Source organism: Narcine bancroftii, chromosome 3 (genome assembly GCF_036971445.1).
Source record: "Narcine bancroftii isolate sNarBan1 chromosome 3, sNarBan1.hap1, whole genome shotgun sequence".
NCBI classification, from domain to species: domain Eukaryota; kingdom Metazoa; phylum Chordata; class Chondrichthyes; order Torpediniformes; family Narcinidae; genus Narcine; species Narcine bancroftii.
The window spans coordinates 135,690,278-135,762,366 of NC_091471.1; the positions used below are offsets into that span (position 1 = coordinate 135,690,278).

At 39.8% G+C, this 72,089-nt stretch overlaps 1 long non-coding RNA gene across 4 annotated transcripts; it reads right to left on the reverse strand.

Annotated features, from left to right (window-relative positions):
* Nucleotides 1-2,277: 2,277 nt before the first annotated feature.
* LOC138757600 (uncharacterized) lies at nucleotides 2,278-30,849 on the reverse strand. 4 transcript variants are annotated; one of them, XR_011353723.1, is made up of 6 exons: nucleotides 28,434-30,849; nucleotides 21,007-21,096; nucleotides 13,550-13,705; nucleotides 7,999-8,143; nucleotides 6,090-6,219; nucleotides 2,278-2,995 (listed from the first exon to the last, which is right to left on the reverse strand). It is a non-coding gene; the product is annotated as an uncharacterized lncRNA (long non-coding RNA). The 4 variants fall into 4 exon arrangements; XR_011353724.1 differs by lacking the exon at nucleotides 21,007-21,096 and having other exon boundaries at nucleotides 13,550-13,679; XR_011353722.1 differs by lacking the exon at nucleotides 21,007-21,096.
* Nucleotides 30,850-72,089: the final 41,240 nt, after the last annotated feature.

Below are 72,089 nucleotides of genomic sequence, written 5' to 3' on the forward strand. Positions count from 1 at the left end.
TCCTTCTTATCATCAATATAATGCAAAATGCAAGTTCTGCTACACCTGTTTTGTGATGGCTTTGTTCCAATGCTCATGAGCATTGGAACAATCAAGACCATTCCAGGTCTTAGCTGCCTTAGTGGTGCACAGAGATGGTTCAGGGACTTGATCAGATATTGGCAAACCTCAAGAGGTGCTGCACTCTTTAGCCTTGGCATTGCCTTCTACTGAATTATCTTTTGCTGGGGTTAGGCTTCGAATCAGCTTGGTTCTCAAGTGATCCTTTATTCTGAACCTCAAACTACTGTTCATTTACTTATCTCTGCACTCTGCCTCTGCCATTGTGTTTGGTTCTCAAAAGACCGACATACTCTATTCTGGTCATTGAGACTTTCAAATAAAGGAAGCTCTATGTTTTCTATCCATGCTGTATTCATTCTATATGACTTTCTTATCCAGTTTATTAAAGAGGAGTTCTCTCCTCTTCAAACTTGACATGTCATATCCCATTCTATCATTTAGATAAGAACATAAGAAGACAGAAGAATTTAGAAGAGTAGGCTATCTGGCCCATCAATTTAATAAGATCATAACTAAGCTCCACTTTACTTTCATTTTTTTTCCATATCTCTAATTCTATCTAACTGTGCCTTCAATAGATTTAATGAGCAGCGTTTACTGCTTTCTTGGGCATAGAATTCCACAGATTCATTACTCTTGGAGAAAAGCAGTTCTCCTCATCTCTATCCTAAATCAAGTGCCCTAGTCTAGTCTCACCTACAGGGGAAATAACTTTCCTGACTCTACCTTAACTCATTTTATTTGTTTCTATAAGATCTTTTTCAATTCTTCTGAATTTTAATATGCTCATCTTTATCTAACAATATCTATTCAATATCTAATGTTTACTCATCATTCTTTCCATGTTTAAGACAAAAAATCTATTACTTCCCGACTCTACAGTTCCCCGCACCTCACCCCATGTCCACATTCTATTCATCAATACTTAACGGAAATGAACCTTTAGACGGTAGTCTCCTGATACTTGGTGTTCCAAACCCAAACCCTGATTCCAACCATACACCTTTCCCACAGTCCGGAGATGGATGTCGAACAGAGAGTCTGAGGAGTGCTGGTTCATAGTTTCCAGAGTGTGTCAACTCTGTTGGACAGAGTGGTAAAGAAGGTATTTACAATGCTTGCCTTCATTGGGTGGGGTATTGAGGACAAAAGTTGAACCTCATGATTCAGCTGCACAGAGTTGATGAGACCACACTTGGGATACTGTGCTATAGGAAAGATGTCAATAAATTGAAGGGGAATCCTCAGGATGCTACTGGGACCAGAGGGTTTGAGTTTTAGGAAGACATTGGATATGTTGGATATTTATTCCCTCAAATGTAGGAGACTGAGAGGTGACCTTATTAGAGGTTTATAAAATCATGAGGGGCAGAGATAAAGAATGAGCACTGTCTTTTTCACAGGGTAGTTGATTTGAGAACTAGAGGGCATTAGTTAATGGTAAAATGGGAGCAATTTAAGAGGGATCTGATGGACAACTTATTCAGGAGCATTGAAATAAAGGCAGAGAGAGGCATACCTGCTTGTTTGATTGGGGGATGGAAGGGGAGATGTGGGGTATTGGAGGGGATATATGGGGTATCTAGGGCCAAGACCCCATCAAAAAATTGGAGCCAGTCCATTCAAGATTGAAGATTAGAAATGCTTTATCATACCAAGTGGATATTTGCTATTCATTTGACAGGTGACATCTGAAGTAAATCAAGCAAATTTCAGTTCGATAAACTTTTGTTAATCTGAAGGGAAAATAGGAAAAAAAGTTTGAAAAAAAACAATCACAGTCTTGAAAAATAGCAGATTTGAGCAGCTGAATAGTTTGCTAATTTCCCCATGTTCCATAGTTTTTTCTGCTCCACATGTCCTTTAAATGAATGATAGCCCTGATTTCATCAATTATTTCTCAGCTTTGTTCCATGGAATGAGAAGAATGGAACACTCCTTTTACCATCCCCTACCCCTTGCTCCGGTTTTGATTTTGGATTTTCTCACGGAACAGTTGTTATGCAGCTGTATGCTGGTTGTTCCAGGTCATTTCCCTGAGTTCTCAAACACAAGGCAGCTAAGGTACAGAGTAATGTCAAGCATACCATGTCAGAACAAATTCCAAGCTTTGAGAAACAAGATGAGTGACAAACATTCCAAAGCAAGTTCATTATGAAAAGCAACCTGCTAGATATATTGGCAGAACTGTTATCAAGACAGAACATTGTTCTTTGAAAATTCAGTTCCATATCCATGCACATTTTTTGTGGTGATTGCAAGACAACTCGGAAGTATGGGTGTTTGTCTTCAGCGACAAGCTTTCAATAGTTGGAGAGGACCATGGTTCCAGTATTTTAGAGGAAGAGCTGGCATTGTTTCACTGTGAGAGGATACTGATGTTCTGCTCACCAACAAGTGTAACATCAGCTACAATTATTAAGAATTCTGAAAGAGGGCAAGAAACTCTTGGCATTAATTTAGTTACTGCCTTAGTATAATACTTAGCAATATCTTAAGTTGAATAAAAAGATTGCTATTTCTGGCTCCAGACAGGTGCAAACAGCATAAGACTATCTGAAATTCAGACTTCTGTCAGGTCTTCAACTTCTTTTTATGTTAATAAATTTCACCAGAAATGGAGTGTTTTCTCTTATGTCCCCTTCTTCCTCTTCTGTGCAGATGCCTTTAAAAGAAAAGAGACAGACTGGGCCATATCAATTGGAAATATGCCAAGTTCAGCCACATCTTCTATGCACTTCCATCATTTTCTAATTTAATTCCAGGTTTCCAGCATCAGTAATTTTTGGTTTGTTCTCAGAACATATCGCTTGATCTTCGTCATTACTGGATCTAAATCTTCGATTTTCCTGTTCAACAACACTGCAGGAAACCCTCACCAGAAGGACTCCAAGGGTGCAGGAAGGCAACTCACCAGGAGGGATGGGCAGGCCTGAGTCAGGAATATCAAGGCCCCAGAAAGTTAATAAAAATCAGTGAAAACTTCAAATGATTTCTGTCATGGCTTCATCATAGCATCTCAGTGATAGACACTGTGCATTGAAAAGGATTTTTTTTATGGAGTAGAATAAACAGCATGCTAGTTGGAACAGATCCAAAACAAATGATCTTTGGGCATCTGTCACCAAGTGCAGAATCACATTGTGTGGATGATACACGCAGGAAAATTACCCAGTGTTGAGGAGAGCCAGATATTTCATGTGATATTATAGTGGAATGGAGAACCTTGGAAGGTACCAACCTAAAAAGACATTTATTGAATCATTTCATAGAATAATGTAGCTCTATATTTTAGTGGGGGTCTTTTGTGCTGATCTGTTATTGCCTTGGACCAGAGTAGTGAGAATATAATCTCAACATGCCCATCCCTGTAAATTCTGAGTTGATAAAGGTTTTCCATTATTTATTGTAATAAAGAAACTTGGTGCGTCCCATTTTGAAAAAAAATTCAAGGCTGGAAAAAGCAAAAAAATCAATGGCTCATTGCCTTATATCCAGATTTGTGTTAAATTGAGCTGCGTTAAATCAGGGTTTCACTATATAACCAAAATTTTTTCTAAATTGAGCCCATATTCTCATCCTATTTCTCATTATTAGATTATGTGTCAATTTAGAAAGGAAAAGGGTAAAAAGGAACCTAAAATTTGCAACAGTGATGAGTTTTTAGAAAACTTTAATTCTATTTCTACCCGAGAAGGGCAATTCACTAATTGTTTATTACAATTTAAGGAGTGCAAAGAATACATATGTCCAAACTTGAATTTAACCAGATGTTGATCCATTATGTGAGAAGTGTAAAATTTTTGAAACTTCATTGATTCATATGTTTTGAGAGTGCCCCAGTTTAGGAAGATTTTGGAAAAAATTTTTCCAAATTTTATCAACAAATTTTAAGATCAAAATAGAGTCAGGCCCTTTAATTGCCTTGTTTGGTTTTTCTCATGAATCGGATACACTTTTGGCTGCATCCCAGGAGAAAGTTTTCGCTTTTACCATGTTGATAGCGAGGCAAGCAATTTTATTGAAATGGAGAGGTGACTCTTTATCTACTCATACACAGTTACATGATGTAATGCTCTATTTAAGTTTGGAAAAAAATAGGTACAATATTAAAGGTAAAAAGTTTCAATTTGAAAAGATGTGGGGCCCATACATAGATTATTATCAGGATTGGAAGATTTAAGAAGTTTGGATGCTCCAGAGATTCTCTGTCTAGTATCCAAAGTCGCTATTTGATCCATATCTTTACATCTTTTTTCTTCAAGGTAACTTTGATTAGCAGGAGGGGAGATTAGATTTAGTTTTAGGATTTTCTGCTTATTTTTTTTAGATAGGTTTATTGGTTTAATCATATAATTAAATTAGATAGAATTTACCCTTTGTTTAGAACAAGGGATTGTCTAAATCTATCCAGAATTATTTTTAAGAAATATTGTTAAATAAACAAATGTGGATAGGTTTTTGATTTATATTAATTTGTGATATGTATATGACATGACCAATTATTTGTTTTATTAGAGGACTTTGATTGGAGGTTTAAATGTTAAACTCAATAAAAATATTTTATAAAGAAATAAAATAGAAATAGGAATAAATCAATCAAGCCTTTGATCTCAACTCCTCCACTCATTATGATCATGGCTGAACATCTAAATTCAATTTTGTTTCTGAATCCTTTAACTTTGAACTCTAGAACTAGAGACTGTCTTGAATGTATTTAATGATTTGGTTTCAACTGTTTTCTGTGACAGAAGCTTCCACAGGTTCATCATTCTTTGAGTGAACCAATCTCTTCACATCTCATATCCTTACGCTGGGACCCTCGGACTAATAAAATTTATCTGGTTATCATCCAGATCTGAATTTTTCCACATCTCCTCCATATACCATATGCATGGAGGACATAGAAGAAAAATTACAGAATTTGGATAAGTTATAAACATCCAAGAGCATTCTGCAATTGGCATTCTTAAGAAATGTGGTTATACAGCATGCAAAAAACATGGTCTAAAAATACAATAAAATTCTCGGACTGACAGGTTTGCTGATTTTTGCCTAATGTAAGTTTTGTCCAATCAGGAATGTTCTTGGCCTATTAGTTCAAAGATAGGATTTGGATTGTGAGGTGGGAATGCACTGTATTCCACCAGTTAACTTCATTGGTCTTTCCAACTCTACAATTTAAACCCTCAATCTTACTTCACCATTCTTTTTAATGTCTTATAAACACTTGGGTGTTTTTCACTAGGCCCATGGGAAATATAACTGCAGCAAAAAGAAAAAAAAAATTATGGTGAACCTGAAGAAGCCAAATGTAAAATATTTTAATGTCCTTTATTTAATTGTGGACATATGGTCTGTTAGTGCATGAATAGAACATTTGTGAGGCTGGTATCAGTGGCTGGAATGTGATAGCTGAGATAACTTTAGCATTGCTATTTCATTTGCAGCTCCTCAGTGGTATTGGTCGTGGGATCTTCCCTTTGAACTTGACTTTAATAGTTTACAATTTATAAAATGTGAATCAACATTGTAGTCATTAACATACAACAAAACAATTAGAAATAAATGCACAGCCAATTTGCCAAAGAATGTCTTACTTACATGAAGAAATATACAAGTAGAACATGGATCATTCCATTCACTTCATTCTGCATGCTTAATCATTCATGGGGAATTTAGTTCAAGCACAAACTAAGGACTTACACAATGCGAGTGTTGGAAGCGAGTGTGTGAATGTGCAAGCCAGAGCGATGTTATGTGTATATGTGTATATATACTGTTGCTGCTCTGTGTATAAATGGCTGGCCCGCCCACTGATGACTCGATCCTCTGTAACCCCCCTCCCCCTGTGACCTGGTCATAAAGATCAACCTCCCTGCCCCCTTCCATGCATTCAAGCACAGCAGAAATCTAATGTGTATTAAAGCCTATCATTCCTCATTCAGTCTTTAGAGTCATTGATAGAGCGTATCAGCCAGTCAACAGGAAAAGAAACAGAAACAGTAAAAGGAAAAGGATGATACCAAATCTGGACTTTACTGAAGTCTTTTTCTTATCCTTTAGGCTTCAGGATGTTGAGAATTTAAATTGACAGATATGAAGTCTTTCCCATTTGGGTTTTTCTCCTTTCCTGTTTCTGTCTAGTCTTGCAAGCTGGAAAGTAATACAAGGAATGAAACTAGAAATCCCAATGTATGCACAATTACTCAGAATGTGATCATTATGGCACAGATAGGTAACAATATCAGAATGCTTTGTGGTCTTACATATCTGTACACTTTTATTGAGCATTACAGATTGCAGCCTCAGTCAAGCATTCCAGTCAGAGCATGGATGCAACTTTTGAGGAAGCTGCTTTTGAGGTTACACTGTGCAGATTCAGCCAGTGATTAACTTTGTGTGCATTCTTTGTGGACATAATGAAACAAGTTAACTGACCTTGCATTATGAACCATTTGAGCCTTTTTTAAATGATCTGCTCTTGTCCTCTGGCTGCTTGTTACTGCAATTTCTTGCCAAGATGACAATTCTTCTCTCGCTAGCAGATTGCCTTGAGGTTTCTTTAGTTGTGACTCTTTCAGAGGGCACCTCCAAAACAACAACTAATAATAAATGTAACCCTGTGGTTTAGCTAGTCTCAGCTTTCAGCATTCAACCTAGAACTAATGAATCATTCCCTATGAAGCAGCAACAGTCACTCTATTCCTTATTATACTAAGCTTCCATCAGCAATTGTAATGTGGATCAAGAACTTGCTGTATGTATGTAATGAAGTTTATTACAGAAAATCCCATGATATTGGCTTCTAAGATGTTGACAAAGGCGAATAATACTTTTAATAAATACTAATAATCATCATACCGCCTAGGTAGCAAATGCAATGTTTGTTACCCTTTTGAAATTAACAAGGACCATGGAAAAGTACAGGCCCTTTGGACCACGATGTTATTCCGACTAATGTAAACCTACTCCACAATCAATCTAACTTTTCCCACCCTTACAGCCTAACCCTCCATTTTCTAACTTTCATGTGGCAAACTGAGAGTCTTTTAAATGTCTATATTGTAGCAACACCTATCTCCACTCGTGGGAGTGTGTTCCCACCGCCCACCATCCTCAGTGTTAAAAAAAACTTACCTCTGACATCTCCCCCAAACATTCCTCCACTCACTTTAAATGGATGCCCTCTGACAGTGGCTTTTGCTACACTTCTATTAAGTCACCTCCTACTCCCTCACTTCAAAGACAAAAACCTTACCTTACTTAAGCTTTTCTCATCAAACATGTTCTCTAATCTATGCAGCATCTTGGTAAATCTTCTCTGCACCCTCTAAGAAGCTTCCACATCCTTCCAGGACTGAAAACAACACTCTAATGTGGTCCATTCAGAGTTTTATAGAGCTGCAGCATTACCTCACAGCTCTTCAACTCAATCTTAATGAAGGCTAGCACACCATATGCCTTTTTAACTACCCTGTCAACTTGCAGAGCAACTTTGAGGGATCTATAAATTAACAGTGAAGATCATCTGTTTCTCCACACTGCCAAGAATAGTACCATTAACCTTATATTCATGTTCAAATTAAATCTTCCAAAATGTATCACTTTACATTTTTCTGTATTGAATTCCACCTGCCACTTCTCCACCAACTCCGCATCTTGGTGTGGAGGTGAGGGTGGTATGATTTCCTACAGCTATCAAAACAGCTGTGGATGAGTACATCCCCACCAAATTGTTCAGAGATTTTCCCAACCAGAAGCCCTAGACAAACAAAAAATGCGGAACCTGCTGAAAGCCAAATCACAGGAATTTAAGTCCGGATATCTAGATCACTACAGAAGGAACAGGTATGACTTGCAGAAAGATATCTCCCAGGCAAGTGGAATTTCCAGATAAATATGGAAATCACAAGGGATACCTGATTGGCTTACCTGATCATCTGGCGCCACCCTATCACCAAGGCATATGTGAAGATCATTGTCAATGCATTCTCTTCTCTTGCTTTGTGTAGTAACCTGGGGAATTGCAGATCTTCAGAAACTGCAGCACTGGCAGGGCCTAACATGACATGGCCTGCTACAAAACAAAATCCAGTGCAGTAGGAGATGGCAAACTTTCACTCCCTGATGAACCAAATACCTTCTATACTTGATTCGACTGATGCTTAGTAAATAACTCAAGAGGCTGAGACTGAGTCACTTATTCACAATGGACAGGGAGCTCGTCCTGTGCTGTGACCCGCTCCATCCTGGGAAAAGTCAAAGTGTTAGAGGCTTTATATAAGGTCAAAGAGGGAGGGGCCACAGGTACAGTCACAGAATGGGGTGGAGCCAGGTAATCAGGAATACAGCAGTACAGCAGTTCACCACATTCACCCTTTTTTTTTGTTGTCTGGCGGGGTGATGCGGGGACAAAGTCTTACAGGTTAATCTGGTCTAGTGGCTTGATCTTCTGTACTGACAGGTGGAGCACTGATTGTTGGGTTGTAGCTGGGGCCACTGTCTCATCCCGGACATCCAGCGCTATGTTGAGAGAGTGACGGCTCTCTTAGGTGGGGAGAGGGTGTTAAGGTACATATTGCATGTGTGTGGAAAGAGGGGGGTGCTGTTTGGTGGGTGTGCTCCTCGGGGAGGTCCTGGATAGAGATCTTTTCCTCATGCCTATCCAGATAGGCCACGTACGCGTATTGTAGGTTTGCCTGGAAAAGCTGAACCCTTTTGACAAGGGGGTCAGTTTTGTGGCCCCTCACATAGCAGGACTGGTCCTGGAGTCCTGGGTAGGGTGGTCCCCAACATGGACTTCTTGGGGAAGGAGAAAATTCTTTCTTGAGGGGTAGTGTAACAATATTAGTACTTGGGGAGGATTTATAAGATTTAGAGTAGGTCAAATACATACACACATTTTAAAAGATAACTTATTTGAAAGACTGAAGAATTCACATTGCAAGATCTCTGGAGAATGTAAACACCTTTCACAAGTAGGTGTTAATGGAACTAACGTCATAAGGTGCTTAACCATTGTCTTGCTGGAGTCCTGCTGTCTATCAGTACCCTTTCTGCAAAGTGATCATAGAAAGGTCACTCCTGGATTTTGTTTATCTAACAACAGATGGGAGGAGAAGAAGAAGAAAGAACTCCTGTTGTTTGCTGGAGAAAGTGGGGGTTTTGCAAGACATGACTCACTTGCTCTCTTTGAAATTTCAGTTGGAAGAGAGAGAGAGTTGAGTTTGCAGCTCAGTCAGTCAGTGGGACACTGACAAGTAAATGAACAGTGCAATCCAGGACGAACTGATGAAAAGTTCCAAAAGCAGTAGATGGCTGGAAGTGCTATCTGTCTGATGTTTCTCTTGAAATAGAGGAAGGAATGGAACTCTGTGGTAGGTTTAAGAAAGAGGTTACCATCTAGAAGACTCTAATGGGGCAAGTTTAATCAGCGAGACCCTGAGGTGACTAGTGGTGGTACCTCAGTTGTGGAAATCCTGGAGCAACAAATATCTCTCTCTGCACACCCTACAAGAACCTTTCTGAGCAGTAAACATTTACCTTTCAAGCACCAATCCTGGTGAACTTTATATATGTTAAATTCTATGCACAGTATGGTGATTGCCTGCAACCAGAGAACTTGGAAGAAGGAGAAGTGAGATTGAACTGTGAACCAAATAACTTTTCTTGAATATACACACACATTACATACACGTGCGCTTAGAATTACAAGGGGGTAATTTGGGTTAGTATGAAGTATAGTATAAGAATAGAGCTAAGTTAAAGTTTGATTCTATTTTCATGTTTGAAGTTGATTAAAAATAACTTTTGTTTTGAAAGCCACTTGTCTTGGTGAATGGCTATTGCTGTTGGGTTTTGGGGTCCTTTGGGCTCATAACAGTAGCGTTAGTACATAGTGTGGTGGGGAGGTGTGGAGTACCTCTGGAAGGACCTCCTGTCAATGAGAGACAGGCAGTCCCCTGGACTTTAGGGCAAGGAGGATGGCCTTCCACACAGTGCCGTTTTCTCTCTCTCTACCTGACCATTCCTCCATGGGGTTATAACTCATGGTCCTGCTGGTGGTGATACCTCTGGTCAGCAGGGATTTGGCAGCTCATTCTCATAAATGAAGACCTCGGGTCACTGTGGATGTATGACAGAGTGAACCAGTTGCATAGGGCCTCATTGTCTGTGATGGTGGTCATCTCAGGGCAGGGAATGGTAAAGGGGAACCGTGAATACTCATCGATAACCGTTAGGAAGTATATATTGTGGTTGGTGGAGGGAAGGGGGTCCTTGAAGTTCATGGTCAGGCATTCGAAAGACCGCATGGCTTTTATCAGGTGTGTCCTATCTGGATGGAAGAAGTGCGGCTTGCACTCTACACAGGCCCTGCAGTCCCTGGTCATGTCTAAAGCCTGTAGATCGGTGACTCAGTCTCAGCCTCTTGAATTATTTACTGCATGTCAATTTTATTCACAATGAACAGGGACCTCATCCTGTACCGTGACCTGAGCTTTCTGGGGAAAGGTCAAGGTGTTAGTGGCTTTATACAAGGTCAAAAAGGGAGAGGTCACAGAACCACGTCATAATTCGTAAAGTGTTAAAAAATAATAGTTCCACATGTTTACTCTCAATATTTTAGCAGAATGAAGCACACAGGTAAAGAGTGAGTCAGGGTTATAAAAAATGTAGCACTCTCAAACCAGTGAGCAGTGAATAAAACTTTGTTTAATTTGAGTCTCTGGAGAGTGGACAAATGGAATGGTTTTGCTTTTGCCAGGTAATCAGGAATACAGCCGTTCAGCAGTTCACCACATCGACCTCAAAAACAAGAAAGAACCACCATGTTCCCTAATAATGCTCTTCTGTCCGTATCCAAGGATGACGTGTGGACTGCCTTCAAGAGAGTGAATCCAAGAAAAGTATCCAGCCTGGGCAGAGTACTCAGTCAAGTATTAAAACTCTGTGCTGACTGATTTACCAACATATTCATATCTTCAACATCTCACTCTGGCAGGATGTGGTACCCACTTGTTTCAAGCAGGCATCAATTGGACTGGTGCCCAAGAGGAGTGTGGTATTCTGCCTAATGACTATCAACCAAAAAGACATATTAACAGTGATGAAGTGTTTTGAAAGGCTGGTGTTAAAGCATATTAGTCTGAATGGTGACATGGATGCATTCCAATTCACCTATCATAGCAACAGGTCTACAGTGGATGCAATCTCACTGGCTCTAAACAAAGCCCTGGGACACTTGGGCAGCAAAGATGCAAACATCAGAATGCTCTTTATCGAGTACTGTTCTGCATTTAATACCATCATCACCTCAAAACTGATCAGCAAATTCCAAGACCTAGGACTCAAAACCCCCCTTTAGTTCCTCACCTACAAACCACAATCAGTACTGGAGTACCACAGGGCTGCATTCTTAGCCCCCTGCTCAACTCACTTTACACCTATGACTGTGTGGCTCATACAACAACACAGTAACACCATTGACAAATTCACTGACAATACCACAGTAGTGGGTGGTATAAAAAGAGGCAGTGAGTCAGCATACAGGAGGGAGATTGAAGCAATCATCAAGGATCCACACCACCCAGCACATGCTTTGGTCTCACAGCTACCATCAGGAAAGAGATATAGGTGCCACAAGACTCACACCACCTGGTTCAGGAACAGCTGCTACTCCTCCACCATCAGACTCCTCAACAACAAACTCAATCAGGGGCTCATTTAAGAACTCTTATTTTTGCATTTTATTTTTTTTCCTCCTCTCTGTATTGCACTTGTTTATTTGTTTCTATGTGTACATTGTGTACAGTTTTTTTTTTGCACTACCAATAAGTAGTAATTCTGCCTGGGCCAGAGGGAAAATGAATCTCAGGGTTTTATGTGATGTTATGTATGTGCTCTGACAATAAACCTGAAATCTGAAACCTGACCTTCATAAATCCATGCCATCTATCCCTAAAAAGATTATGTATCTCCAAATGCTCATAAATCCATTTCCTAATGATCCATTCCAATAGTTTGCATGTCACTGATATAAGATTCCTTTCTTGAACAAAGGAATAACATTTGCCATCTTCTAATCATCTGGTACCACCCTGTGACCAAGGCAGGCGTGAAGATCATTGTCAATGCCCCTGCATTCTCTTCTCTTCCTTGAGTAGTAACCGGGGGAATTACAGATTTTCAGAAGCTCCACCACTGCCTAGGTAAACAAGAAGTCTGCAGATGCTGTATGCCTGAAGAAACACTCAAAAATGTCTTGGAGGAACTCAATGTATCAGGCAGCATTTGTAGAAAGCAATAGACAGTTGATATTTCAGGTTGAAAACCCTTCATCGGAATAACAATAGCCAGACAAACTCCCAAATAAGAAGGTGAGGGTGGTGGAAGAGCACAGGCTGACAGGTGATAGGTGAACCCAGGTGGGTGGTGGAAGGAGCAGAGGGCTGAAAAAGGTTCGCTCTGAGAGGAGTTAGATTCTCCTCTCCCATGTGCATATACTGTGCACATACTGTATGAACATATCCCGTGTCAGGAATCCTTAAACACACCTAACAAATTCTGCCCCATCCAAGTCTTTTGCTCCAAGGAGGTGCCCATTAATATTAGGGGAGTTGAAGTCCTCCATGATAGCAACTCTGTTTTTTTGCAACTTTCTAAAACATACCCACCACCTGCTCCTTAGTGGCCTGGTATCAATGCCACTCTGTGCCCCCATTAATGTCAATATTGCAGACTTGCTACGTCATAATTCGTAAAGTGTTAAAAAATAATAGTTCCACATGTTTACTCTCAATATTTTAGCAGAATGAAGCACACAGGTAAAAAGTGAGCCGGGGTTATAAAAAAATGTAGCACTCTCAAACCAGTGAGCTGTGAATAAAACTTTCTTTAATTTGAGTCTCTGGAGAATGGACAAAAGTAATGATTTTGCACAAACATAATTCCAAGTTGCAGGTTGTGGAGTTGAACAGACATTTTGCTTTTGCTTTCCTACATCTAAGTCCCTTTAAAACTTTACGCCTTGCCCTTCTCCTTTTAGAAATTTACATGAAAACTACCTTTCAATCAGCTCAATGTCTCACTCATTATGGATGCCACACCAATGAAGGCTTTATTCGTGTGATTCTCTGTTTTGTACTCGGATGAATATGGAGTTGATAAATGCAGTGGCTGGTTGGCAAACTATTTTTACATTCATTAAGTATAATTGCTGAGAAAATCCTAACCTGTTACAATATTAATAACATTTCAGATACAATTCTGTTCATTATATTTTAGGTGGCAACAGATATATTTGTCTATAAAATAATGCAATGTTTTTTATTCCCGAAGCACTTTAACTTAATGGTATGATGCTCTTGAAGGTGAACACTGCAGATAAAATGAATCGACATACCCCATTTATGGAAAAAATGATTCTGTTTCTTTCTCTTTGTCACCAAAAATGTAATTTGCTAAAGTTAGAAATCATCCACACCTGTGCTCTCATTGTAATGCAGGCAAAGTTGAAGCCCAAGGTGAAACTCGTCAGGGTCCAGCTGTAATGTTTTGAGTTTTTATTCATCCTTCTCTCAATGCTGCTTCTTTATATTGATGTTCATGCTTGACTGGAGAGACACAAGCATTTGGTGAACTGAAACAAGGACAAAAGTATAAACCAATAATGTCTCTGCTCCAGTTAAGAGACAGATTCACTTTCCCCAAACACCTCCACACAGAATTCCCCAAACACAACACATAATTTCCTTGGCAAATTAAACTGACCAGGAAGTTTCACAGCTGACCCAGATGCTGCTACTTGCTCAGCTGGGACTCTGTCATCTTACGGTCCTGTAGATTTTGTTATCAAAGGAACCCCAAAAGCCTGAGCTTCATGTCCAATCACCCAGTGGGAGTGAGGCTGAATGTGGAGCTGACAGCTCTTGTCTCAGGAGCCCATAGATTAGCATAGCTTAACATCTGGAACCTGCATGTCAGAGTTCACCATATAAAGAAATAATTTCAATCTTATTTAATTCTTCATTCTTGAGGCACTAAAAGTTGATTCAAGTAAATTAAAACCTTTCCCACATATAATCAATGATAAATTTCCTAAAATTAATGAAATATTTAGCATTTGTATACATTCTTAAGAAGTTAACTGTGTCACATTCAAAGCTGATGCTTATATCAAATTCCTATTTGCTATTTTAATGGTATGGACGAACCATCTTTCTTTCTTTAAATAGTTTAGACCTTGAAAGGAGGGGAAGGACTTTTATGTGCATTTAAGTGCTGAGGTTATAACATTGTTGAAAATTGGTTTTCAATGTTATACATTTATCATTCAATAAAAAATAATTTTTTTGAATTTGGAATTTTATGGTAATTTTTAAGAGACTCGGACAGACACCTGCATGAAAGAAAAACTAGAGGGTTATGAGTAGGAAGGATATAGTTGTATTTTGGTAGGAATATATAGATCGGCACAATATTGAGGGCCAAAGGACCTGCACTGTGCTGTGTTCTAGGTACTGCTGTTTAATTCTTTGGCTTGGCTTCGCGGACGAAGATTTATGGAGGGGGTAAAAAGTCCACGTCAGCTGCAGGCTCGTTTGTGGCTGACAAGTCCGATGCGGGACAGGCAGACACGGTTGCAGCGATTGCAGGGGAAAATTGGTTGGTTGGGGTTGGGTGTTGGGTTTTTCCTCCTTTGCATTTTGTCAGTGAGGTGGGCTCTGCGGTCTTCTTCAAAGGAGGTTGCTGCCCGCCAAACTGTGAGACGCCAAGATGCACGGTTTGAGGCATTATCAGCCCACTGGCAGTGGTCAATGTGGCAGGCACCAAGAGATTTCTTTAGGCAGTCCTTGTACCTTTTCTTTGGTGCACCTCTGTCACGGTGGCCAGTGGAGAGCTCGCCATATAACACAATCTTGGGAAGGCGATGGTCCTCCATTCTGGAGACGTGACCCATCCAGCGCAGCTGGATCTTCAGCAGCGTGGACTCGATGCTGTCGACCTCTGCCATCTCGAGTACTTCGACGTTAAGGATGAAAGCGCTCCAATGGATGTTGAGGATGGAGCGGAGACAACGCTGGTGGAAGCGTTCTAGGAGCCGTAGGTGGTGCCGGTAGAGGACCCATGATTCGGAGCCGAACAGGAGTGTGGGTATGACAACGGCTCTGTATACGCTTATCTTTGTGAGGTTTTTCAGTTGGTTGTTTTTCCAGACTCTTTTGTGTAGTCTTCCAAAGGCGCTATTTGCCTTGGCGAGTCTGTTGTCTATCTCGTTGTCGATCCTTGCATCTGATGAAATGGTGCAGCCGAGATAGGTAAACTGGTTGACCGTTTTGAGTTTTGTGTGCCCGATGGAGATGTGGGGGGGCTGGTAGTCATGGTGGGGAGCTGGCTGATGGAGGACCTCAGTTTTCTTCAGGCTGACTTCCAGGCCAAATATTTTGGCAGTTTCCGCAAAGCAGGACGTCAAGCGCTGAAGAGCTGGCTCTGAATGGGCAACTAAAGCGGCATCGTCTGCAAAGAGTAGTTCACGGACAAGTTTCTCTTGTGTCTTTGTGTGAGCTTGCAGGCGCCTCAGATTGAAGAGACTGCCATCCGTGCGGTACCGGATGTAAACAGCGTCTTCATTGTTGGGGTCTTTCATGGCTTGGTTCAGCATCATGCTGAAGAAGATTGAAAAGAGGGTTGGTGCGAGAACACAGCCTTGCTTCACGCCATTGTTAATGGAGAAGGGTTCAGAGAGCTCATTGCTGTATCTGACCCGACCTTGTTGGTTTTCGTGCAGTTGGATAATCATGTTGAGGAACTTTGGGGGACATCCGATGCGCTCTAGTATTTGCCAAAGCCCTTTCCTGCTCACGGTGTCGAAGGCTTTGGTGAAGTCAACAAAGGTGATGTAGAGTCCTTTGTTTTGTTCTCTGCACTTTTCTTGGAGCTGTCTGAGGGCAAAGACCATGTCAGTAGTTCCTCTGTTTGCGCGAAAGCTGCACTGTGATTCTGGGAGAATATTCTCGGCGACACTAGGTATTATTCTATTTAGTAGAATCCTAGCGAAGATTTTGCCTGCAATGGAGAGCAACGTGATTCCCCTGTAGTTTGAGCAGTCTGATTTCTCGCCTTTGTTTTTGTACAGGGTGATGATGGTGGCATCACGAAGATCCTGAGGCAGTTTTCCTTGTTCCCAACAAAGCTTGAAAAATTCATGCAGTTTGGCATGCAGAGTTTTGCTGCCAGCCTTCCAGACCTCTGGGGGGATTCCATCCATACCTGCTGCTTTGCCACTTTTCAGTTGTTCGATTGCCTTATATGTCTCATCCAGGGTGAGAACCTCATCCAGCTCTAGCCTTAGGGGCTGTTGAGGGAGCTGGAGCAGGGCGGAATCTTGGACTGAGCGGTTGGCACTGAAAAGAGATTGGAAGTGTTCTGACCATCGGTTGAGGATGGAGATCTTGTCACTGAGGAGGACTTTGCCATCTGAGCTGCGCAGCGGGCTTTGGACTTGGGGTAAGGGGCCGTACACAGCCTTTAGAGCCTCATAGAAACCCCTGAAGTCGCCCATGTCCGCGCTGAGCTGGGTTCGTTTGGCGAGGCTAGTCCACCACTCATTTTGGATCTCCCGGAGTTTGCGCTGAAGATGGCTGCATGCGCGACGGAAGGCTTGTTTCTTCTCTGGACAGGACGGCTTTGTATGGTGAGCCTGGTGGGCAGCTCGCTTCTTTGCCAGCAGCTCCTGGATTTCCTGGCTGTTTTCGTCAAACCAGTCCTTGTTTTTCCTGGAGGAGAAGCCCAGTACCTCTTCAGTGGATTGCAGTATGGTAGTCTTCAACTGATCCCAGAGGGTTTCAGGGGACGGGTCCGTGAGGCGGGTTGCATCGTCGAGCTTTGCTTTGAGGTTTGCCTGGAAGTTTCCTCTCGCTTCGTCTGACTGCAGGTTTCCAACATTGAACCTCTTTCTGGGGGCTTTATTGTTCTGGGCTTTGGCATGAAGTGAAGGTTGAGCTTGCAGCGAACCAGCCGGTGGTCAGTGTGGCATTCCGCGCTAGGCATGACCCTGGTGTGGAGCACATCTCGTTTGTCACTTTCTCGCACCAGGATGTAGTCCAGGAGGTGCCAGTGTTTGGATTGGGGATGCATCCAGGTGGTCTTAAGGCTGTCCCTCTGCTGAAAAAGGGTGTTTGTAATGACGAGCCGCTGTTCTGCGCAGAGCTTCAACAGGAGGCGCCCATTGTCATTGCACTTGCCGACGCCATGCTTGCCCAGGATTCCTGGCCAGGTTTCTGAGTCTTTGCCGACACGAGCGTTGAAGTCGCCCAGGATGACAACCTTGTCGGCTGTAGGGGTGCGTTGGATGAGGTTGCGCAGGTCGGTGTAGAACTTGTCCTTTTCTGCTGGTCCCGCCTGGAGGGTTGGAGCATAGACACTGATGAGGGTGATGTGACGCTTGTTTTGAAGGGGGAGTCGCATGGACATGATTCGGTCCGAGAGGCCTGTCGGAAGGTTTTCGAGTTTGGAGGCAATGAAGCTCTTGACCATGAAGCCTACACCAGATAGGCGTCGTTCATCCGAAGGCTTGCCAGACCAGTAGAGTGTGTAGCCCGCGCCGCGTTCTTGGAGGCTGCCTACATCTGCCAGGCGGACTTCACTGAGAGCGGCTATGTCGATGTCAAGTCTGAGGAGTTCATGTGCAATGAGGGCAGACCGACGTTCAGGTCGGTGGCTGTCAGCCTTGTCTAGCATGGTTCTGATGTTCCAGCATGCTAGCTTGAGTTTGTGAGCATCTTTTGAGGGGGAGGACGTGGAGGGGGAGGACGTGGAGGGGGAGGACGTGGAGGGGGAGGACGTGGACTTGTCCTCGGGCCTGCGCAAAGGAGCTTTTAGGTGGAGTGCAGTGCGCGCAGTACTGGCCCCATCCTTTACACCCATGGTTCGTGTGCCGTGGCCGAGCAAGCTGGGACGTGGCAGCGAGGTCCTTGGGTCGTAGGTTTTATATCGGAGTGGTCTTCTCCTATGCAGGTTTCTTACCCGGGCTGGAGGGGCCTGCCTCCCCTCCTAGGTCGGTCCATACTGCCCGGACCGGGGCCGAGGCCGCCGCAGCTCACCCTGTGCCTGGACTGGGGCCGCCGCCTCCCACTCTCTGCCCGGATCGGGGCCTCCACCTGCCCCACTCGACCGAGGCCGGGGCCGCCGTCTCCCCTTTGCTCCTGCCTGGATCGGAGCCGCCGCCGCCTACCCTTCGCCCAGACCGGGGCCGGGGCCGCTGCTGCTCTCCCTGTGCCGCCGCCTACCCTTCGCCCGGACCGGGCAGTATGAATAAAAATATGAAAATTTATGTGTATATTTACTCAACAGATCAAGGAATTGTTTAACTCTTCCACTTTCATGTTGATTCTTCTCACAAGTGAAGTTAATATCATAGAAGATAACTGATGATTCATTGCAACACAAAAGGGTGTTATTTAGCCCATCAAGTCATTGCTAGCTCTCAGAGCACACACATCAGCCCCATTCCACCCATTCATCTCCCTGATTTTCCTGCAATTCACCTACATCATGTGCAGTAGATGTTCAAGAGCATTTATCAGATTTCCACTGGGGCCGGCATGGTTGGCGTAGCAGTTAACCATATAACCATATACAGCACAGAACAGGCCAGTTTGGCCCTACTAGTTCATGTCGGAACAAATCCCCACCCTCCTAGTCCCACTGACCAGCACCTGGTCCATACCCCTCCAATCCTCTCCCCTCCTTGTAATTATCCAGTCTTTCCTTAAATGTAAATAATATCCTTGCTTCAACCACCCCTGCCGGAAGCTTATTCCACATCCCAACCACCCTTTGCGTGAAGAAATTTCCCCTCATGTTCCCTTTATAATTTCCCCCCTGCAATCTCAAACCATGGCCTCTGGTTTGAATACTCCCCACTCTTAATTGAAAAAGCCTATCCACGTTGACTCTCTCTGCACCTTTTAAAATCTTGAACACCTCCATCAAATCCCCCCTCAATCTTCTACGCTCCAGAGAAAAATGCCCCAGGCTGCTCAACCTTTCTCTGTGTAGAGCTCGTCGAAAGAACCAAAGACTTGTTGATCCAAACCAAGGTTTTTATTAGCAAAAGACAGGAGCTCTTCACAGGTGGCCGACCAGTCCGGAATGATCCGACCTGGCTAGGGACACAACCTTTTAAGGCCCAGACAGAAGGCGTGGCTAAGCTCTCAGCCAATCGCTGTAAGCACAGTCTAGATACAGTAACTATATACACTATATACATTGGTGATAGATCTGTACTATCACACTCTGTAACTCAAACCCTGACATCCTGTCAACATTCTCGTGAACATTGTTTATATCCTTCCTATAATTTGGTGACCAAAACTGCACACAGTATTCCAAACTTGGCCTCACCAATGCTTTGTACAATTTCATCATTACATCCCAACTCTTGAATTATATACTCTGATTTATGAAGGCCAACATTCCAAATGCCTTTTTCACCACTCTATCTACCTGAGTATCAACTTTGAGGGTACTATTTACCATAACTCCTAAATCCCTTTGTTGCTCTGCACTCCTCAATTGTCTACCATTCAATGTATATGACCTATTTAGATTTGCCTTTCCAAAATGCAACACTTCACACTTATCTGTATTAAATTCCATCAGCCATTTCAAAGCCCACTCCTCTAGCTTTCCTATATCTCTTTTTAAGCTTTGGTAATCTTCCTCACTGTCCACAATACCACCAATCTTTGTATCATCTGCAAACTTACTTATCCAATTCACCACCCAGATCGTTAATATATATAACAAACAATAGTGGACCCAGGACCGATCCCTGAGGAACTCCACTAGTCACCGGCCTCCAGTTTGACAAACAATTTTCTACCAGTACTCTCTGACACCTCCCATCCAAACATTGCTGAATCCATTTCACTACCTCCTTATTTATACCTAATGCCTCCACCTTTTTTCCTAACCTCTTGTGGGGAACTTTGTCAAAAGCTTTACTAAAGTCTAAATAGACAACATCCACAGCCTTCCCTTCATCAATCTCTTTTGTAACTCCCTCAATAGTGCAACAATTTTACAGCACAAGAGGCCGGCGCTTGAGTCCCACTCTGTCTGTAAGGAATTTGTACATGGGTTTTCTCCAGGGGCTATGGTTTCCTCCGACCCTCAAAAACATACCATGGTGTAGATTGATGGGGTGTAAATTGGGCGGCATGGACTCATTAGATCGAATTGGCCTGTTTCAGTATTGTATGTCTAAATTAAAAAAATTAAAAATGCTATGATACAGCATGACTGCCCGTTGTGCCCTTGCATAGTTTTTCTGTGATTCAGCCATAGTGAGTGCCTGGGTTGAATTTCTAATCTTCATAGAACCTCTCCTCACACCTCCCATTCAGGAAATAGCTGTTTAATGGTCAAAATTCTATGCAACCAGCACTTTTTCTGCAGCTGGGAGTGTTGGCAAAGAATAGGTACTTGCTACAGTGAGGAAAGGTTGGGAGAGTGGGGGGAGGGGGTTTGATAAGTTACTCCTCAGAGGCAGATTAATCTGTAAAGATTTCTGGAGAAAGTTGGATGCAACCAGAGGCCTCCTTGTTAAGGGCACTCTTGGCCAGATGTTGATGGTGGGGCAGGGGTGGGGGTACATGTGTCTATTAGGGTACATGTGATTGGTATGAATGTCTGCAATGATAAATGTATGAAGGCATTAAAGGGTGAGGGACAGAATAGAAGTAGAAAGGACATTAACAAGGTAGAGAACAGAGTGAGGTGAGGGAAGGCAGGTGAGAGGGTTGATAACATTAGACATATTGCCAGGATGAAATATTTTCACCTCTCCACAGATCACTGGCTACAGGGCAACAGAGTCTGGAGTAGATGTATAATGCTTGGGAAAGGAAGTCACATGCACTCACCACCTATTCTTACCTATGGTTTCCCATTTTTAGGAGGGAACTGTGTCAGAGAAATGTTTCACGATGTATGCTCTACAAGTGGACAGCTGCATCTAGTTCTGAGCTGTAAGATATATTTTGTTTAAATTTAGACATACAGTACAGTAATAGGCACTTCCAGCCCACAAATCCAGTGCTGCCCAATTGCACCCAATCCCTGGTACATTTTGAATGGAAGGAAGAAACTGAAGCCCCTGAAGGAAATCTACATTGACATGGTGTGGCACGAATAAAAGCTCTCACAACTGGAGGGAGAATACACACTTTTATTAGCTTATAAGAAAGGGTAGGGTCTTGCAATGGTCTTCAGTAGGCCTCAGGTTTTAGGTGGGAAACCAGGTTATATATGGGTAGATGGGGGCAGAGAATGGGGGAGGAGCCAGCCATCTGCACAACCCATCACCAGTGAATCTCAGTTCACTGCACACGGGGAGAATGCACAAACTCCTTACAGACAGCACAGGATTGAAACCCCTGTCCCGATCTTGAGCACTTTAACAGCATTGCGCTAACTGCTACGCTAACCATGCTGCCCCCAGTTGGAGCTTTGAAGCTCCATTATGATGTGTTAATACTTGGAGTGTCTACACGCTAACATTGACAAGACAAGGGAAATAATTGGAGTTAAACAGGAATGTTTGTTGATTGTAGTGCAATACTCAGCAGATCATGTAGCATCAATAGGAAGTAAAGGGTAACTTATGTCATGATAGGATGAAAAAGCAATTTTTCAAGAGGAGCTGGAGGAAAGGAGACAGAGGGATAGGGAAAGAGAGACTTGGAGAGGAATGAAAACAGAAGTCAATGTTAATGTTGTCTGGCTGTAGAGTACCCAGACAGAATATTAGGTGGTTTCCTCCAATTTGCAGGTGGCCTCAGTTGGGCAGTACAGTTTGGCATTTGAACCTCGCTGTGGCCAACCATTTTAATTCTACATACCATTCCCACACCAAAATGTCTGCCCATGGCCTTATGCCCTGCTCAATCCAGGCTACCTGCAAATTGGAGGACCAGCTACCCACCTTTCCCCATAGAGAGCTCCCCTCTCCCCTCATCATTCCTCAGATTTTTTTTCTCTTCCCTTCACCTATATCCACTTATTAGCTGTTAGCATTTGCATCTCCCCCTGACCTTCCTTCCTCCTTTCCTCCCCTTCCCCCACCACTTTATTCAGATGCTTGCTCCATTTTGCTCTTACCTTGACAAATGGTTCAGGCCTAAAGAGTTGCTTGCCCTTTCCTATAACTTCTGCATGACCTGCTGAGTTTCTCCAGTGCTTTTGTGTTTTTCAAGGGAGCTCATAAAACTTTTACCGACAATGTGAACAGATCTATTGGTATTTGTTCTTAGGATTTGGTTCTACAGCTAGCTCTTTCCATTGCAACCTATCTATGTTTAGGCAGGCCCTTGAAATCTTCTTAAAGTATATCCTATTACTGTCTTTTTGGGATTTCTGGCTGTACATCTGAAAATCTGGTACCAAGCATCACCTCCCCTAATTTGGTAGCCGCTCAAAACAACTGCAGTGTAATGTCTTACAGTAGTGGCGAAAAATATTGGTCGGTGCACAATTCAGTTTAAAAGTATATGGCATTGCTGTGGTTCCAAGCAATAACAAAGCACCTCATAAATTAAATGTACACAGCTGTTGCTCAAAGAGCATTCGAGGCCAGAGACAAATAGGCGTTGCCTGGCCATGCGGCACCATTTTAGTGCATATTTTTTATGAAGTTAAAGCTGGTGTTAAGCTTCAGGATCTCTCTCACCCCACCCCCTTCATCTCACAGACTCCACACAAGTGCTGTTTCAAGGAGTTTTCTGGTAGGTAATTTGTATGGTTAATTAGAGAGAACTGCAGTAAGTAAGTTGAAGAGAGAAGATTCTCTGAACTCTTCAGGAATTCTTCTGCTTTTTGGAAATGAGCTCATGATTGTCCATTATGCTGGGACAAATGGCAGAAAGGGTTTACAGAGTAGAGCAACTTGTTGGAAGATGGTGAAGAGGAAGGAGGTTAAAAGGTACCAGAGGTCGATCTTATTGCAATGTATCTTCAGCTGGCAGTTGTTGAATAAGCATCTGCACAAAAGAATGCTGCCTAAGATGATAACAATCATGGGGTTCAAATCCTCAAGGTTGTTGCACAAGTCGATAGGATAGTTAAGAAGGGCTATGGGATGTTGGCTTCATTAATAGTGGGATTGAGTTCAGGAGTAGAGACGTCATGTTTCAACTGTACAAATCTCTGGTGAGACTACATTTAAGAATTGTGTTGAGTTCTGGTCACTTCATTATATGAAGGATGTGGAAGCTGTGGAGAGTGTGCAGAGGAGATTTACCAGGATGTTGCCTCGAATGGAAAAGAAGTCTTATGAAACAAAGTTAGCAGAGCTGGGACTTTTCTCTTCGACGTGGAGAAGGATGAGAGGAGACTTAATGGAGGACTACATGATTATGAGGCAAAGGTAGGCTGGACAGCCAGCACCTGTTTCCCAGGGCAGGAATAGCAAACACCAGAGGACATATGTATAAAGTGAAGGGAGGAAAGTTTAGTGGAGTCATCAGGGTATGTTTTTTTTTCAATCTTTTTATTATTATTATAATTTATAAACACATACAGTTCAAAGAGATATAAAAAATACATAGTAAGTAATGAATTAATACAGAGATATTAAACAATAATATTACAGAATAAAAATATATCATAAAAAAAATTTAGATCAGTTTAGGGTGTAAAAACTATCTCTAAAAAAAAAGATATAATTAATAACAATATATGAAAAAAGAGAAAAAAAAAACCCCAAAAAGAAGAAAAAACAAATCTGAATTAAAAAAGCTTAAAAAAAAACCTACAGATATAGCTAAACCACGCCGATCACTCCGATCTCATCTTACAGCCCAATTATCATACATAATCATAGAAAGAAAATAGAGCCAGATCAACTCACCACAAATGAAAATATTGAATAAATGGTCGCCAGGTTAACTCAAACTTAGAAGGGGATTCATAGAGAGAGTTTCTAATTTTCTCTAAATTTAAACATAGTATAGTTTGGGTAAACCATTGGAAAACAGTGGGAGGATTAACCTCTTTCCAATTCAATAGTATAGATCTTCTAACCATTAGTGTAAGAAAAGCAATCATACGATCCGCAGGAAGAGATAAATAAGTCAAATCTATCATAGGTAATCCAAAAATTGCAGTAATGGGATGTGGTTGTAAATCAATATTCAAAACAGTAGATATAATGGAAAAAATTTCCTTCCAATAATTCTGTAAAGAGGGACAGGACCAAAACATATGTGTAAGGGAAGCTATTTCCAATTGACATTTATCACATATAGGATCGATATGAGAATAAAAGCGATGGAGTTTATCTTTAGACATATGAGCTCTATGAACAACTTTAAACTGTATTAGTGAATGTTTTGTGTTTTTTTTTAACGCAGAGAATTGTGGGTACCTGGAATGCCTTGCCAACGATGGTGGTAGAGGCTGAATCATTAGGGGGATTTAAGAGGCTCTTAGACAGACACATGGATGGAAGAAAAATTGAGGCTTATGAGGTAGGGAGGGTTTAGTAATTTTTTAAGGAATATATGGTTAGGCACAATATTGAGGATCGAAGGGCATGTACTATGCTGAGGTGTTCTATGTTCTAAACAGTGGGATTTGAAGAAATGTTTTATAGGAATCTATGATGAAATAATAATTCCACAAAGAAGGGTAGTCATCCAAAGTTAAGAATGATGTGATTAAAAAGAGGCCTTTGAATTTTGCATGAAGCAAGCCCGAGGAGAGCTTAAGGAAGCAAAAATTTGATGACAAAGTAGTCGGAAAATGAGAGTAAACAAGCTGATCTATAAGGGCATCTACAGCAAAGGAAAGACGAAGGGTGTAGTAAATCTAAATGAGGACAACTTAAAGGGAAAGATAGGAGAAATAAGGAAATTATATCTGTTAATTGCAGAAGGCATAAAAAAGTAGCACAAATAGTGGTCAGAAATGGTCTACAGATAGTAAGAAATGTAAAGAAAGAAGTATAGCTGAAGTTATTGTGCAGGACAAAATTCAGGCAATGAAAAGCCAGCAAATATTCTAGAATTGATCACTTATAGTTTTAGCATTGTAAATGAGGCATCTACAATGAAGCATTTGTTCTCTAAAGTTGGGAAGGTAGCCTGAAAAGTGGCAAATGTAAAAGAATGGAAGGCCAATCAATCAGAAATCAGTCATCAGTAAAATGCTGAAAAAGGATGTGGTAAAAGGCCATTTAGAAAATCACTATGATTTGGCAGCTTGGTTTTATGAAACTTGCAGCATATGTAAGAGGGAATAGATTGATACAATATATGAGTGTTCAGAAAGATGTAATAAGATATCACAGCAATGTTTGTTACATAAAATAAGAGCTCATGTAGTTGGGGATATTATATTGCATTGACTTGAATAGAAGATTATCATTGAAGATAGAAATGCAACTTGGGTCACGGTAATGAATACTGAGCTGTCAGCTATTTATAATCTATATTATTAGTTCAGATGTTTTCTAAGAGACAAACCAGATGGGAAAGAGAGCAGTGAGGAGACCATGAGATATTAACAGAGGAAATGAGCAAAAAGGTGGCAGATTGAATACAGAATGTGAAAATGGGAAATCCAACTTGGTTCTGTGTCATTTAAAATCCAACATCAAGCATTCTCCCAACATTTCTTCATCCAAAAAAAAGGGAGTCTTGTCAGACAATCCTTGTAATTTAATATTTTAATCCATGGAATCTATCTTGCTTGAGTCATTCCAGTTGTTATACTGACCATGGTCTGAAACATGCAGCTGCCAGATCATTATTGCAATCCTGCTGACCTGAGTACAACTGGCGTTCAGTGACACTGGCCCTCTGTTCTCTAATACTCAACCAACAGTTTAATTTTAATGTTGGGAGAGAGTGGAAGACATATTTATTTAAAATATTTAATTTTGAAACCTCCTACCCAGTAGCACCATGGGATCACTTCCTCTAGAAGGTAACCCAATAAAAGTTTCCTTATCAATTACACTCAGTCCAGCGAAAATCTATAAGAAAAACATTTATTCAAATTTCTTTTCTCCTCCTCATATCTCCCTCTTTCTTGAACCCCAAAACCATAAACCAGATAACCCATATAACCATTTACGGAACGGAAACAGGCCTTTCAAGTCCGCACCGGTTCACTGATTTTGTGCGCCCTCACATCAATTTTTAAAAAAATTTTGTTTGTGAAGTTGGTAGAAATGCGAAAGTTGACAATAATAAATGCCAGAGGACATCAGTTCTAGGTGAATGGGTGAAACTTTAATGGAGATGTCAAAGGTATTGTAGAATGTTGGGTACTTGGAATGCATTGCCATAGGTGTTGGTGGAAGCTAGGTCACTAGGGCATCTCACTTCTAATTTTGAAAAGTCTGCAGATGCTATGATTGTAGTAAATTCACCAAAAAGTTTTGAAGAAACTTACCAGGTTCCACAACATTCATAGGAAGCAAAGATATACTGTATAACTAGTTTCAGGCCTGAGCTCTTTGTCAAGGTATGAGGTTAAAGCAGGCAGTATCCTAAATAAAATGGCTTGGGGAGGATGGAAGAAGGGGCAGAAGGAAAGAGTATAGGCCAACAGCGAAGACACCATAGGTGGTTAAGGATAGGAGGAAAGATGAGAATTGATCAGCAGAGGGTGTTGCTCTGTGAATGCAGAGATGGAGGAAAGGAGACAGAGGGATAGGGAAATAAAAAGAGACAAGGGGAGGGAGCTGGAGGAAAGGAGACAGAGAGATAGGGAAAGAGAAAGGCAGGTGGAGGGGGGGGGGTAACATAAACCAGAGAAGTTGATATTAATACCATCAGGTTGGAGGATGCCCAATCAGAATACAAGGTGTTGTTCCTCCAGTTTGCAGGTGGTCTCAGTTGGGTAGTGCATGAGGCATGGACAGACATGTCAACATGGGAATGGGGTGAGGGGGGGTGGAATTGAAATGAGTTGCTACTGGGAGATCCCTGCTACTACAATGGACAGAATGAAGGTGTTAATTAAAACAATCTCCCAGTCTGTGTCCAATCTCTTCAAGAAGAGGCCACAACAGGAGCACCAGATGTAGTAGATGACAACTGCAGGTTCACAAGTGAAGTGTTGCTACTTTTAACTTTTTTTCAGTTGTGTTGAAAGTCTATCGAGCTATGAAATCTACTCTGCTTCTTTCATCACAGTTAATGGGTGGCATATTAAATGTTAATAGCTTATATTCCAGGACAATGTATCTTACTTTTTCACATTTTCTGAATGTTATTCTATGTTCTCTTTTGTGAGAATTTAATTAAAATATTAAAGAGGAAATGTTTATTGCATTCTCTGTTTTTATTTAAAGTATTTTGCATCTTTTTGATTGGAGTTAAAAAAAATTACATCCATAAATTCTTTCTGAAAAATTCAAAACCTTGATAGAATGACACTCATCTTTTAGAAGTTATGGTTTGTGAGCAAGTGTCATTGACTGGATATCTTGCACATATCATTCCTTACGATGCTAGTAATCACATTGTTACTATTTAATGGGTCTATAAGGAGAAGAGACAAGCTCCTGAATAACATGGATGGTTATAGTTATGAAGCCATTTTGGTGAAGCTGATAGCAGAGCAACATAAAATGGGAACCTTTTGGGTTTTCACATTTAATTACATTACTAGTTCTCGCCTGTGTCCATTTATCTATAATGATAAGAATTATTAAGATCAGAATTATTTTGACAATAAATTTTGGGTTACTATTTCATGCATTACTGGGATCAATTTCCTTTCAAAGTGCCCTGATTACTTCCAAGTGAATGATAAGATTGAATAACTCCCAAAACTAATAATCAATTTTCCTTCAGCTAAATTTTGTTTTCTTCCTGTGTTTCTGGTGATCTTCAGTACTTGTGGTCATAACCCCAAATTCTGCACAAGGGATAATATGCAGTCCTCCTGCCATTTATAAATCATCAAGGACAACGGAAATAGTAAAACAAGAATGTGTGCAATCTTCAGATCTTAGATTGGTGAAAAAAGCAACGTAAATTGATTACAGTTGCAGCCAATGGGGATGCAATGGATCAGCCTCTGCCTAGACTTCATTAGAAATCAAAGACTTTTTCCTTGCCAATCCAATCCAATCCAATCTAATCATAATGCATATCATTCAAAAATGTGACTGTTTTATTTAATATAAATGTCATCCTATCTCAATAAATATTAGACTTCAAGTTTGGTTAAATTTAATATGGCTAGAGAAAAGAAATACATTTATGGTTGTCAGGATTATTCTGAGTTTTATTGGTTCATTGAAGTGGATCGACACAGATATTTGTGCAGTAAATGAGCACAGAACTTACAACTATAAAATTAATTAGGTGTATTCTTCTCTTGGCAAAACTAATCTTTCTTACACAGCCTAATGGAAGGCTGATTGAATATAACCTGATCTGATGTACCAGCTGCAACGATTCACTTTATAATCGGCCCTAATCGTGCTGCTGACTTCCAGTATATTTGACTTTGTGCTGCACTGATCCACAAGCAAACCTGGTCACAAAGGTGCAGGCTCGCACTAGGCTGACATCACAATGGTCCCGGTGCGAGAGGGTGAAAAGGTTCATGGGAGAGGTGCTGATAAGCTCTCAGAGAGCTCAGTAAAGTCAGTAAAGCCAACAAGCTGCGGCTTGCCAAGGAAGAATTCAGGAAGATGGAGGAGATGGGAATCGTTCGGCACTCAGACAGTCATTGACCTCTCCTCTACACATGGTGCCAAAGTCTTCTGAGGGATGGAGACCTTGTGGGAACTACCACTGGCTTAACAATGCCATGACAGCAGACCAGTACCCAATTCCCCCACATCCAGAACTTCATAGTCAATCTACATGGAGCATGGATCTTCTCAAAAATTGACCTGGTCTGGGGGTACCACTAGATCCCCATTCACTCCAATGACATCCTCAAGACAACTCTCATTACTCCATTCGGCCTTTTCAAGCTCCTCCGCATGCCATTTGGCCTCAGAAACGCAGCACAGATTTCCAGAGACTCATGAACTCGGTGGGGCGTGGCCTAGATTTTGTTTTTATCTATCTAGATGACATCCTCATCATCAGTCATTCGCAACAGAAGCACCTAAAACACCTGCAGCTTCTCTGCCAGTGACTGAGTGACCATGGCCTAGCCATCAACCCAGAAAAATGTCAGTTTGGCCTGATGGCTATCTATTTCCTTGGGTACTGCATCATCCATCAAATGTTGAGGTTATTCATAAGTTCACCAAGCCAATTGCAATCAAAGGTTTGCAGGAATTCATTGGGATGGTTAACTTCTACCATCAGTTCCTACCATCAGCTGCCATGATCATGTGACGTCTTTTCAAGCTGCTGCCCAATCAGACTCAAGAACTCAGCTGGGAAGAAGAGTCTTTGGCAGCTTTTGACCAGGGCAAAGACACACTGGCCAATGCCATCCTTCTAGTGCATCGAGGCATTGATGTACCCTCCGCTCTCACAGTTGATGCATCCAACACTGCCATCAGTGGTGTCCCAGAGCAGCTGGTTGATGTACATTGGAGATCACTCACTTTTTTCAGCATACACCTGTGGCCCACAGAGCAGAAGTATAGTGCGTTGGACAGAGAGTTGCTAGCTCTCTACCTTGCCATATACCATTTCCACTATTTCCTTGAAGGATGGGATTTCATGGACTTCACCAAGGTGTTGGATTCGTGGTCGGCAAGGTAGCAGCTTCACCCCTCTTATATCTCAGAGTACATGACAGCCATCAAGCACATTTCTGGGAAGTACAACCTGTGGATGACACTCAATCCTGTACGTCCTTCCTGTCTGTGCACTCCCTGTCCCCTTGAATCAACTATACAGTACTTGCAGCAGCCCAGCAGCAGGATGGTGAGATACCAGCCTACCACACTGCAGTCTCAGGACAAAGCTGGAAGACATTTCAGGCCACCTGAAGCCACACTTCTCTGAAACGTGTCCACCAGCTGACATAGGCCCATTGTTCCCGCCATGTGGAGGTGTTGCATCTTCAATGTGGTACATGGGTTGGCCCACCCATCCATCCAAGTGACAACTCAACTGGTCACAGGCAGATTGATGTGGCATGGCCTACATAAACAGGTCAGCCACTGGGCCAAAATCTGCCTGCACAGTCAGACATCCAAGGTGCAGAGGCACGTGATACCCCCACTTCAGTCTTTTCCGCTGGCACACAGATAATTTGACCACATCCCGTGGACATCATTGGGCCACTGCCAGTTTCCAGAGGTACCACATAATTGTTCTCTAGATGGCCGGAAGCTGTACTGCTTTCGGACACTTCCGTGGCATCCTGTGACAAAGCACTCATTGCCAACTGGATAGTCCGTCTCGGCCTTCCTTCCAATATCACATTGGACAGGGGGGCACAATTCTCATCCGGCCTATGGGCAGCATTGGCACAGCTCCTAGGGATTCAGTTACATCACACCATGACCTACCACCCACAGTTTAATGGCCTGCTGGAAAGATTCCATCAGCATTTGAAGACGGCCCTCATGGCGCAACTCCAAGGCGCAGATTAGGTGGACTGTTTTCAAACTGTGGACTCAGCACCTCCAAACATTGGTTCTGGTGGGTGGGCCACATTTAGCGAGCTGCCCTGATCCACAAGCAAACTGGGTCATGGAGGTGCAGGTTTGCACTGGGCTGACATCACAATGGTCCTGGTGGGAGGGGCCAAAAAGGATCATGGAAGTGCTGCTGATAAGCTCTCAGAGAGTTCCAATAAAATCAGTTGGTTGGTTCAACTCATTCACAGCTTCTGTGTGTTTTTTTTTGTAAGCTGCTCAGCTCACTAACCACAATAGCATAATTTATTTGTTGCTACAAATAGGTCAAATGATATGAAGTTCACTCACCATGATGCTGGCTGCAATTTATCTGTTGCCCCATTGAGTTTGAAGTGGAATTCACTTTACCAAATGGCAAATCACCCTATATTTCAACAGCTTTTATCATGATTTTTATAATTCTGGTTTAATGTTGATTTGACAGATGGATGCTGTGAAGCCGTCTATCAGTTTTTCTCAACAAAGTTCTGAAGCATGAATGACAATGCCATTTTATCATGTTTACAAAATGAAATACGTACTGACGTAATTATTTCAGGAAAGATAACCATTTCATACATAAAATTAATGTAAACTAAACTGGCAATGCAGCAATGAAGCTTGAGCATTTGCATTGCCACAGACCAGCTATATAAGAGTAAACTTGTCCCACATGGTAAATGTGATGCACTTGCAATGGTTGTATCACCACAGTCAATAGACCTGCTCTAAGCCATGGAGGATGTACTATTGCTTCCTGAGACAATGGCTATCGAAGTGCGTGCTTCTTTGATATATAACACCAAAAATCTAATAGTTCATGGGAGTGTATTTATTTGCTTTATTGTCAGATGGGTGGGGAATGGTTTGGGGGTATTGGTAATCTGGCGCTTGGTAAAAGTATCCATCTAATTTTCTCTTCATCTGCAGAATGAGTGTTTACTTCCATCCATGTTGTGGTATCAAAATGTAAAGGTTGAACTCTCAGCTCTACTAGTCAACTATCCTGATAGTGAAAGCAATAATCTACTGCAGATTGCATATCTTTGATTATATTTTGGATTTTCCTTTAAAATGATGAAAAATAGAGATGAATCCATAAAGCTAAAGGACACTGGGTTAAGCTCCTCCTCTGTCAGATTACTGTTTAGTCAAAGCAGACAAAATCTGTCGTCTACAGTTAAATAATGCATAAATATTAAATGTATTGTAACTGGCAATGTGGGCCAATGTCTGGCTATGGTAGCCCTGCAAATGTATACTTATAGCTACAACAATGTAGAGTCCAAATTTTTCCTATGATTCTGTAAATGAAAATTGCAGTTATTGTAATGAGTAATGACTATTGAATTTATTGTCATGCACATTGGAAAAAGCACATTAATACCAAACGCATAACTTGCTCCAGTTACATTCTGAACTTTGTTGTTCACCAGCAGAGAAGTTACTTCCAGTGGTATTGACTGAATTTGATAACTATCCCACAGCAATCATATCTTACTTTGTTCAAAAAACATATTTCTCTTTTGTATTTTTAGAATAATGTTAGCAGTTAATAACAGGAGCCTGTGAAACGAAGCAGATAAATGACACAATGGTATGAATTGTGATGTTTTCCCTTACTGCTTCTGTCTTGAAGTCAGTGGGTCATGCTGGTCTATTGTTCTACATGTGAAAACGTCTTCCCAAGTATGCATTATTAACCTTTGTGTTTGGACAATTAGTCCCAGAAGTACAATAGAACCATCACAGCTGAATATTTTTTCACAAGATATATAGATGCACTTCAAATAGTGGCTGTGCTTCCTAAGATCAGCTTAGCAGAGTGCAGTGACTCTGTTTAGGACCTTAGATGATTTAGAATCATCCTGGGACTAGATCTCACAGCTGAACCATGCAGTTGTTAACGTGTTTGTGCACATCATTCATATTTTCATTAATGTGATAAAAAAATTAAAATTATATCAATAGTATCACACCATTTGCATTCTGGTGAGGGTTTTTTAAACCTACTTAAAACATATAATGGAGTTCTATTTCTTTTGTTCTTAATTTGCAATTACACAAGCTTCTATTTTATTTTAACTTAGGATACGTTCAATGTAAAACAAAACCGATTGCATTCTCCATCTCTCTTTTGCTCCAATTTAGAATAACTGCATGCTGACGTTTATGACTAGTTATCTGTGCATTTCCCTGTGAACTCACCACAACTTAACTCGGGAAGGGCTAATTATGAAGGGATGAGGCAGGAACCAGCGAGAGTAAATTTGAAACAGATGTTTAAGGGTGAAAGCACAGAAGTAGTATGGAGAAAGTTTAAGGACCACTTGTTTTGGGTTCAGGATAGGTTTGTCCCACTGGGAGAAGGAAAAGATGTTAAGAAAAGGGAACTGTTGTTGACAAAATAAGTGAGCCAGCTAGTCAAGAGGAAGAAGGAAGCATAATGTTAGACATAGGAAGCAGGAAACAGGAGGGCTCATGAGAAATATATGATTGTCAGAAAGGAGCTTAAGAATGGACTTAGGAGAGCTTGAAGAGAGCATAAGAAGGCCATGGCATGTAGGATTAAGGAGAACCTCAAGGCGATCTATGCATATGTGAAGAACAGAAGGATGACTGGGTTGAAGGTAGGACTGATGAGAGATAAAGGTGGGAAGGTGTTCCTGGAGGCTGTGGAAGTGGGTGAGGTTCTCAATGTTCTTCTCTTCAGTATTCACCAAGCAGAGGGACCTTGATGACAGTGAGGACAATATGGGTAGGGCATTTTGATATTAAGAAAGAGAATGCAGTCGGTTTTGTTTTACATTGAACGTAACCTAAGTTAAAATAAAATAGAAGCTTGTGTAATTGCAAATTAAGAATATTAAGAAATGGAGCAGTTAAAATGCATTAGAATGGTTAAGTCCCCGGGGCCTGACAGAATGTTCCCCAGGCTGGTCTACAAGGCGAGGGAGGAGATTACTGAGCATCTGGCTAGGATCTTTATGTCCTCATTATCCACAAGAATGGTACTGGATGATTGGATGGTGGAAAATGTTGTCCCCTTGTTCAAAAAAGTTATAGGGAAAGTCCAGGTAATTATAGACCAGTGAGCCTTGCGTCTGTGGTGGGCAAGCTTTTGGAAAAAGATTCTTAGAGATAGGATCTATGAGCATTTACAGAATCATGGTCTGATCAGGGACAGTCAGCATGGCTTTGTGAAGGGAAGATCATATCTCACAAGCCTGATAGAGTTCATTGAGGAGGTGACCAGACATATCGATGAGGGTAGTGCGGTGGATGTGGTCTACATGGATTTTAGTAAGGCATTTGACAAGGTTTAGCATGATAGGCTTATTCAGAAAGTCATAAGCCATGGGATCCAGGGAAGCTTGGCCATGTGGATCCAGCATTTGCTTGCCTGTAGAAAGCAGAAGGTTGTGGTGGAGGGAGTAAATTCAAATTGGAAGGTTGATGTCTAGTGGACTCCCTTAAGGGTCAGTTTTGGGACCTCTGCTTTTCTTGATTTTTATTACCAACTTAGATGAGTGGGTAGTAGGGTGGGTTGGAAAGTTTGCAGATGACACAAAGGTTAGTGATATTGTGGATAGCGTAGAGGATTGTAGAAGATTACAGAGGGACATTGGTAAGATGCAGAGATGGGCTGAGAAGTGGCAGATGGAGTTCAATCTGGAGTAGTATGAGGTGATACATTTTGGAAGGACAAATTCCAAGGCAGACTACAATGTTAATGATAGGATTCTTTGTTGTGTGGAAGAGCAGAGGGATCTGAGGTTCCATGTCCACAGTTCCCTGAAATTTGCCTCACAGGTAGACAGGATAGTTAAGAAAATTATGGGGTGTTAGCTTTCATAAGTCGAGAGATGGAGTTTAAGAGCTGCAAGGTAATGATGCCGTTCTACAAAACTCTGGTTAGACCATACTTGGAGAACTGTGTCCAGTTCTGGTCACCTCATTATAGGAAAGATGTGAAAGTGTTAGAAAGGAGAGGAGATTTACCAGGATGATACCTGGTTTAGAGAGTATGCATTATGAGCAGAGATTAAGGGAGCTAGGGGTTTACTCGTTGGAGAGAAGGAGAATGAGAGAAGATGTAATAGAGGAATACATTATATTAAGAGGAATAGATGGAATGGACAGCTAGTGCCTCCTTTCCAAGGCACCACTGCTCAATACAATAGGGCATGGCCTTTAGGTACTGTGTAGGAAGTTCAGGGAGATATTAGAGGAAGGTTTTTTACCCAGAGTGGTTGGTGTGTGGAATGCACTACCTGGGTCAGTGGTGGAGGCAGGGATATTGGTAAAATTTATGAGATGACTAAACAAGCTGTTGGAGGAATTTAAAGTGGAGGGTCATGTGGGAGGCTGGGTCAGCACAACATTGTTGGCCGAAGGGCCGGTACTGTGCTGCACTGTTGGTGGATGCTTGTGCTATTCACATAATTTCATGTGTGATTAAATATTAGCTGTTTCATGTGATTTGGAAATGACAAGGTATTTAAGGCTATATTAATTATGCTTCTGGTCAGATCAGTTCCATGATTAAAGATTTTTTACTACTGTATTCTGTGGCCTGTTGCTTATTTGAATTCATACCTTAGTCCAACAAATGGCACTACAATGAATAATGCCTTTATTATTATTTTTCATTGGTCTTAAGAATGTAACGGTGATCTACTTCTTCCATTCCATTAAATCAAATCCATATTTTGCATGATTTAAAGATCAGAATCCATAATCCCATGCACTCATACTGCTACAAATCAATCTGACCAAAGAAACTCATTTGCATAACTCCAAAGAAGAGCACGATGCTGTTGAAAATTGGGCTAAACCACAGTTGAGCAACTTTATGCACCTTAGCCTAGAAATTGAACACATTGATATGGGAGTCCATATATTGGAGGGCCTCTCCTGGAGGCATCGCAGCCTGGGCACTAACCTCCTGTCTATTGAAGACATTTACATGAGCACTACCTCAAGGAAACAGACACCATCATAAAATATCCCTAACACTGTATGGTCATAATCTTTTCTCACTGATTCTTTCAGACAGAAGGTGCAGAAGACAAAGTCGAGCACCTCTAATTTCAAGAACATATTTTTTTCAATAGGTTTGTGAATCTCCTTGAACTAGCCATAGATTACTCTGGGACCTCCAAAATGTCTGTCTGCACCACTGAAACATCAATTTATTGTGCACTAGCTATAACTGTGAAGATTTTTTATCTTTCTTTTTATATTTATTTTCTCTATTTTGTCTAATGGCATATTGTCATATTTGTTGTGCTGTTAATACTGTTGTTGGTGTATCTTACATTTTGTGTGGCATCAAGGTCTGTTTCTTCACAGTATCACTCTATCTTATCTCTCCAGGCCATATCTAGGGTGCAGACATTCAGGATTGCATTGCTAACCTTATAAATACTGCCAGAGATTTCCTCCCAGCATAGTTCTTTATTATGTCCTACCCCTGGGAGAATTCTCTTTTAATCGTCAGAATCAGAATTAATCACAATCAGAATTTATTGTCATGAACAAGTCATGAAATTCAGTGTTTTGTGGCAGCATCACAGCGTAAACATTTATATTGTAACCATCTTACAGCATTACCGAAACAAAGAACAATAATAGAGCACAAAATGTAAGGCTTTGGTTATTCAGGAATCTGATGGCAGTGGGGAAGAATCTGTTCTTGAGTCATTGAGTGCTCATCTTTAAGCTCCTATACATTTTCCCGATGGTAGCAGAGTGAAGAGGGCATGGCCTGGGAGTCTCTGAGGATAGAGGCTGCTTTGTTAAGACAGCGCCTCATGTAGATGTCTTCGATGGAGTGAAGTCTGGTGCCTGTGATGTCGCAGGCTGAGTTAACAACCCTCTGGAGTTTATTCTTGTCCTGAATGTTGGCATCTCCATGCAACCAGCCAGAATGCTCTCCACAGTGCACCTGTAGAAGTTTTCAAGAGTTTTTGCTGACATACTGAATCTCCTCAGACACCTCACAAAGTATAGCTGATGGTGAGCCTTCTTTGTGATTGCATCAACATGGAGGCTCCAGGACAGATCCTTGGAGATGTTAACAGCCAGAAATTTGAAGTTCCTGGCCCTCTCCACTAATGAGCCCTCGATGAGGACTGGGTCATTTTTCCCTGACTTTCTCCTGAAGTCCACAATCATCTCCTTGGTTCTGACGATTGTTGTTGCATTCAATGAGCTGCCTATCTCCCTCCTGAACGCTTCCTCATTGCCGTTTGTGATTCTGCCGACAACTGTGGTGTCATCAGCGAACTTGTAGATACCATTGGAATTGTGTCTGGCCACACAGTTGTGGGTGTATAATGAGTACAGCAGTGGGCTAAGCATGCTTCCTAGATGTGCACCTGTGTTGATAATCAGTGAGGAGGAGATGTTGTTTCCAATTCGTACTGACTGTGGTCTTTTAATGAGAAAGTGAAGGACCCAGTTGCAGAGAGGTGGGGGGGGGGGGTGCAGAGGCCCAGAGTTTGTAGCTTCCTGACCAGCATTGAGGGAATATTGGTTTTGAAAGCTGAACTGTAGTCGATGAAGAGCAGCCGTGTGTATGAGTTGGTGTTTTCGAGCTGATCCAGAGCTGAGTGCAGAACCAATGATATTGCATCTGCCGTGGAGCAATTGTGACAATAGGCGAATTACAGCAGGTCCAGATCTTTGCTTAGGCATATGTTAATTCTGGTCATGACCAGCCTTTTAAAACATTTCATCACAGTAGAAGTTAGTGCTACTGGGCGATTGTCATTTAGGCAGCTTGCCCTACTCTTCTTGGGTACCGAGATTATTTATGCCCTTTTGAAGTTGGTGGAGACCTTTGACTACAACAATGAGAGGTTGATAATGACTGTGAACACTCCAGCTAGTTGGTTCGGCTCATCTCTCTTCATCACAGCATCATTTATTCAGCTGCACCTTCCATCTTCCATTGTTCTGCCTATCCTACCAAATGACCAGTAACTAACGTCTACTCCTCCTCACTATCAATGACAGCCCCACTGTCATGTCATTTGCAGCTTTATTTATTGGACCTCCTATTTTCATATGCTAATCATTTAAAACGCAGACAATAATGGCCATATAGGCTTCCAATCACAGAGGCAAACCTCTACCAACATTTTTTGCTTCCTATTACCAAACCAATTATGGATCCAAATAGCTAACCTAATTTTGATGTCATGAGTTCTAATCTTTTGGACCAGTCTTGCATTTGGGATTTTATCAATGCCCATGCTGAAATTTGTGTGGTCTTATTGAATTGCACTGCCGTTATCAATACACCAGATTAGTTTGAAAAATTCAGTCATATTGGTCAGACATAATGGAAGCCTTGATAAGGGGCGGAAATCCAGGTCAAAGGAGATTTAGCTGTCAATGCTGAAGGCAAGTCAGGTGCATCCTATGTGTGCTGACGTCAGGGCTCGCAATGAGAATGTCATCGAGGTAGACGAAGATGAAGTTGAGGTCCCTGCCAACCATGTCCATGAGATGCTGAAACGTCTGGGCTACGTTCTTTAGACTAAAAGGCATCCGAAGGAACTCGAAAAGGCCGAAAATTGATAGACATGATTAGATTCAATTTGCAAAAGTAGACGACTTGACTTTCTTTGTATTTTTCTGTGAGGGTGTTGTTTTCTTGTATTTTGTATGTTTAATATTTATTGGTTTTAGAGGGGGTTGGGGAGAGGGAGGGTAGGGGGGAGAAAAGAGGGAAAATGTCACTGTGTATATTTAATGAAGAACATTTGTACATATTATTTTTGATACGGTTCATAATGCAATAAATAAAAAGTTACCAAAAAAAATGATGGGCGAAGGAAATCAGCGCACACACAAGAGAGAATGTGTTTGGGTCTGGGTGTCCTTGTACATGAAATTTACAAAAATTACGTACAGGTACATCAAGTGAGTAGGAACGAAAGTAGAATATTGGCCCTTGTTGCAAGCAGGATGGACATTATAGTTTCATCAAGTGTTTGAACCATCAACATGAAAACAAATCTTTTTCCCCTCCATTCCGAAGAACAACCTTCTTATTGCTGCAAATCCAGCAAAAAATGAATGTATCAAAGAACAAAATAATCCATTGTTTAAAAAAAACATTATTTCTATTTACTAGAATGTGTAGTAAATACCTTACTATTTATCAAGATTCCATTGCTTTGGGTAATAGTGCTAAAACTTTAAAAAGCTGATTCACACATGCAGGTGAGGTATTGTTACAGATAAAGGCCACTGTCAGTGAAGGATTTCTAAAATTCTGCCAATAATTTACTTTATTTGTTTCTGCTGGTTTATTTTGCATTTTCCCACTTCTTGGGTTAGAGAAAACAATTGCAAAGAATTTGAGTCAGTAAGGGAATGCAATAAAGGGCAAAGTGCTTGTGTTGAGTGACATGAGGTCAGGAGAGAAGGAGGAACTATCCTGTCATCAGCAGGAAGTCAGCAAAGAATGAGAGCTGCCTCCGGGGAGGTGGGAGCGGAGCAGATGGCACTAATTGCAAGGCACACATGACAATTGACAGGAGCAGTTCTCCATCCTGACACTGCACACATGTCAAAAAGCATAAGCCAGCACATTCCACAATTCTTTAAGGACATTCATATCAGCAATACCTCCTCCAATTTTCTCTACATGATTAAACTTCTTTGCTTTAAATCCTATGACAGCCAAACATTTGAATAATTAGCAAGGGCACTGGCAAACTGTTAGAAGGCAGAAATCAATTCCAATTAAATTGACCAGGTTTCTTGTCCTTTATCTAGGTGGAAAAGTTTAGACTGTGAAATCTTCACCCTTGCTAACCTGTCATTGATAAAAGTGCATGTAAATATCTAATAGACTTATACTACAAAATTGCCTTGGATGCAAAAACTGCAGATCATTTTTGAGATTCTTACTTATTTCTGGCTAGTTATTCTGATTTCATGCTGTGTTTCTACAGTGAAAAAAACTATATTACCCTCCCACAGATTATCTTGTCAAAACTTTCATTGGGTAGCAAAAATATACAAATCCTTACATCATTAAATATTTTTCATATTCTGTTTTAACATTGATCAATGTGAGTATACGTTTGTATTTGTATATAAAATTAATTCAGTTAACCTTTCATATTTACATAAAGTTGTCAGTCATATACTTATCTAGCAAAGATAAATGCTTGCTCAAATACTTGATCAGAAGTTCAGATGGTGAGCAAACTTTTAGTTCTTGGGAGTCACTATCTCAGAGGATCTTTCCTAGAGCCAACATACAAAGTCATTGTGATGAAAGCTCAACAGCACCTCTACTTCCTCAGGAGTTTGCGGAGGTTTGGTACAACATCAGAAACCCTGGTAAATTTCTACAGATGTGTGGTAGAAAATGTGCTGACTGGCTGCATCATGGTCTGGTATGGAAACACCAATACCCTTGAGCATAAAGTCCTCCAAAAGGTAGTGGACACAGCTCAGGGCATCACAGATAAAACCTTTCCCACCGTCGAGCATATCTACAGGGGACACTGCCATCGGAGAGCAGCAGTAATCATCAAGGATACACACCACCCAGCACACGCTCTGTTCTTGGTGCTCCCATCAGGAAAGAGGTAGAGGTGCCACAAGACTTGCATCACCAGGTTCAGGAACAGCTACCACCCCTCCACCATCAGACTCCTCAACGACAAACTCAATCAGAAACGCATTTAAGGACTCTTACTTGTGCACCTTGTTGATTTTCTTTTTGTTCTCTCTGTATTACACAGTCAGTTTGTTTACAGTTCTTTATTTCTTTACTTTTTTGCACTATCGATTAGTGGCAATTCTGCTACATCTGCAGGAAAAGGGAATCTCAGGGTTGTATGTGATGTCATGTATGTACTCTGACAAGAAACCTGAAACCTGGATCTGGATCTGAATATAAATGTGAAACAAAAATCCCTGCATATTTACAAATGAATGAGAATTAATTTCCTGAATATCCTCAGATTATTTCTCATAACTGTGACAGTAGTGAACTTCAGAACAACAAATTAATTAAGATGTTTTGTTACAAATGAATATAATCAAATTAACCAACCACATATCCTGTTGCAATTTAACTCACTTTTCAAAATGGTAATGTGGAGAGTAATAGAAAATTGGAATTCACCAAATAGGATTATTTTTTATTATGAGCAATCCAGTGAGCTTTTCTCATGATATAACCTTTATTGGACTGTAAGCAATGTAAACCTAAACTTTGAACTCTGTGCCCACATTTAAAAGAGAGGAAATTACTTTTGTGATCTTCTGAGGTCATACTGCCACCTGATGCATATTGGTCAGTAGCACAATCCTCTTGTTCTGCTCTGTTGAAAAATACTAAGCACTGAATCTCATTACCTGAGTCAGTTAGCTGCTCACAGTATTGTGTGCTAAACCAAGTGAGATTTAACCATATCCCCAAAACAGCAGCAATAGTGCAGTAGGTAATTACCTACAGCTCTTAGGCACCATCGGCTATTTCCAGCAAGAGTCCTGAGGCCAGCCATAAATTTAGGTTTAAGTACAACCAGAGATGAATGAATTCATCATGTAAACTGATGGCCCTGAAATCATTAGGGTATATTTTACAGAACATTTGTTCTCCTAGTGTAAATAATGGAGGCTTATATCAGGAATTCTGGTGTGGAGGCAAGCAGACCCACCAAGACTACCACCCAGCCACGTAATATAGAATGGATTATTGCACAGGGTATCTGAACTTTACCTAGGTTGCTCTTTTAGGATTTCTGTGTCAGGGGTGAGGATTCCCAGATCAAACATTTTATATGAAAAAAACATTATTTATAAGTATGTAATATGAGTATGCTCCAGAATTGGTTGATTTATATTTATGGAGAAAGTAGATTTTTGGTGCTTGTGTTTGATAGATTCCTTAATCAAACAGATTTTGCACCATCTGTTCGAGGAACGCTTTTTGCTCTTTCTATGATTTGAGAGCACTTAGATTTTCAACCAAGTTGTCTGCTGCTCCTTCTTTGAAGCTGCTTGAGCTAATGCTTTCTTAGTTGTTGTTCCCAAGGTTTCCTCCAATCATTGCTTCTTTGCTCCCAATTTCTTCTGAAGGATTTCTGGAGGCTGCTCATTTCCAAAAAGCCAAATAAATTCTACAACACCCCAAGACACAGTTTCCACCTCAAGGTGTCCCTGAAATAGCTAGTTTTCTAATGTTAAAGTGTAGGTACTACAAGGTGTTTCAAAATTGTTGTTGAATGGAAAGTAAGTCTGGAATGGCAAAAAAAGGGTGAAGGAGAATTAAACCATTAGTGGAGAAAAAATCTTTGCAATTGTACAGACATTTTACATGGAAATGAGTTCTATGGGGCTTTACAGAAGGATAATCAGTTAAAAATTTCAGTGCATACCTGTACCTTTATGTACATTTATACAATGTACATGACAATAAAATCATTATCATCAACCTGACAGCCATTTGCATAAAAAGCAATGGGAAAAATGAAAAGCCTGCTCAATGAAGAACATTTTAAAAAAAGTTATCATACAGATTGATTCCAGACAGTTATGCCTCATTGCCAATGTTATAGTTCCCATATCTTGGCGACTACACAAAGCCACGTCTTTGAAGATCTTCCAATAATTTACCTGCTACTGATATTAGCTCACTAGCCTATAATTTCCATGGTGACCTTTGGAGAGATTTTTTTAAACAACGGAAAAACATGAGCTACTCTCCAATCCTCCGGCACCACACCTGTGTCTAAGGATATTTTAAATATTTCTAATAGAGCCCCTGAAATTTCTACAATAGCCTCCTTCAAGATCCGAGGTAATATCTTTCACGTCCTGGGGATTTATCCACCCTTATTTGCTTTAAGACATCCTCTTTAACTGTATCGGTTCCATGACCTCACTACTTTTTTCCTTACTTCCCCCAATGTTGTGCCAGTTTCCTGAGTGAATAAAAATTGCAAAAAAATTAAGATCTCATCCATTACTTTTAGCTCCATAAATAGCTGATGACTCTAATCTTCAAGGGAGCCAATTCTGCCCTTTACTGACCTTTTCCTCTTAATATACCTGTAGAAACCCTTATGATTTTCCTTCACATTGTCTGCCAAAGCAACTTCATGTCTTCTTTTAACTTTCCTGATTTCTTTCTTGAGGTTTTACTTAGATTTTAAATACTCCTCAAGTAACTCATTTAGTCCATGTTGCCTATAACTGCTATACACCTCTCTCTTCATCCAGACCAGATCCCCAATATCCTTTGAAAAGCAAGGTTCCTTCTGCCTTTGCCTTTAATCCTGACAGAAAAACAGAAACTCTGTACTCTCAAAGTTTCATCTTTCAAGGTCTTCCACTTACCTCACACATCTTTGCCTGGAAAAAAACTTATCCCAAATCCACGCATTTTAGATCCTTTTATAATTTCCTCAAAATTGGCCTTTCTCCAATTTAGATTCTCAACCTGAGGCCCAGACCTATCCTTCTCCATAAGTAACTTGAAAATAATGGCATTGTGATCACTGGACCCTAAATGTTCCTCTACACACAATTCTGTCACCTGTCCTGTCTCGTTCCCTGATAGGAGATCTGGCATTGCACTCTCTAGTTGGTACCTCTGTATATTGATTTAGAAAACTTTCCTGAACACATTTGAAAAACTCCAAGCCATCCAGCCCTTTGACAGTATGGGAGCCCCAGTCAATATGTGGAGAGTTAAAATCTCTTACTATCACAACCTTATGTTTTCCAACAAATCTGCTGTCTCCCTACAGATTTGCTCCTCCAATTTTTGCTGACTCTTGAGCAGTCTATAAAACAACCCCATGAGTGTGGTCATACCATTCCTGTTCTTCATCTCCATCCATATAGTCTCTACAGATGAACTCTCTGGTTTGTCCTGTGTAAGCACAACTAATATTTTCCCTGATGAGTAATGACATTGCTCGCCTTTTTTTATCTCTCGCCCTCTATCACTTCTGAAGCAATGGAAGCACAGAACATTGAGCTGCTAGCCCTGCCTTTCCTGCAACCATATTTCACTAATGGCCACAATGTCATAATTCCATGAGCCAATCCATGTTCTAAGATCATCTGCCTTTCCTACAATACTCTGCATTGAAATAAATGCACTTGAGAACATTTTCACCCACTAACTTCTAATGGCGCATGCAATTTTTCAAATAATCTTTTCCTTCTCCACTCTCACATCTACTCTGGCACTCTATCCCCCTGGAAACCTAGTTTAAACTCCTCTGAAGCAGCACTAGCCCACCTTCCTATAAGGATATTAGTCCCCCTGCAGTTCAGATGCAAACCGTCCCATCAGATCAGGACATACATTCCTGGAAAAGAGCCAACTGGCTTCCCTGACAACACACATTCTGCAAGAGGAGTATTCCCCTGCTCTGGCTGCCATTCCCACTGTCTATGGCTATAGGAAAAAATATATGATATATAAAATTGCCCTTACCTATGCCTACCTTCTGAATCCTTTTTGTTCCTTGAATAGGGTGGCCCTTACTTACTTCAATTCCTGCACCACCACCTCAGCATCAATTCGCTGAAGCTCTTTCAGCCAAAGCCCTTTCACTCTGACCACTCTGACATGACTACTTCCTCAATGACCGCTCTGCTACCCAATTCTTCACTTTTATGCTTGAAACAGGCCAAATGCTCACATCTCCACCAATGATGTTGATGATGCTCTAGTACCTTCAGATCAGGACCTCAAACCCAGCACAAACAAGTTAATGGAATGTTCATGATTTCATTCTGATTCTGATTGTGTGTTGAAAACTTTTAGTTGACTGGGAAGCAGTGGCCTCTGGCATCTGGTATGCTTTCAAGACACAGGCACCTATGTCAGACACATCAAAACAGGGGAGGGATACCATCAATGCTAGATTCTCCAAATCCACTGGCAGGATACATTTACCAATGTCAACATCCTCTCCCATGTCAACGTCGGTAGCATTGAGTCTCAGATAGTACCCTGTGATCTCAGATGATCATACCATGTTATTTGCATACATGAAACCAGGCTAGGAAAGAAGATTCTTTATTCTGAGTGCTGTTTTTTTCTTTGGCTTGGCTTCGCGGACAAAGATTTATGGAGGGGTAATGTCCACGTCAGCTGCAGGCTCGTTTGTGGCTGACAAGTCCGATGCGGGACAGGCAGACATGGTTGCAGCGGTTGCAGGGGAAAATTGGTGGGTTGGGGTTGGGTGTTGGGTTTTTCCTCCTTTGTCTTTTGACAGTGAGGTGGGCTCTGTGGTCCTCTTCAAAGGAGGTTGCTGCCCGCCGAACTGTGACACGCCAAGATGCACAGTTTGAGGCGATATCAGCCCACTGGTGGTGGTCAATGTGGCAGGCACCAAGAGATTTCTTTAGGCAGTCCTTGTACCTCTTCTTTGGTGCACCTCTGTCTCAGTGGCCAGTGGAGAGCTCGCCATATAACACGATCTGGGGAAGGCGATGGTCCTCCATTCTGGAGACGTGACCTACCCAGCGCAGCTGGATCTTCAGCAGCGTGGATTCGATGCTGTCGGCCTCTGCCATCTCGAGTACTTCGATGTTGGAGATGAAGTCGCTCCAATGAATGTTGAGGATGGAGAGGAGACAATGCTGGTGGAAGCGTTCTAGGAGCCGTAGGTGATGACGGTATGACAACGGCTCTGTATACACTAATCTTTGTGAGGTTTTTCAGTTGGTTGTTTTTCCAGACTCTTTTGTGTAGTCTTCCAAAGGCGCTATTTGCCTTGGCGAGTCTGTTGTCTATCTCGTTGTCGATCCTTGCATCCGATGAAATGGTGCAGCCGAGATAGGTAAACTGGTTGACCGTTTAGCCTGGAAGATCTCTGAATGCTGTAATGGCAGGAGATGGACTGGATTCCAGAGGATATTCAAAAAGCATCTGGTAAATAATATAATATCTCTAACAATGTGTGGGAATTCCTGGCAGAAGCTCATCATAATAGAGAAGAAATATCTGGGATAACACTTGGAACCTTGAAACTTTTAATTGGCAGCACGGTAAAAGAGGTGGAAGGAGCGTCCACTTGCTGCACGTCATACTGATTTGCCTGCCATGCACTTTGGGCCTCATTTGTGCAGACTTTGCCATTTGCAATTTAGATTTATCAGTCACTGTGAATGAAAATAAGACTAATCTCAATCTTTAGGGATTTCCAAAGTAGAGAACTAATTCCTGAATTCCATATGACTTTTATTAGTGAATAAAACATTTGCTGTAATTAAGGGACAAGAAATTAAAATGGACAAACTGCGTAGTAACTAGAAATGATAGCATACAAATGTAAAATACGGGAAAAGGAATAGACCAAGGTTGCTCCACTATTCACTATGATCCTGGTCCAGGTCTTATCTCCTCATTGGTGTGAGTTTTCCATAGCTCTTATTTACCTGATATTTCAAAAACATATCTAATTTCAAATTAATTGATCTTGCCACATTAAAAAGAATGGAACAAATACTGAGCATAAGTAAGAATGCGGTAGTAGTTTATTCAGGAGTGATTTTTTTTGAGAGTTGACAAAAATTGCAGCTTTTCACATATATTTAGCAATTTCAGATACCTGTGCAAATGTGCACAAATGTGGAAGTCTAGTGTCAATGGCAGTTCTGCCACTGATGGAGAGCAGGAAGCAGAGAAGCAGCGTTCCCCACAGGGTCTAACCATTCAGTCTGACAGCCATCAGATCTGCATAGGCTTTAAATGACCTGTTAAAGGAACCAATGGTGGATTATTTTAAAATCTTGCGACCATGGGTTCTGTGCCCAAGATGGTGGCTCCTATTTATGGCAGCATCTGCAGGGGTTGCAGACTCCGGGGAAATAGAGGACTGGTGCTGGGCACCACAAAATGAGAAGGAGAAGCAGAGGAGATGATCACACTGTACAGAGACTATGGCAGCAGACCCGTGAGGGGCTCTTAGGCTAAAGAACACACAGGTGGTGGGGTGCTGGCAACTTCACCTCAAAGGACTCACTTAAGGCTGGAGACTGGCTGAAGGGGTACCAGGTATAGGAGCCAATATGTGAGAAGATGGCGAGGGCACTAAGATCTATCTGATTGGGTCAGAATTTTGGATCTGCAGCTCTGATTGGACTGAAGGCTGTGTGGCTGCGGAGGCAGCAGGAGTGCTTGAGGTAAATCCACTGACACTCAGTGTCTTTTGGGAAAACTCTTGTTTGTTTTTCTTTCTTCAACTCTAAGGAGTGCTAGGCAATTTGTGCTGATGGTGAATTTTTGTTTGCATTACAGTAGACTGAATGAAATTTTGTGTAATGCCAATGACGATCAGGAAATTTTTGTAAGGATGTTCTCTCCAAAGGATCCATGTAAAGTTTGCTTGAAAATCCTTTGTCAGTGTTATTCTATATAATATATTCAGATAATGAAATGAAGAATGACGATCACTGAACACACTGAGATGAGAAACAATAATTAAGGAAATCATAAATTAGTTAAAAATTAGTTGCTCATTTGACAGCATCAATCAGGTTCAAACAAATGTTTCATATAAAGTAACATAGACTGGGATAGTGGATAGAAGAAGTTGTAAATTTTGAAGTATAACTTTATAATATTGCAGAATTAAGGAAGGGAATGCCTTCACTTGGTTCTTACAGTTAGGTACTCCTCCCTATGTTGCAAAATAACATCTCTTGTCAGCAGTTGTAAAACATTTCAGAGCAATTAGAGATGTAGAGCCATTGCATGACATTGTTGGTTCTGGAACTCTTCCTATTGATGGTTTGGGGTAGATTTCAAAACACTGGAAAACAGACAAAGTATTGTGCAGTTGATAAAAAGAACATAAGTTCACTTCTTACCTTGTGCCTGTGACATGTTGCAAAGAGGGAGTATATTTAAACCTGAGGAGTGCACCTGGGTGGGTCCCACTAGAAAAAAAGCATGGTGGAGGTGGAGGGTCTGAGCTGGGGCATGATAAAGATTCAACACCCAGCTCATTGTCCTGAAAAAGACAAGTATCTGTCAGTAGAGGGGCAATTTCCTACTACCCAGAAACTCTCAACAGGAAGCCCTGTCCAACTAAGACCAAGAGCAAAGATTGTTTTAAAGATTGAAACAAGGAGAGGTTGATTTTCACAGTGGGGGAGGGAAGAATCCAAATGAGTCCAGTATTAAATGCTAACCCCTGCAAAATCAGGAATATGGCATGGCAGCCCAGTGGCATTGAACTGAAACTAAGTACTTACAAAGACCTAACTAATACCTGGGCTGCCAGGAGAATGGAGAATATTACAACATGAGGTCATAGACTGAGTCTTTTGAGAATGTACACCAGTAGAATGGATTCCTTGTACTCTGATGAGTGAAAAATAAATGACAGGCCTAGGTTTATCTTCAGTGAAGGTTGGAAGAATAATCGGCCAAGGGAATCCCAATGACTTTCTGGAAGCAGTTTCTGATTCAAAATCAGACAAAATTTTCATACAACCACAGCTGGCTAGATATAAAACCACAAAAGAGACTTCTGTGTCAGTCTCTTTAATAAGTGATTTCAAGTTCATCCAATTATATGAGTGTAACCTGACGAAACAGTGTTCTCTGGTCCTCGATGCAAAAACGTGAAAACACACACACGTACTGACAAACAATACCTATATACATATATATAAATAAATAAATGTTGTTTTATAAATAGTATAGTCCCGGAGAATTTTATGAGCTGTTTATTCATTTGTTCAGCTGTCTCACTGCCCACAGGAAGAAGTTGTTTCTCAGTTTGGCGGTTCTGGATTTGATACTCTTGTGTCCCTTTTCCTATGGGAGTAACTGAAACATGCTGTGTGCAGGGTGGTGGGTGTCCTCACCAATTTTACGAGCCCTCTTAAGCAATGATCCCGGTCTAACATCGACAGGAGCAAAGGACTCCTGTGATCCTCTGCCGTTCTTATGGTCTTGTGAATTGATCTCCGATCCAATTCTCTACAGCAACTGTATCACACTGATGCAGCTGATAAAGTTCCTAGGGAAGATTGATATAATGATGGCCGATAACCTTGTCTGCTTTAGTCTTCTCAGGAAGTGCAGTTGCTATGGTGCCTTCCTGACAAGTGAGGAGATGTCGTGTGTCCATGGTAGGTCACTAGTTAAGTGAACTCAATGGAACTTGCTCCTCTCCTCATGTGTGCCCACACTCATCTCTGGTGATCATAACACCACTCCAAAGACACCTCTATTCACTCTGGCCCTTGGGTCAGTACTGGATGAAACATCCTTTTTTTCCCCCTTATTTTGGATTTTCGAAGTAGTTTGAATCACTTTGAATGGCTTGCTGATTTTAAGGAATTTAAGAGTTAATCAAATTAAAGTACTATTTTAGCCAGAATAAGTAAGAATCGATTTCCTTCAATAAATAACATTAGTGGACCAGATGGGTATTTTCAGATAATCTTTCTTCAGAAGAATGCTTTATTTGTGATTTTTATATTATTAATTATCCACGTCATCGTGGAATTTGAACCTTCGGGGACTAAGAGTGGGAGTTGTGGTGATGAAGCTCCATGAAATCAAGAGCTGAGGAAGAGCAAAGGCTGGAAAGTATAAACACTGCTCTGCATAAGTCCAAAGGGCAGGAGAGAGAGCTGAGCAAGACCAGAAATAAGAGCAATGATATAAGAAACAGGGTCATCCCCAACAAGAAAGATTCTACTCACTTCCCTTTTCCATCCTTCAGCAAAGTCGATCAATATCTGTGGGGGAGTCATTAACTAGAAATGCATTTGGACCACCCACTTGCATACTGTGGCTGCAAACAATGGTCGGAGTAGGGGTATTTTGTGGTGAATTACTCACCCTGTGTAGTGGTATGGTTGTTGTGCTTCATTTCATATTGGCTTGCAATTTATATCCTTGATTCGCAAAAGCTGTTCTCTTATTCACAAATCTTGAGTGTATAGATTTTTATCTGTGTTCCAAGATGTATTTCAACAACAGTGAAGAAGCCTGACATCATTTGTGATAGCATGACCCACTTATTCTGTTTCCTATTCACTATCTGAACATTTGCTCTCTCCATCGCAAATACACTATAAACATTACAGTGTGGCAACTTCAAGATGCCTTACAGCAACTTTGTCAGCAATCCCAAGCACATGATCTCTACCACCTAGACTCCTAGGAGTCATCTACCTCTCAGATACATACAATCCTTTTTACTATTCCTTTATTGGTACTGGGTCAAAATAATAGAACTCACTACCTGAGATTATTGTGGGAGTTCCTTTCACCACACATGGTTCTCAAGAATTCTTTTGAGTGCATTGAGTAGGAGAGATACACAGGAAAAAAGATTTCTTCATCACTTCAAAATGTTGAATTTATCAAGTTGAACCTCCCCATATTAGCAGCACAGAATGTTTGCAAATCTTTGCCAAAGAGCCAATTGAGGTTCTCATTGGGCTACTGTGAGCACACATTTGTCTGGTTGCCAATTTTTTTCATGGAAAAGCAGAAGAGTGAATCAATTTTGATGCTTTGGTGAGGCAGAAGTGAGATAAACTTGTACAGTTGTGTAATGTTGCAGGTTTTCCTCAGTTCTGATGATGACAAAGTGGCTTTGCAGCTACTGCTGTCCCAACTGATGGTAGTATAGTGACATCGATCCAATAACTAGTTGAAGGCTAGGGGAGAATTGAAGTTCATGATGCACTTCAATTATTTCCAATACAAATCCAGACGTATTTAAATCCTTTATTTAACACATAAACTGGTAACTATCTTCTTTAACATTCGATGAATTGACTATAAATAACATCTGCACTAAAGCTCCATGAATACAGAGTAAAATGGTAAACGGAAGTTATGAGCATTTCACTCACTCTTCTCTATGACACCATGTTTTTATAATAAACTATCTAAAACTCCCCATTCGTGCCATACATCACCACATATGCTCCAACCGGCCCTCCACTACATGAACGCACTGCGCATGCTCCAGCAGGCACTCTAATATAATGATGCACTGCACATGCTCCTGGAACTTGTGCATGCACACAAGAACAAAGATGGTCGCGGAAAGCCAAACAAACCCACTGATGCCTCGAATGCGCGCAGGAATCAACGGGATGCCTACCCACTAAGGTAAGTAAACAAATCACACATCTTGGCTCCTATGGGTAGTGCCTATCATCTGTTGCTCCAAGGTGATTTGTACCTCACCAACCATTTCAATATCATCACTGAAATCACCTTTCCTTTCTCTGTATGTTGGACTTGGAAGATTGGAACTGGTGAGTTTTCTTAAACAGGAAAGTCTGCAGAAACTGGGGAAAACATAAATATGCAGACAGAGTCTGCAGAAAGTCTGCAGTATACAAATGTATTGGAAAAACTCAGCAGGTCATGCAGCATCCATAGGATGCAGCATCCAAAGGGTAACCAACATTTTGGTCCTGAACCCTTTGTCAAGATATTAATGATTAAAACCAATGAATTTTAACTTCTTACGATTAAGGAGAGAAAGGGTGGTTGGTAAATTGTGGATTTGAGGAATTCTTCAAATGAAATTTCCTTCAGTAACTTGATGTGGGCAAATACTGCTGGATTCACCACTACCCACACAATATCTGAGCATCTCCCCAAGAACTTCATATATATGTTGAAGTATTTCTGAAAAAGTCATCTCTTTCTGGGAAATTAATCACCTATACATTGTTTTATGTTTGTGGTATATTTCTTACCATCTTAGACTTGTGGTGACACTGGAATATTATAACACCTCATTGAACAATTCTACATTACATAACTAGAATGCTATTTATTGGCACCAAGATGGATTAGGTGTTTATTTAGTTACTATTTAAAGAATTGAAGTCGTAAAATTTTGTTCTGATTAAGCATTGTGGTGAAAACTTGGTAATGCTCAAAATTCTATTCAATTTACTCATGTATATATTATTTTAATTTAACCCTTTTATTTCAAAAAGAAGAAAGTTTGGCCAGAACTGTATGGAACTGAGCTTCCGAAGTGGAGTACAAGATGCAGCCTCTTCTATTTGCTTCATTTCATTTTTAATTTTTTAGTTTGGTTGAAGGTCCTTCCGGCCCATGAAACCCATGCCGCCCAATTACAACTCCATACTTTTCCTGGAGAGTGGGAAGAAATAAGAACTCCTGGATAAAACCCACGCAGGTTATGGGGAGAATGTATAAACCCCTTACAGGCAACGCTGATTTTGAGCCACGTCGTGGTAGTGTAATAGTGTTGTACTAACCACTTAGATAACTGTGCCATTTAGTACAAGACACCATGGTTTCTGACCCAATATTTGGACACATTTTAGTGAGCAGAGTTTCTATCCTGCAAACATAAATGGGATAGAGAGAGAGAGAGAGAGAGAGAGAGAGAGAGAGAGAGAGAGAGAGAGAGAGAGAGAGAGAGAGAGAGTTAGCGGACATAGACTAAGGGGACACTGCATTAGACTACCAATTAGCAAATTTAATGATCTGGGCAGATATTGGTAATATTGCATTAGTTTGTACATAGGAGAACATGGGACCTGCAGTCTCTTCCATGGAAGGGGCAGGAGGTGGTTGAGAGGGAGAACAGGTAAAGTGGTTTGTGAGCTGGTGCACTTGTTCCACTCCTTACACAAGGCTTCCATGTGCTCTCAATGCATGACCTCATTGTTCTCATCCCATAGAAATCTAGTAGAACCATAGTATATTACAGCACAGAAAATAAGGTCTTTGGCCTTTCTAGTCTGTGGCAAACTATTATTCTGGTTATTTCCACTGACTTGCATCCAGTCCATAGCCCTACATACCCCTCCCATCCATGTAACTGTCCAATCTTTTCTTATATGGGAAAATTGAGCCTACATCCAACACGTCAACTGGAAGCTCATCCCACCTACCACTACTCTTTGTGTGAAAAAATTCCCCTTAATGTTCCCCCTAAACTTATTCCCTTCTACCCTTAACCCATGTCCTCTAGTTTGTATCTCACCTATCCTCATTGGAAAAAGTAAAACATGAAGACACCCGAACCTTTCTTCGCCAGGTTATGGGAGAAGAAGGTTATCATCTTGGCACCAGGCCACTAGACTCTCAATCTCTGTCCTATATTCTGCTTCACCTTTTTTTTTGATATCCGGCTTATAAATGTGATGTTATCAATGAACTTAAAGATGCGGTTGTAGCAGTAGCTGGCTGCACGGTCATGAGGCAGAGGGAGCATAGCCGAGGGCTGTGTAGTGTGATCCACATTTCTGTCATTTGATGGAAAAATATTTCTTCCTATTGTTGAGGAACTTTAATCAGGTGTGAGAGTGCAGTAGTCATTAATAAAAATGAGAACAAGCCATCAAGTTGTCTTCAGAGGTAATGTAATTGGCTTGACATTACAAGGACTGCTGTGTAGTTGGCAGCACTTTCTTTGAATAGAGCAGGCTACTGGTTCACAGAGGAAAGCCACATAAGTGATAGAGTTTGGAAACTGAAGTGATCATGAGACATTCTCGTGTGCATTGGGCAAATACTTGGACAAAAAAGGCATCTGATCAAATCAGAGATCTTCAGCTAAGATATTTTGTACCATTGTGACACAGATCTGGAAGATGCCAGACTGGCTATTTTTCCATTTACCACATCAAACATGGTCAGAGGCATATTTGTTCAATACCTAGGATGTGTGTATACTGAGACAGTCAGAACTCACATTTCTGTGAATAGAGTATATTTGGACTTTAAATAAAAAAAGTCTGCAGATGCTGCAGCCGAGTACAATACACAAACATTCCAGAGAAACTTGAGTTTCTGGAGTTTTATGCGCAGTTTTTAGACCATCCATGTGAATTACTTTGTCCCAACATGGGTGTTTGAAATATTGTATTCAGAGCTGCTCATGTCAGTTAAAATGTGCTCCAATTCTAAATCTATAAAGTGATGAGTTAGAAAACAGGATGGAGATCAAGATCTTGGTTGAGTGGCACCAGAACAACAATCTTGTTCTCACCATCACTAAGACCAAGAAGCTTATTGCTGATTTTAGCAAGGAGAGGCCAAGGGACAATGCATTTGCCTGTATTAATGGAAAGGAAGTGAAGAATCAGGAACTTCAAGTTTCTGGGAGACCACATTTCAGACCTCTCCTGGAGTCGAGGCAGCCATGAAGTAGGCACACCAACACCTCTACTTTCTAAAGAGTCTGAGGAGATTTAGCATGTTGTTGGATGCTCAATCATACATCTGCAGGTGCACTGTGGAAAGTATAATGAGTGGCTGCATTAAAGTCAGGTTTGGCAATTCAAATGCCCAGAAATGAAGAAGACTGCAGAAAGTGGCAAACATAGCAAAGTCTGTCACAGGCTCCGACCTCCTATTCACTGCAAACATCAATATGAGACAATGTAGAGCTCGTCGAAAGAACCAAAGACTTGTTGATCCAAACCAAGGCTTTTATTAGCAAAAGACAGGAGCTCTTCACAGGTGGCCGACCAGTCCGGAATGATCCGACCTGGCTAGGGACACAACCCTTTAAGGCCCAGACAGTAGGTGTGTCTTAGCTCTCAGTCAATCGCTGAAAGCACAGTCTAGATACTGTAACTATATACACTATATACATTGGTGATAGATCTGTACTATCACAGACAATGCCTCAAGACTCAGCGAATGGTGGCAGAATGGAATGAGCTTCCGAATTAGGTAGTTGCGGCAGGGTCCCTTCTGTCATTTTTTTTTAAACTTTATTTAAGATTTTATAACATGAATAAAATAAAGGATTACATTTAAAAAGAATAAAAGTAAGATAATAAAATTACAGTACCACATCGCTAAACTAAATAAACTAACCCCCCCAATGATTATTACACAACATTAATAACCTAACTTAAAATTAGTCTAACCCCCCCAAAATAAAGAGTGAAGAGTTAATAAAATGAACAATATTATATATAATAAAAAAAGTGCACTACAAATAGAAATATAAAACATAACAGGTAAAGATACTAACAAAAAAAAGTTATCAATACTAAAATATCACACTTAAAAACATATTTAAAGCAAACTTAAATGCATGTATTCAACAAACGGAGTCCACTTTGACCTATAAAAAGACATCCTATCCTGAATTGAAAAAGATATCCTTTCCATGGTCAAACAGGATTTTATCTCCAAATGCACCTATCTAAAGTTAATATATTTCTATCTTTCCAAGTAAGTGCTATATATTTCTTAGCCACAGCTAAAGCTAAATAGATAAATGAAATCTGATAATCCTTTAAACCTAAATCAATTAGTGATTGCATATTCCCTAATAAAAATATATTAGGATCTAATACAAGACAGATATTATATAAACTATTAAGTATAGATTGAATACCTTTCCAAAACTGTTGCAATCGATCACAAAGCCAGACAGCATGCAAAAAAGAATTAGCCACCTGGTCACAATGAAAACAGCAATCCGACTTACTAAGGCCAAACTTTTTTAGTTTCTTCGGTGTTAAATATAACTGATGTATAAAATTCGAATTAATCATCGCTAATCTAGCATTAATTAATTTCCGAATACTATTCTGACAAATTTCCATCCAGGCTTCTTCAGCTATTGTAAAACCTAAATCTTTTTCCCATTTCAATTTATCTTTATCCCAATCTTTTTTACTTTCGGTTTCTTGTAAAATACAAAACAAATCAGATATATATCCTTTTTTGGTATTGAAAGTACATATTCCTCAAAATTAGAATCAGGCGGTAAGATCATATGACGACCACATATCTGTTTTACAAAAGATCTTAATTGATAATACACAAATACAGAATTTCCACTAATACCAAATTTTCTTTGTAATTCATCAAAGGAACAAAAACATCCCTCAGAAAAACAATCAGATAAGTTCTTTATTCCCTTCCTTTCCCATTGTTTCAAGGTGATATTGGAGACCGTAAAAGGAACAAGTTGATTATTATATAATGGCAATCGTCCAGACCATTTATTTTTGAGCCCCAATTTGTTAAGTTTACTTGTCCATAAATTCAATAAATGTTTCAATATTGGTACATCATAAGTTTGTAATAAATTTTTATTCCATTGAAACAAAAACTCATGAGGAGATTTTTCTAAAATAACCGCCATTTCTACCTTTGCCCAACTGGGCGGATCGTCCATATTCATTAATGCACTAAGAAATTTAAATTGAGCTGCTTCATAATAGTGCTGAAAATTCGGAAATCCCACATCAACTTTCTTATCGCCACCCTCGGAAATTTTCCCTTCCATAAGAAGTCTCTAATTGCTTTATATAAATCCTTAAAAAAACTTTTATTTAAAAAATAAGGAATTGATTGAAACAAATATTGTATTCGAGGAAAGATATTCATTTTTATAGTATTAATCCTCCCTAATAAACCCAAAGGTAAATCCTTCCACCTAATCAAATCTAATTTAATCCTTTTTATTAAAGGAAGATAATTAATTGAATATAAGACTTTAAACTCCGTACTAACATTAATTCCTAAATATTTAATTTGTGTAGTCCACTTCAAATTGGTAATACTTTTATATATTGAATAATCATCTTTACAAATTGATAGAATTTCACTTTTAGCCCAATTTACTTTATAACCAGATAATTGACCATAGTTTTCTAAACATTTTTGAATTGCTGGTAAAGAAATACCCGGATCCACCAAATATAATAGAACATCATCAGCAAATAAATTAATCTTATATTCCTCATTCAAAACTATCATACCTTTAACATTTTCGTTTTGGCATATTAATTGTGCCAAAGGTTCAATAACTATAGCAAATAAAGCAGGAGACAATGGGCATCCTTGTCTAGTAGACCTTGTTAAATTAAAAGATTCTGAATCCGCCCATTGACAGCAATTCTAACCTTCGGACTATTATATAAAGCCTTTATCAATCCAATAAATAAAGAACCAAAACCAAATTTCTCAAGTACTTTAAACAAAAACTTCCATTCAACTCTATCAAAAGCCTTCTCTGCAGCCAGTGAAACCACTATTGGATAATTTATCTGAGATTTAGATTTGTTTATCAAAGTTATTAAATGCAAAATGTTATCTGATGCATATCTATTTTTTATAAATCCTGTTTGGTCACTATGTATTATTTTAGGCAAATATTGAGCTAGTCGATTAGCCATAATTTTAGCTACAATTTTATAATCCACATTTAACAGCGATATTGGTCTATAAGAAGAAACCTGTAAAGGATCTTTATCTTTTTTTGGTATAACTGTAATTATTGCATTGGAGCAAGACTCAGGTAATTGAAAAGTATTATAAATTTGTTGTAATACATCCTTATGAATAGGAGATATATCAGCATAAAAAGTTTTGTAAAACTCAATGGAAAACCCATCTTCACCAGGTGCCTTTCCATTTGGCATATCTCTTATTGCCATTTCTATTTCATTTTCTGTAAAGGATTTACCTAACTCTTGTCTGTTTTCTTGATTCAATTGTGGCAATTTAATATTTTTTCAAAAAAGTATCTATAACATCTTCAGTTACATCTTTACATTCTGAGGTATATAATTTTTTATAGAAATTAAAAAATTCCTCATTAATTTCCTTTTGGCTAAAAGTAATACCCGATTTCTTTCTAATTGCTGGTATAATCCTAGATAATTGTTCCTTTTTTAACTGCCATGACAAAACTTTATGAGCTTTCTCACCCTATTCATCAAACTTATGTTTATTTCGGTTCATTAAACATTCAAACCGATAAGTTTGTAATTCATTATATTTAAATTTTAAATTAGTTAACCGATTCTTTTGCATTTCAGTAGCACTTTTTTGAAATTCTTTTTCAGTAGAAGTTATCTTTTTCTCTAAATCTTCAATCTCTTTAAGTCTCTCTCTCTTTACTTTAGAAGCAAACTAATAATTTGACCTCGTAAAAAAGCTTTCATTGCATCCCATAAAACAAAATGACTAGAAACAGAATTAGTATTATTACTAATAAAAACTTCAACTTGTTGTTTTAAATAACTAATAAATTCTGGTTTTTGTAATAACATAGTATTAAATCTCCATCTTGGAGCTCTCTGAACATCTTGTGAACTCTGATATTCTAATAATAATAAAGAATGGTCCAAAACTAATCTTGCCTTATAATCCACTGATACAACCCTATCCTGCAAATGTGTTGAAATTAAAAAATAATCAATTCTAGAAAAATAATTATGGCGCGAAGAATAAAAAGAAAAATCTTTCTCTGTAGGATTAAATCTTCACCAAATATCAACTAAATTCAAATCTGACATCATATTAGTTACTTGGACTGCCATCTTAGATTTCTTAATTACTCTTGGATACTTGTCCAATAAAGGCTCCAATACCATGTTTAAATCTCCCCCAATCATCACATTAGAATTTGCTTGTCCAAGTAATAATGACATATCCACAACAAAAGCTGTATCCTCAACATTCAGAGCATAAACATCAAGCAAAGTCCAAGCTTCATTAAAAATTGTACAGTTCAATTTTAATAATCTTCCACCATTTTTCTCTTCATTCTGTAACTGAAATGGTAAATTCTTGTGCACCAAAATTGCCACTCCTTTTGCCTTTGAATTAAATGAAGAATAAAAACTTGTCCAACCCATTCACGTTTGAGTTTCAAATGTTCCTTATCTGTTAAATGCGTTTCCTGCAAAAAAGCCACATCAACTATTAATTTTTTTAAGTAAGCAAGTACTTTCTTACGCTTAATAGGATTATTTAAACCCTGGACATTAAAAGAAGCAAATTTCAATTTAGACATTCCTTACAACAACTCAACAACCAAAAAAAAAGAAGAAAGAAAAAAAAGAAAAAGAGAAGGAGAAAAAAAAGAAACCCCCCAAATAGAAAGAGAAGAAAAAAGAAGGAAAAATCCCTCCCCTTATTCCCTCTTAAAACTACAATCAAAAATGAAAAAAAGAAAAGAGAAAAAAAAATATTTATTTTAAAAAAGTAATAAAAAAAACTTCACTCCTTAACCCAAAAATTAAGAAAAAAAACAGGCATGAGGTCAACTACCTCCTCCTGTTTAAACCACACAATGCAGTAACTCCCACAAAATACTGGGTGTGAGATAACTCACATGTAGCTGATGACTTCTGGAAAATAATGCCCACCCAGTTCCCTCTCCCAACTCCCATTTCTTATTAAACTATCATCATTATCTGAAATCTTCTCAAAAGAAAGTAAAAAATTCATTTTTTTTAATCAACGTTGCCATTTCGACCACCATTGCTTCCATTTCTTCTTGAAATCTGATTCCCATCTTGTATCTCCACTCTCTTTGGCCCTTCCTGAAATTGCGTAATCGGTAAAGATTGAGAAAAGTCCATAGCTTCTTTAGGATTATCAAAGAACTTTGGCAGATATCCATCCTGAAAAATCTTCAATACCGCAGGGTACCTAAATGTTGCCTTATATCCTTTTTTTCCACAACAGCTCTTTCACGGAATTAAATTCACGTCGTTGAAACATAATTTCTTGACTCAGATCCAGATAAAAAAAGACATGGTTGTTCTGAACCATCAAAGGAGATCTATTTTGCTGTGCATTTCTAATAGCCACATGTAAAATTGTCTCCCTATCACAGTAGTTTAAGCAACGGACCAGAACAGGTCTTGGATTCTGTCCTGAAAAAGGTTTCCTTCTCAAAGCTCTATGAGCACGTTCCAATATTAAGCCTTCGGGGAACTTGTCTTGTCCTAACACTCGTGAAATCCATTCAGTAAAAAATTTTCTTGGATCTGGCCCTTCTATGTCTTCTGGCAAACCAACAATTTTTACATTGTTCCGTCTAGATTGATTCTCCAAATAATCAACCTTTTTTGCTAAATTTTTATTCTGAATCTGCAATGTTTCAATTGTTTTGTTTACATCTTGCAATTGATCTTGTACATCAACTAAACCTTGATCACACATATCAAGTCTTCCATTAGTTTCAAGTTTAAAAGCTCCATAGTCAGCCATCTGTTGAGTGTTAATATCCACCAATGTATTAAGCTTGGAATAGACCTGGGTTATAGAATTACCTAGCTGTTTCATTGAAGAATATAACTTAAATTCAAGAGTCTTGATAAGCATATCAGCAAAGGTAGATTCAGACATAGTAGGATCCTGCTGTTTCTGAGAGACCAAAGGATCTTCTGTCCCTTCCCATGGTTTAGCAGCCTTTCTTGCAGTATGGCTCCGTGTAGAAACCCCTGCCACAGCCCCCTCAGTAATATCAGGAGGCTGATAGTCAAGGTTATCTTTAAGCCATATTTCATCAAAAGCCTTCATTATATCCAAACCTGGGGAAACCGTCAAAACTGGTGGTGCATTTCGCAGCGCCACCACTATATAAATCGGAGGTCGGCTCTTTAACTCTCCAGCTGTTGGCGTCCCAGCTGATTCAGCTGTCAAACTCTCAGCAACAGCGCTCACAGCGGGTGTTGTTTGAAATACACGCGCCTGGCTAGCCCTTTGTTCCAAAGGCTGCCGGGCGACATCTTTAAAGAGCCCTACCAGTACAGAACGAAGTTCCAATGCCGAATCCTGCACTTCTTCTCCTGGATCCATTCCACGCTGAGTCCTGGCTTCTTGTAAACAGGTAGGCTCAGATAATTTCGGGAAATGTAATTTTTTAGCAATCTGTTGCCGTTTTCTTTTACTTTTTTTTAGCAAATGTACCATTAGATATTAATTCAGCACCTCTTACTATTTATAAACTTTTTAAAGAGTTTTAACAGGCACTTATAAACAAAACAATAACTCAGAGTCAGGAGAGGACTGGAAGGCACGTCTGTTCCTTACGTCATCTTGCCACGCCCCCCCTTCTGTCATTTAAGAAAAGGTTGGATGTGTACATGGAGGTGAGGGGGTTGGAGGGTGATTGGCAGAGAGTGGGAGGTTTGAGCTAGTGGAGCTGTTCTAGTGAACCGGTGTGGACTCGAAAGGCCAACATTGCCTGTTTCCGCCCTGTAAATGGTTATAAGGCAGCCAAAATCATAAAGGATCCCCTTCACCCTGGTCACAACCTCTTGTGACAATCCTTGGGAAGAAGTTATAGAAGCCTGAAAGCAAGCATCTCTAAGATCAAAAACCTCTAGATTTTAATCCAACAGGTATCAGACTCTTGAACCGCCCCTTGGTCCATTAATCATGGTCTGTCTGACATCACAAATGGACAGTGTACACAATTGTAAGTCACATTTATTTTACATGAGGAGGAAACTGAATATTTATCTTATGTAGTTATTATCTCTTTTAATTTAATTCAATTAAGTTACGATTATTGTCTTTATTTACAAGTCCCTGTTTAACTGCAGCAAGTAAGAATTTTGGTGCATATGTGCACAGTACAATATGAATAACAATAAAGTTATTATCATTATTATTATCAGTTGCATGAACTTCTGTTGTCGAGTAAGAAACAGCACCAAACTTGCACACCACATCCCTTACCATAAGTAATCCGATAAAAATCAGGTAATCTGGGATATCCTTCTTCTTCAGAAAATGTGGCTTCTCCTCCACTCCCATAAAGTCAGCCTCATCTCAACTTCACGCACCTTTACCCCTGCCACTTCTCACTCCCTCTTCCCCTGGATATAACAAGGACATTGTTTCCCTTGTCCTTCTCACCCCACCAGCCTGCACAACCAACTCTAATTACTCAAAATCAGATTATTCAAAATCTTCAGTTATCTGAAAATTTTTTGGACCCTGTCTGTTCAGCGCCAAAAAGTTTTTTTTGATAATTGAGGATTTCAGAAAAATCAGAGATTTTCATTTATCCAAAAAACGTTGAGGCCAAAATGACATTATTTCACCTCTGAAACGGGAAAGGTTTTGATAAATGAGGATATCTGAAACTATCCAACATTTTTTCAGGGCCAAACTGACGTCACAGGTTGAAAAAGATTTGGAACTTTGGAGAAACCTCTCAGTAGAATTTCAAGTTTTTGATGTTGGATTCATCTTATTTTGTTCAGATTGTTTTTTTGGTGAGAATTAAACATTATTTCATGCTTAAAACCCTTGTTGTTGGCTGTTGCTTAAACATTGTTACAAGTGATTTGCGTTTGCTACTGGGCTTTTTTTTTAAAAAAGGACTAGTTATCCAAAAATATCATTTATCCTAAGTAGGCCCAGATAATCGGAGTTGTACTATTTTATCCACCACAATTTTATGCTACCTACAATGGGATCCCATAACTAGACACATTTTTCCCTCATCCCTGATATTCATACGGATCGCACCCTCTTGACTCCATCAACTCAACCTTTGCCATCAGTCACCCTCTTGGTACCTACCAATGTGACCACAAGAAGTGCTACGCTTGTACTTACACCTCCTCCCTCACCATTTTGGAGCCCTAATCAGTCCTCCAAGTCAACCAACACTTCACCTCTGAATCTACAGGTTTACTGCATCTGGGGCTCTGGATGGGATTTCTCTATATTGGAGAAATTGGATGCTGACTGGGAAATTGTTTTGTTGAGCACCATTACATCAGCAAGGACCTCCCAGTGCCCAACCATTTAAATTCCACACTGACATGTTTGTCTATGGCCTCATCTACTGCCAAATTTGAAGAACAACACCTTATATTCTGCCTTGGAAATTTACAACCAGATGGCATCAATATTGACTTTTCCAATTTCTGTTAACCCCTCCCCCAGTCTCTCTCTTTCCTTGTCTCTTGGTCTCCTTTCCTACAGCACCCTACCCCCTTCTCCTCAACAGTCCTACCCTTCTTAATGCTCTGCCCCGATCATTTCTCTACCCTCCCATCTATAGCCACCTATTACTTCTTATCTGTTAGACTGTGCTGCATCCCCTTCCCCTTCCTCCCTCCCCTCCACCTGCTCCTCCCCTGCCTTTTCTTATTCATGCACTTAACTGTTTTTTCACATTCTCACTGAAAGGCTCAGGCCTGAAATTCTGATTAAATTTTACTTCCATGTACTATGCTTGTGTGGCTTGCTGTGTTTTTACAGCACTTTTAAGTATTGCATTTGTTTAGAGTTTGTTAAAGTAGTTTTGTTGAAGCATGGATTGGTGGAGTTTCACCAGACACTCTTGGTTATGTGGATTAAAACACATACACAATAGCCAGAACAAAAGGAATGTGCTGTTGGCTTTTGAAGTGTATGACTGCATTTAACAATTTGATTTTTGATAAAATGCCATCAGGTGGTGCTCAGAAGCATTGCGATGCTTAACAGAAATACTAGATATTGCCCATTGAAATAAAGATGGTTTATTCAGGCTATCTGCTTTTGAATTAGGTAACTGCTCTTTTATTCCACAACTTCTGAATCAGGTTTCAACTGATAATGTCAGTGGTTTAAAGGTTTCCTTTTCAGACATGCACATTATTGCTGTTTTAATAAATAGCCAATCATGCTTCAGTGGAAAAGTCTCTAAAATCCCAAGAAGTTATTACCACATGGACATCCTTATCTAAACTACGTCAAGTACAATTGAGGCTTGTTTCCTCAATAAATCTGCTTTGTATGTCTAAATTCATTGTTGCATTCCACGATATTTTAATTGTCTTATGCTTCTGAGAATTGGTTTAATTGTGAATAAGTTTGGTCAGTTCCTTTTCCCTCATCAAATGAATTTCTAGGAGACCTAGTGGGCATTCTACATGGTTAGCATTAATTGTCCACCCTGGGCTCTGCTCAACCTGCTGGGCCAGAAAACAGATTTTGAATTCGAAGAGTCACTGTCTGTCATCAAGCCACTTGCAGAAAAAAAAAATGTATTTGAGAAAGCTCAGAACATAACGAATGAGCTGCTGTGATTTTTGAAGGTTAGTAATATCAGGTAGTGGTGTGACAGAATATAGATATGTTTTTGGGAGATAAATTGGGGCAGGGTTTTTAGTGTAGGTCACATATATTTAAAATACTGGAGCTCTGCTCATGCTAGACATATTGGGGCCAACAGTCTTTGAAAAAGCTTTAGAGAGTGCCCATGAGACTTCACTAATGGATTGTTATTTACAAAAGGCAACAGATGAAAGAGCTTGTCGGAGCTGCATTCTGTCTGGAAGCTCATGTGGTTTTGCAAGCAGAGAGGGTCAAACAGGCTTTCTGTGCGTACGTGTGTGTGTGTGTGTGTGTGTGTGTGTGTGTGTGTGTGTTTGTGTGTGTGTGTGTGTGTGTGTGTGTGTGTGAGAGAGAGAGAGAGAGAGAGAGACAGAGACAGAGACAGAGACAGAGACAGAGATCAGTTCTACAGTTTTAAAGTCAGCAGCAGCAACTGGAACTAGAACAGGACAAGCTGGCAAGCTTGTGGAAAACCCTATTTGGAAGGCAGGTTTGGAAGTTCAGCCTGGTCAAAGGCCTTGTGGTTCATGCAAGATGACCGGCTCTCTAATGTTTCACTTGAAATAGGAGAAACAAAAAGGAACTCTGTGGTGACCTGAAAGAAAGAGGTTATCATCTGGTGAACCCTAAGGGGGAATGTTTCATCAGCAAGACTCTGAAGTAGATGATTTAAAAATAGGAATCAGTTGTGGTTCTCCTGCAACAACAAATCTCTCTCTGAAAACCAACAAGAGGCTTCCTGAGTTGAAACGATTTACCTTTCAAGCACCAAAGCCTGGTGAACTTCATAAATGTTAAATTCTGTGCACAGTATAAGAATTTCCTGCAACCAGTGAACGTGGAGGAGTGGAGAAGTGAGATTGGACTGTGAACCAAAGAACTTTTCTGAACCTACACAGACATTGCATACACATGTGCTTAGAATTAGAAGTGGGTTAAGTTAGGTTAGTTAATTCAATAGTGATAAGTTAAAGTGTGTTTCTGTTTTCATGTTTAAAGATTATTAAAAGCAACCTTTGTTTAAGGTTTGTTTAACCATTTGTCTTGGTGAATATCTATTGGTGCTGGGTTTTGGGATCCTCTGAGCTCATAACAGTGGTAAATCATGCTTTAAACATAACAGTCCCAGGTAAATTTTAAAAATCTTTATCCATTGCTGAGTATACAAGGAAATGAAGGAGTAGAAGCCAACCAACATGAGTAATCTGTAATGGATTTTAGTTTTGAGGATTCAACATGTTGTGGTACTCCAAGATTTGTTGTCTTTTTTAAATCATTTTAGTCCTCTGAGTTTCAGGATCTCTTCCAGCTGAGATTGGATGTGCATCTTCTATATCCCACCTTTGTTTTAATCTCCTGAAGAAAAGAATGCAGTCTCACTTCCATGTATCTTCATTCCATATTATTTGGATTGCATTATATTGGAATCTATAATTTGAGTCCCTGCAATTTTGAAAGGTACATTATTTGTTGCTCATATAGGGAGCAAAATAATTAGCTGTATGATACCTTTTGGCACCACAAAATGTTGTAAGTGTTTACAATCCAATAAAGTTCTCTTGAAATATTTGAAGCATGGCTGTTATTATTTTCATATAGTGACTCCTACAACCAACAAACTAATAGTAATCAGGTAATATGCTTTAATGGTGTTGATTGCAGGTTACAAATTGGCCAGTACACCAAAAATAGCATTTCCACTCTTCCTTAAATAGTTATGGATTATTTTGTATATCCACCTGATAGAAAGAAGATGAGGTTTTAGATTAACAATCCATCTTAAAGCTAATGTTTATAACAATTGTATAATAATAATTATACAACTATGTATGATTGTTCATGACAATTAAGGGAGCAAATTCTTCTAAGGATTGCAATAGTAAATACAGCAAAATCCTCACTATCCAGCATCTATGGGGATTGTGGATACCAGATATGTAAATTTTCCAGTTGCCTGAGACACACTCTTACAATGCCTAATTAATAGATCTGCATTAAGAATAAGCATTTTAAAAGACAAAAGATAATGCAAAATGTAAAGTAATTTGAAAAAAAAAATCAGCATTGTAGCCCTGAATATGTAAAGTTCTAATCAGGTGATTCCAGTAACTTGCAAAATTTAAATTTAAATTCAAACCCTGGTCACTAGGGCTGCAACAGTGATGCAACAGTGCTGCACTGATCACCCCACTATCCAAGCTGCTGTCATAACTAACCCCCGTTCCCCTAGGTTTACAGAAAAAGCCTTAACAATATATTTAATAATATCGTTATAAAGATAAGGGACCTTACACGGCAAGGATAGGGAGATACTTTGGGAGAGTCGCCCCAACGGCATCAGCTGGCTCTTCATCTGGTGTGCTTCCATTTTATTCAAACAGCTGCTGTGGGCAGCACATGGTTGGGTCCATTGCCTGAATATTTGCTCCCATCTTCATCAACAATTTGTGTTTTTTTTTACAATTTTAAACTTTTATTTACTGCTATCTAGTTTTTTTAAAAAAAAATCCAGATGTCTGTCTATTTATTTATTTATTTCCTTGGGGTTCTTTACTGGCTGCTTATATTCTGGATACTGGGGATTTTACTGTACTTATATTACATAGTCATATATAAGTGCCTACATTAAAGCAACATACTTGGGGCATTAGATTGTGGGATAAATCTAGTGCATCTGGACAAAAACTATGTGGTTACAGGAAGAGTGTACAGGCAGCACCTGATGCCAGGATTGAACCCAAATAGCGGAGATATGAAGCAGAAGCTCCACTAGCTGCTCTACTATGCCACGTCATATTTATTTTGTTATGTTAACATAAACAAGGAATGAAATTACTACTGCTGACCATTTATTTTATTGTGTGTCTCCTGTGGGATGAAGATGATCAACCGTGAGTTGTGAATCAGTGAAACCTGGACTTTGTGCACTGGTCTATGATATTCACAGAGTAAGAACAACCTGCTTTTCATTTCCATTGACTTCCAAAACGTTGACTGAAACGTTAGCAAAATGAATGGAAGATTATCCAATCTTGCATTGGAACAGCAGCTTGTGTTGGTGTTGGTGTAGGGACATTTGCAACAAAGGGAAGAATTTTGATGTAGCTGTGGGTGCTGAGGGCTGGTTCCATATTTTTGATCTCAGTATCATATCAACCAAGTCAGACACTGCTAGTCACCAAGACTGCCCATTTAGCATGGATGGGTGATCATTTGTCCAATTTTTGACAATCCAGTTTCACTTTTATCATTTTACCATTTGAATGATTTGTGTCTTTTATAAATGTTTTTCCTACATCCAATATATATATTTTTTTATTTTACACTTATCCTAAATTTCTATTTAATGCGTTAGAGCTATTTTATCTTTATCTTAAGTATTTCTAGCTGAAGCCATCGATGAATCATCCATATTATTTCTATCATTGAAAAAGTTATCTTGTAAGATTACTTTCACTAAAACTGGTTCATGGAAACAACTCTATTAGAAGAAATTCAATCTTCCATTCAAATTTATAGAATGTAGGAACAATAGGACACTGAGAATTACATTTATTTTGTGGAAATGCTGTATGTGAAGTGATGTAATCCATATCAAGTTAACTTCCAAATTATGTTTTTGATATTTGAACAGAGCAAATGATATGATCTCATGCATATTGTTACTGAGCTTGCTACAAATAGAAGTCTTTAAGGCTTTTCCTCACTCTGTGTGCAGAATAGAAGCACGTCCTTTATTAAGAAGATATCAAGTTGATTTGAGTAATGCAGAGGAAAAAAGAATTATTGCCTCCCTAGAACTTTTCCATCTAATTGAAGATTATCTTGAAACTAACCAATCTTCCTGACTTTGATTGTCCTATCTGTTCATCGTTGGGGAAATCTTCAGTATTGATTTCTCTTCTTTTCCATCTGTCATCTCATGCCCTAATTCATGTGAACCACACTTGCATGCCCATTTGCTTCTTCCTTCCAGCCTCATTGGTGGATCTGGACATTGAGTGGAAATAGGTTTTTCAACCATTTCATCACACCTGTGATTGTCTTTTAACAATTAATATGCACTTACCTAAAGAAAATTCTTATAGCTACTTGTAAACTCTTTGGCATACGTTTTTAATTCAAATTTCCCAACAGAAAAAGTTAGTAATTATACAGAATAGAAGGAAGATTCAGAATAAATGACCAAATTAAGTGTGAATATTAAATTTATTGGGATTATAGAATGACAGGAAAAGGTGAAGATGGATTATAAAAATGATACAATGCAGAATGCTTCATCAGGACAGTCAGAAACTGTATATAATGTAATGGAACTTGTTTACCTGACCCTGTTCCTTGGACAGATTGTTACTTAATTAGAGAATTGATGCACAATCAATTCCACAAAGACTGAAGTAATCGAAAATGAAAGCTTTTATTTACAAGAGATGAACAGCATTCCTGTGTTGGTCACTCACGCTGACCTGGACTTGAACTGGGGCAGGCTTGTGGCATGATAGCCTTTATGGGAGAGAAAGGGGAGGAGTCAAAAGCTGGCTAGTGAGAGCATGGTCAACCAGGAAAGGTCATGTAATTTACATATAATGAATATGTACAATAGTGGTTTCACCACAAATAGTATGGACAGATTTTCTTTTCTGTTGTGAAAATATTTTAAATTTTAAAAGGATCTGGGTTAAGTGGAATTTTTTTCCAAAATACAGCTGTGCAAAAACAAAATTTTACAACTACTATATTTTAAAAAAAACCTGTTCGAACTGTTAAATGCATGTTTTGATGCATGTTGAGTGCCACATTGTTTACAAATGAATGTCTCTCCACCTTTTTGTTGTTTCCCTATATCTTATTTTTTGTTTGTGTGTATGGTCACAAACTGTGGCTATGACAATGCTTTCAATTTCATTGGCTTTTGCAATATCTTCAAACATTTTTGTGTGCTGCTGTGTTAAATCACTGTCATGTCATATCTTCATAACTCCAGCTCTCTCTCTCTCTCTCTCACAGCAACCTCTCACTTATAAATAATTCTGATTACAATTTAATCACAGATAATTGAACCTTGCAGCAATCCAAAACTGAATGTTCTTACTTTTAATTTCAAATCCATTAAATATCAAAGCACACTCCCTGCAGCTGCATGCATAAGTGAAATATGTACCTCTTGAACATTTCATTTTTATTTGGTGAACATTGTTCATCAAATATCTCAATAACCTTGTCAATCTTGCCCTGGTCTTCTGCCTCAGTAAAAACAAATGTACTGAAAACCTCTAGCACTTGAGGTCTTGCCATGGTAAGTAGACATGAAATCTTCCATGCATCAGATTTGCTATTGAGTCCAATGGCTTGCAGGTACAGCATGAATCTTTGTTTGAACAATCTCCACTTGTGGTTGACATTTCCTTTCCAATTTACAGCATCAGAAGTATTCACGCTTCCAATTTTTCTGCTGCTATCGACTGATACACACTCTGCACACTTCTGATGTTTCTTCCAGTTCTGCTATGTACACTTCTGGTGTTTCTTCCACTTTTGGTACCATAAGATGTTTCTTTTTATTGTAATAAAGAAACTTGGGTTCTTTTAAAACAACTATGCTGTATTAGTTAAAGTACACAAGACCATATTAGCATTCAAGAGGCATCCATCTTAAATCCAACCGAAAGCTGCCACCAACTCATTTCTGACTCCCTCTAGTGGTCAGGAGAGTCACGAGCACTCATGTGGTAGGTCATGTTTAATGAATATTATGGAGTTTTTTGAGGTTATCAAGAAATTAGATAAAGGAAAGGCTGTGCACGTAGACTACATTGACTTTAGTAAGGCCTTTGACAAGGTCCCACATAGAAGATTAGTTCAGAAGGTTCAAACACTAGGTATCCATGGAGAAGTTGTAAATTGGATTCAAAATTGGTTGGATAGGAGAAGTCAGAGAGTGGTGATGGGTGATTGCTTCTCAAACTGGATGTCTGTGACTAGCAGTGTTTCTCAGGGATCTGTGCTGGGACCATTGTTGTTTACTGTCTATATCAATGATCTGGATGATAATGTACTAAATTGAATCAGCAGGTTTTCTGATGACATTAAGATTGGAGGCATTGTGGACAGCAAGGAAAGCTTTCAAAATTTCAAAGGGGTCTGGATCAACTGGAAAAATGGGCCAGAAGGTGGCAGATGAAATTTAATGTAAACAAGTGGGAGGTGTTGCATTTTGGAAGGACAAACCAAAGTAGAACATACACAGTAAATGGTAGGGCATTGAGGAGTGCAGAGGAACAAAGGGATCTGGGAATACAGATACATAATTCTGTGAAAGTGGTGTCACAGATAGACGGGGATGTAAAGAAAGTTTTTGGTATTTTGGCCTTCATAAATCAAAATATTGAATATAGATTTTGGGGTGTTATGGTAAGGTTGTATAAGATATCGGTGAGAGCAAATTTGGAGTACTGTGTGCAGTTCTGATTGCCAAACTACAGAAAGGATATCAGTAAGATTGAAGGAAAGCAGAGAAGATTTACTAGGATGTTGCCAGGACTTTGGAGTTGAGTTACAGGGAAAGATTAAACAGGTTAGGACTTTATTCCTTGATGTGTAGAAGAATGAAGGGGGATTTGATAGAGGTTTACAAAATTATGAGGGGTATAGACAGAGTAAATGTGAGTGGGAGAGATAAATACTAGAAAAGATGGCTTTAGGTTGAAAGGGGAAGGTTTAGGGGAAACGTTAGGGGGAAGTTCTTCACTCAGAGAATGGGGGAGTGTGAAAAGAGCTGCCATCTGACGTGGTAAATGTGGGCTCACTTTTAAGTTTTAAGAATAAATTGGATAGATATATGGATGGGAGAGGTCTGGAGGATTATGGGCTGGGTGCAGATCAATGGGACTAGTGGAATGATATTTCAGCATGGACTAGAAGGACTGAATGGTCTGTTTTCTGAGCTGTAGTGTTTCTATGGTTTTATATGAAAATTAATTAAAATTGGGACGCAGAAAGGAATTTTATTCAATTTCAGTTAAAGTTTGCTTTAATTGAGCATATAGTCCATTTTTAAAAATGTCAGCATACACCACTGTAACAGGTCAATTCAGCCCTATGAGTTTGTGCCACCCAATTTACACCCCTTGAATAACACTGGTATGTTATTGAATGGTAGGAGGAAACCAAAGCCCCCTGAGAAAACCCACTCAGACATGGGGAAAATGTACAAACTCCCTATTGCCAATGTGGGATTTGAACCGGGTCCAGATCAGATTGCTGGCGCTGTAATGGCATTGCACTAAACACTACACCAACCATTCTGCCCTTGGCCAACCATACTGCATTCTTGAATAGTCCAGCTAATTGGAAAGGCCTATGGGGAAATTAATGTCACAAGCAGCTGTGGAATAGCATTTCAATCTGATGTGTTCTTTCAGTCTGTCATTAGTACCATGATTGGTCTGACAATATTAATCTACCCAGATGTTCAGAATTTTGTGAAAGAGGGCCCAAGACAGCAAATTATTGCCTGTTTTCTGCTGAAGGGTCCCAGGTCCATTTAATTAGCAGACTCCAAAGAGCTGTTAATTGATGGCTGATAGGACTTCATACAGAAATAGCAAGGAAATATTTAGTCATCTCTAAATCCACAAATGGAAATTTGCAATAAAATGCAAGCAGCCTCAATTTATTATGACTTTGGTGAATATTGACTCTCACACAATGAAGCACATCTCTTGAAAAACATCTCTGCTGTAACTGAAGCAATAACTGCAACACAAGAATGTGACTTTATTTATTTAATGTAAATGGTAACCCTCAAATTATAAGCATATTCTATATTTATAGGTCATTTAGACTGATGGGTTGATAAGAAAATATTGGAGAGCTATGAGCTTATCAATAGGACTGGCTTGGGAGACAACTTGGTCAGCATAGGCAAGTTGGGCCAAAGGGCCTATTTCTGCATTATAAAATACTATCATTCTATGACCATGACTCCTCATTTCAGATGTCAATGAGATCAACTTAGATTTAGATTAAACCCAGAGATGGTGAAAGCGGAGACAATAATGCCATTTGAGAAACATTTAAACATGAATATATAGGGAATAGAAGGATATCAGCAGACAGATGGGGTTAATTTAATTTGGCATCATAATCACACAGATATCAAGGGTCAAAGGACCTATTCCTGTGTTGTACTGGTCTATGTTCTAGATACTAAATATGAAATTCTAGTGTAATCATTGTTGATTCTACAATGACAGGATAGTTTCAGTGTGGAGTTTTAGTACAAAAGGAATTGATCTCCTGCGCTAAAAGACATGTACTTCACTTTGGGCAGAATCACTCACTAAAAGTTATTATAATTAAGAATATTACAATTTAACTTAAAACATAGGGGTTCAGAGTATTTCACCAAAAGATCTGGTAAGGTTCTTATTTTAATGCTTGTCCTCATTATCTAAGCAAATCCTAACTCGAGCAGCTACAGAAATACCAGATTTGTCCTGAGAATTTACTTACTTAAGGGAACTTACTTAA